General features: G+C 49.0%; 2 protein-coding genes and 1 long non-coding RNA gene across 5 annotated transcripts; 2 read left to right on the top strand and 1 right to left on the bottom strand.

Moving 5' to 3' along the window:
- Positions 1 to 18,030: 18,030 nt before the first annotated feature.
- SLC10A1 (solute carrier family 10 member 1) lies at positions 18,031 to 32,812 on the top strand. Its single transcript, NM_001082768.1, is given in 5 exon segments — positions 18,031 to 18,409; positions 25,016 to 25,226; positions 30,384 to 30,562; positions 30,664 to 30,860; positions 32,567 to 32,812. Coding segments are annotated over 5 exon segments (1,047 nt in total). The 5' UTR covers positions 18,031 to 18,053; the 3' UTR covers positions 32,671 to 32,812.
- A 3,287-nt stretch (positions 32,813 to 36,099) lies between these two features.
- Positions 36,100 to 40,942, bottom strand: SRSF5 (serine and arginine rich splicing factor 5). 3 transcript variants are annotated; one of them, XM_008248574.4, is made up of 8 exons: positions 40,659 to 40,942; positions 39,799 to 39,943; positions 39,454 to 39,524; positions 39,239 to 39,337; positions 38,882 to 38,951; positions 37,576 to 37,649; positions 37,030 to 37,140; positions 36,100 to 36,937 (listed from the first exon to the last, which is right to left on the bottom strand). In XM_008248574.4, exons 2-8 carry the CDS (start codon positions 39,922 to 39,924, stop codon positions 36,658 to 36,660), a joined length of 831 nt encoding a protein of 276 aa, XP_008246796.1. In that variant the 5' UTR covers positions 39,925 to 39,943; positions 40,659 to 40,942; the 3' UTR covers positions 36,100 to 36,657. The 3 variants fall into 3 exon arrangements, with proteins under 3 accessions (XP_008246796.1, XP_008246794.1, XP_008246797.1); XM_008248572.4 differs by having other exon boundaries at positions 40,784 to 40,942; XM_008248575.4 differs by having other exon boundaries at positions 40,788 to 40,931.
- An 886-nt stretch (positions 40,943 to 41,828) lies between these two features.
- On the top strand, positions 41,829 to 43,496 carry LOC138847204 (uncharacterized). Its single transcript, XR_011384881.1, has 2 exons — positions 41,829 to 42,034; positions 43,042 to 43,496. It is a non-coding gene; the product is annotated as an uncharacterized lncRNA (long non-coding RNA).
- The last annotated feature ends 17,173 nt before the right edge of the window (positions 43,497 to 60,669 follow it).

Below are 60,669 nucleotides of genomic sequence, written 5' to 3'. Positions count from 1 at the left end.
AGCCATTTGGGGAGTGAACCAGCAGATGGAAGACCTCTCCTCTGTCCCCTCCTCTCTCTGTAACTCTTTCAAATAAATAAAAAATAAATATTTAAAAAAAGTTCATGCACTGGAAACATATCCCAAAATTCGTACTTTCGGGGTTTGGAGACGGGGCCTTTGGGAGTAGGATTAGATGACGTCCCGAGGCCTCCGCGCCCTGCAGGCATTGGTGGCTTTGCAGGAAGAGCGCCAGTGCACTTCACCCTATAAAGATGTTCAAGTATTGTGTATCATCAACAACTTAGCAAAGCAGCCACAATGCACAAGTAGAAGAGGAAGAGAGGCTCAGTGCCCTTGCTGTCTCTCCGTGTGGCGCTTTCAGCCACGTTAGGATGCTGCAGGAAGGCCCTCTCCAGTGCCTGGAGCGAGGACTTCCCAGCCTCCAGACTGGGAGCTAAATAAACGCCAGGTCTTTGTTAAGTACCCAGTCCTGGGGGGGTTGCTACAGCAACAGAAAGGAGACCAAGAAGACATGGAAAACTGAGTTCACTGCACTCTGGATTTCCAATTCATTCCAGTGGTTTATTTTTTTTTAAGATTTATTTATTTTATTTGAAAGAGTTACAGAGAGGCTGGGGAAGAGAGAGAAAGAGAGAGAGAGAGAGAAAGATGTCTTCCATCCACTGGTTCACTCCCCAATTGGCTGCAATGGCCAGAACTGTGCAGATCCGAAACCAGGAGCCAGGAGCTTCCTCTGGGTCTCCCATGCGGGTGCAGGGGCCCAAGCACTTGGGCCATCTTCTACTGCTTTCCCAGGCCATAGCAAAGAGCTGGATTGGAAGTGGAGCAGCCAGGATTCAAACCGGCACCCATATGAGATGCTGGCATTGCAGGCGCAGGCTTTACCCACTATACCACAGCGCCCTCCAGTGGTTTTTAAATTTTCAATATTACAAAAGAGTTTGTACATACAAATAATGCTTGTATATAGGATGTAAAGAATAACAAAACAGGGGCCTATAAAGTGGCGTAGCCGGTAAAGCTGCTGCCTGCAGTGCCGGCATCCCATATGGCCACCAGTTCGAGACTCAGCTGCTCCACTTCTGATCCAGCTCTCTGTTTTGGCCTGGGAAAGCAGTGGAGGATGGCCCAAGTCCTTGGGCCCCTGAACCCGTGTGGGAGACCTGGAAGAATCTCCTGGTTCCTGGCTTCAGATCAGCTCAGCTCCAGCCATTGCAACCAATTGGGGAGTGAACCAGCGGGTGGAAGACCTCTCTCTCTCTCTCTCTCTCTGCCTCTCCTCTGTGTGTAACTCTGACTTTATATAAATAAATAAATCTTTAAAAAAAAAAAGAATAACAAAATATCTGCCTAAGTTCACATAGCCCAGGTCAAGAAAGAGAAGAGTAAAAGCGGCCGCTAAGCCCTGGTGCTTGTGTCGGGGTCGCCTCCTGCCCTCTTGCCAGTCATCAGATCCCACAGCATTTCTGCACCGTGCGTCAGTCAGATGCCCAGGCGAGAATCACAGAAGCCAACTGAGATGATCTCAAACCAAAAGGGCTGCAGGCTGTGGGCTGCGGCAGGAAGAAAGAGGTCCCCACAGAATGGGTGGGGGCAAGAGCATCAGCCTCATGATCCGTGCGAACCACTGAATGCTGGAGTGCCTCAGGGTTTGACCTCTGACCTTTTCTCTACAAATGTCTTGAAAACATTCACAGAAGATGCACGTTATAGAAAAACAATGCATGGACTTCCAAAACCACTTGTACCGTAACAGACTCATACTAACTTGTGATGAAACAGGTCCTAACAGGATGCAGCTTAAGACACTGAGAAGGGTAAGCCATCGGTTTAGGGCAAGTCTCAATCAGAGCAACATGTATTCTGTTAAAATTGAAACAGAGGGGGCCAGTGCTGTGGTACAGTGGATTAAAGCCCCGGCCTGCAGTGCTGGCATCCCATATGGGCGCCAGTTCGAGTCTCAGCTGCTCCACTTCTGATCCAGCTCTCTACTATGGCCTGGGAAAGATGGCCCAAGTGCCTGGGTCCCTGCACCTGACTGGGAGACCTGGAAGAAGCTCCTGGCTCCTGGCTTCAGATCAGCTCAGCTCTGGCCATTATGGTCATTTGGGGAATGAACCAATGTAATGGAAGAACTCTCTCTAACTCTACCTCTCTCTAACTCTACCTCTCTCTGTAATTCTTTCATATAAATAAATATAATTCTTAAAAAAAATTGAAACAAGAACAAACATCAAATTGATGGTGAGACATGGAGGTAAGAGTGGTGAAATCATTGCTGCTTTATGAACAGTTTATGGGAGCAAAGCCTCTGAGGAAATCAGCAGTTTACAAGTTGATGAATGCTTTAAAAAGGGACAAGGCCATAGTGAACATGAAATCCACAGAAGTAGACCATCCACGTCAATTTGCCAAAAAAAAATAATCTTGTTCACACCCTAAGTGAACAGAACTGACAACGAACAGCAGAAACAAGAGTCAACATCGTAAATATCTTAACTGATTTAGCTTACACAAAAATTAAAATTTGCAAGGTCTGTGCTGTGGCGTGGCGGGTAAAGCTGCCACCAGCAGTGCTGGCATCCCATATGGGCACCCGTTTGAGTCCCAGATGCTCCACTTCCAATCCAGCTCTCTGCCATAGCCTGGGACAGCAGTAGAAGATGGCCCAAGTTTTTGGGCCCCTGCACCAGTGTGGGAGACCTGGAAGAAGATCCTGGCTCCTGGTTCCAAGTCGGCCCAACTCTGACCATTGCGGCCATTTGAGGAGTGAACCAGTGGGTGGAAGATACCGACTCTCTCTCTCTTTCTCTCTCTTTCTCTCAAAGATTTATTTTATTTATTTGAAAGACAGACTTACAGAGAGAGGTAGAGAGACAGAGAAAGAGAGAGAGAGAAAGGTCTTCCACCCACTGGTTCATTCCCCAAATGGCTGCAACAGCCAGAGCTGAGCCAATCTGAAGCCAGGAGCCAGGAGCTTCATCTGGGTCTCCCACACGGGAGCAGAGCCATCCTCTGCTGCTTTCCCAGACACATTAGCAGGGACTTGGATTGGAAATGGAGTTGGGACTCAAACCGGCACCCATTTGGGATGCCAGCCACTGCAGGCCGTGGCTTTAACCCAGAGCGCTGCCCTCTGCCTTTCTCCCTCCCTCTCTCTCTCTCTCTCTAACTCTGATTTTCAAATAAATAAATCTTTAAAAAAAAAAAAAAAAAAAGATGCATATCTTTCAAGGAGCATCTCCACAGCCCACAGCCTTTTTCCCAATAGTGTTAATTCTGCATTTTCACACCACAGGCTGTCTATAGTTTGGGGTTATTATCGGTGTGTTGTTTGAGAACGGGATAAGGAGGAAGGGAGATGGGTTGGGTCATTTTATATATATATATATATATGTATGTATATTTTTTTTTTGACAGGCAGAGTGGACAGTGAGAGAGAGAGACAGAGAGAAAGGTCTTCCTTTTCTATTGGTTTACCCTCCAATGGCAGCTATGGCTGACGCACTGTGCTGATCTGAAGCCAGGAGCCAGGTGCTTCTCCTGGTCTCCCATGGGGTGCAAGGCCCAAGCACTTGGGCCATCCTCCACTGCACTCCCTGGCCACAGCAGAGAGCTGGACTGGAAGAGGAGCTACCGGGACAGAATCCAGCGCCCCGACCGGGACTAGAACTATTGAGCCACGGCACCGGCCGGGTTGGATCATTTTAACTGAAATCTGAGGGCTGAATGGGAAAACGTTGAAACAGTAGAAAGAACAGCTAACTGATGATTCTGTGTCCAGGATATTTTACCTTTTCAAAAACTGTCATGGGGCCGGCACTCTGGGGTGGTGGGTAAAGCTGCAGCCTGCAGCACTGGCACCCATATGTGTACTGGTTGCTCCACTTCCGATCCAGCTCTCTGCTGTGGCCTGGGAAAGCAGTGGTCCAGGTCCTGCACCTGTGTGAGAGAGCTGGAAGCAGTCCCTGGCTCCTGGCTTTGAATCAGCCCAGCTCCGGCCGTTGCAGCAATCTGGGGGAGTGAACCAATGGATAGAAGACCAACACACTCTCTCTCTCTATCTCCCTCTTTCTCTCTCTCTGCCTCTGCCTCTCTGTAACTCTGCCTTTCAAATAAATAAACCTTTAAAAAACACAAACCAAAAACTGTCAGTGCCATCATAAACGAGGACTGCGAGAGACTGTTTAAAACCCGGGAGCCTGTGTTGTGGTGCAGTGGGTTCAGCCGCTGCCTGCGGCACCAGCATCTCACATGAGCACCAGTTCAACTCCCAGGTGCTCCACTTCTGTTCCAGCTCCCTGCTAATGCACCTGGAAAGCAGCAGAAGACGGCCCACGTATTTGGGCTCCTAAACCCACGTGAGAGAGCTGGATGGAGTTCCAGGCTCTTGGCTTCAGCCTGGCCCAGCCCTGGCCATCGTGGCCTTTGGGGAGTGAACCGGCAGATGGAAGTTCCCTCACTGTCTCTCTCTTTCTCTCTGTAACTCTGCCTTTCAAATAAATAGATAAATCTTTAAAAACATTTCTTAAAATAAAGAAAAGCCATGAGTGCCAGAAACCATAAGGCAAGGTGTTGTGTGACGGAGCCCAGCGCTGCTGCCCTAAGGGCGACTTTCATGAAACACCAAAGCTGCCGCTTGGGAGGGGCTGCTGGCTGGGCAGGGAAAGCCTTTTGCCAGCGGGCGTCCATGGCTGATCACCCTCTCTCTGAGGGGTCGTGGAGACCCTTTCTCTTCCGAGTGTGGAGTCATAACCATCAGCTTCTCCCTGCAAGCCACTGGTGCAGGGGCCGGGGGTGGGAGGGGGGAGTGGGACCGAGGATAGGGCAGCAGGGCCAGCCGGGGGTCGGGGCTCCCAGGCCAGACACTCGTGTGGCCTCTCTGCCCTCAGAACTTTGGACTGTGAAACCGCTGGTGTCGGGGTTCAGTCACCCGTCACACGGGTTCCACTGGAGCAATTCAGGGGTACAGAAGCCCTGGTTTTGACCAAACTCGCAGACCGGGGAGGGGTTGACTTCCAAACACCAAACAAAAACTTAAAAAAAAAAATCCTAAGAATTTACTGATAGCCAAGGTGGTGTTCTGCCGTGGCTGATGAGGTTCAGCCACAGTTCCAGACCTGCTACACAGGAAATCTCTTTAGGCATGCGATAGGCGTCTGTGACACCCTTGTCTAAAGGTGAAGTTCAAACCATGGTGTCAGTTTTGTCTTAGAAAACTATAGATTTACATTCTTTGGGAAAAAAAGAACTTTTTTAAAAAAGATTTATTTTTATTTACTTGAAAGGCAGAGCTATAGAGAGAGAGGGAGAGACAGAGGTAGAGAGATCTTTCATCTACTAGTTCACTCCCCAAATGGCCGCAATGGCCGGAGCTAGACCATTCTGAAGCCAGGAGCCAGGAGCTCAATCCTGGTCTCCCATGCGGGTGGCAGAGGCCCAAGCACTTGGGCCATCTGCTACTGCTTTCCCAGGCCATTAGTAGGGAGCTGGATCGGAAGTGGGGCAGTCAGGACAGAACCAGCACCCCTATGGGATGCCGGCGCCACAGGCAGTGGTTTAACCCACTACGCCACAACGCCAGCTCCCAAAAAAAATCTTTAAAGGTGTAGGTGGTGGAGCACAGCAGGCTAAGCTGCTGCTCACGACACCTGCCTCCCTTATCAGAGGGCCACTTTGAGTGGCAGCTGCTCCACGGGCAGACCCAAATGGATATCCTGGCTCCTGGCTTCTGGCTTCAGCCTGGCCCAGCCCTGCCTGGCTGTTGCAGTCATTGGGAAATCAGCAAAAGGAAAACACACACACACTCTCTCTCTCTCTCCCTCTCCCACTCTCCTCCACCTCTCTCTGTCACTCTTTCAAATAAATAAATTCTTGTTTAAAAAGATCTTTAAACAGCACCCATTTTTCTTTAGTTAATAACATTAAAAAAAAAAAAAGTTGCATTGACATGGTTAGATTCCCAGTCAGCTCTTTATGGACGGACAAAGTGGCTGCTGTCATTCGCTGACAAAAGTGTCTTGAACTTGATGGAGCTCTTGTTAAAAAATATAATTTTAATTCCATTTTCCTGTGACTTTTCTGAAGTTCCTTGATACTCGTGCTCACTCGCTGCTTATCTGCTGTCCCTGGACTGGAAATACCGTCCAACTCCACGTTCAGTATCTCTACCCGGCCCACATTCAGTAGCTCCAAAATTTACTCATGGATTTCCCCTGTCCCTCCCTCCGGGTCCCTCATCAGTGAGCCAGCTGCTGAGCCCTGACCCCTGCCCCGGTTACCTCTGCTGTCAGGACCCCTGCCACCCCCATGAGAGCGCTCTCGCTCCCCACAGCTCAGCAGAAGCACACTGCCAGCCACAGAGGAGGGTCGAATGAGTAATTTTAGATTTTCTAGAAGCCGAGTTTTCAAAGTGAGGAGTAGACACTGAGCCTAGCGGGTAAGACACCTGCGTTCCATATTGAAGTACGTAGGTTCGATTCCCACCTCCGGCTCCTACGGCAGCTTCCTGCTAATGCAGACCCTGGGAGGCAACGGTGATGGCTCCAGTAACTGGGTTCCTGCCACCATGTGGGAGACCCGGATTGAGTCCCCAGCTGCCGACTCTGGCCCTAGCCTAGCCCCCACCGTTGTGCACGTGTGGTGAGTGGACCAGCAGATGGGAGCTGTCTCTCTAGCTCTCAAAGAAATAAGTCAATAGCTTAATTGTTTAAAATGAAGCCGTTGAGATTACCTTTAATAATACACTTCCCTTAACTCCACATAGTCAAAGTATTACCATTTCAACATGTAATCAATACTTCTAAAAACTGTCAATGGGGTGTTTTACTTTGTGATTTCCGTTCCAAGCCTTGAAGCCCAGGTGCAGGTGCACGACACACACAGCAGAGCCACACTGCAGGAGGCAGCCTGTGGCTGGGGGTCCCCCCAGTGAACAGCACAGCTGTAGCCCCAGCAGCCCTGGGTGCGAGCTTGCCTGTATCCTTGTCTACTACAGTTTTCATTGAGGCCCAAGGTTTTCTCCTTCTCGGAGTCCATTCAAGACCCGCACCTGTGAAGTCTTACAGGCCGCCGCACAATCCGGGGGCCTCTAGGAACCCGGCTAAGAACCCTGAGAATTAAACTCGCAGTGCTTATCGCTGGGTGGTATGATTTTTGTTTGCTTTGGTATGTTTATTTTCTACCTTGTCCCCAAAAATGAGCCTGTGTAACGTGTGCTGTTTTGCTTAACTGAAAAAAAAAAAAAATCAATGTTGAAAAGGACTTCTGACCCCCGGGTCCCACTGCCCGCTGCTCTCTCCCCAGCTCCCCAGCACTTTGGAATGTTTGCTTAGACTTGCAGGGGGGTAAGAAGTGCCTGGGGTGGGGGTGGGGGCGGTGCTGGCCTCACAGTGCTCAGGCTAAGTGATGTAGGAACCAAGGGGAATGTGGCAATCGTCACAGCGTGGGTGATTCCAGGAAGAGAGCCCAAAGGATTTTCTCAAGGAAAGTCACAAAAGGACAGGGTGAGCCCCTGGAAGTTTTAAAAGGGGACAAAGCGACACAGCAAATTTCAGGAAACCCCATGCTTGAGGAAGACGTCCCTGACACCTGTGGGTACCCTGACCGGCACTGAGGGGCTCTCTTCCCCACACCCTAGCTGCAGCTCACAACTCAGCAAACCAGCCCTGGTCTCACCAGGGTCTCATGCCCCCCCCCCCCCCCCGCACTGGCTGGTCCCATCCACCTGGCTTGAGATGGGCCAAGCTGTCCATTATGTATACCCTCTGATCACCGGAGCCTGCCGTGGTCCCCAGCTCTGCGGTCCCAGAGCCTGACCTTGCGCATTGTGGCAGAGAGAGGTCAGGAGTGCCCTGGAGGCGACTCTGTGTCTCCAGGATAAACGTCCTTCCAAAGCCATTTTTTCAGCTCCGATACCCTCAGTCCTTGGAGTTTATAAAAAGCTCCCTGCCTGCTACCTCTGAAGATTGGGTAACACACACGAACATTTCCCAACCACATATTAGAACATTGGATTTCTGTGTTTCTATTGCAGCGAATGTGTAACCATCAGGCAGCATCCTGCTCATCTCCCTTCACTCAAACACACCTCCTGCAACTGGGTAACCTTGGGGTCTCCAGCCAGAACACGGCCTCCGTGTCCAGCTCCCCGTGACGACCTAGGCCCCCGAAAAACGGTCACTTCCGCCTGAACCTCTCGCGCCCAGCCCCGGGGCCAGGGCCGGCCAAGGTGCCGCATTCTTTCTCAGTCTCGGGTAAAAGTTTTCTGTTGCCTGCGACCAAGCAGTCACCTTCCCAACTCACAACTCTGAGTCCCAAGCGTTCTGAAATCTAAGCGTTTTGTTGTAGCTCCTTCCACGGCAAGCCCTACTCTGAACCCACGTGAGGCTACTGCTAGCCGGCTCCTGGCTGACGTATTGACGCGTCTGGTTGTGGAGCCAGTCGAGATGTTACATAAGGTACAGCATGTGTACTATATCACCTTTCCCAATTTCTTTCAAAAGATTTATTTGCTTATTTGAAAGACAGAGTTACAGAGAGGCAGAGGCAGGGGGAGGGAGGGGGAGAGAGAGAGAGAGAGAGAGAGAGATCTTCCATCCGCAGATTCTCTCCCCATGGCTCATTCTTTCACTTCCTCCTGTGGGACAGCTGCCTGCTCTGGGAGCCTCTTACGTATTCTGGGGTCTGGAAATCATGTGTGCCCCAGCTCCACTAAAACACACTGCCTCATTTTTCTAATTGCTTTTGAATGAAAAGAAAAATAAAGGAGATGAACCGTAGGACATATGCTCTCTTTATAATAATAAAAATATTTTTGAAAATAAGACAAAAGAAAATCAGGGGGGAAAAGGAAAGAAAAATAAAGTTGGAGTTTTTAAGCCGGCGCCGTGGCCTCACTAGGCTAATCCTCTGCCTAGCGGCGCCGGCACACCGGGTTCTAGTCCCGGTCGGGCGCCGGAGTCTGTCCCGGTTGCACAAAGTCTTCCCAATATTTTTTCTTGACAGTACCAAGCTGAAAGTTCCATTCTGGTTATTTGCCATCCAAAGATGAAAAGGTATTGCCGGCGACACGGCTCACTAGGCTAATCCTCCGCCTTGCGGCGCCGGCACACCGGGTTCTAGTCCCGGTCGGGGCACTGGATTCTGTCCCGGTTGCCCCTCTTCCAGGCCAGCTCTCTGCTGTGGCCAGGGAGTGCAGTGGAGGATGGCCCAGGTGCTTGGGCCCTGCACCCCATGGGAGACCAGGAGAAGTACCTGGCTCCTGCCATCGGATCAACGCGGTGCGCCGGCCGCAGCGCGCAGGCCGCGGCAGCCATTGGAGGGTGAACCAATGGCAAAGGAAGACCTTTCTGTCTCTCTCTCTCACTGTCCACGTTGCCTGTGGGGGGAAAAAAAAAGTTGGAGTTTTTACTGCCTACATTCTTTTAAAGGAGCCAATCACCTACTAACTGCCACATAGGCTGTTACGCACATTTTTTAAGTACAGAGCAACGCTGCAGTGGAAATCCCTTTACATAGCTGTGCTGAACTCAAGCACTACTTCTCTGGGGTAATTTTCTGCAAGTAGAATGTTGGGGCCATGGGCCACAGCTGGCCAGAGGCTTTTTGTGCCACATTAGAACATGACAAGATACAGCTCAGTTTGGTCTGAGCAGACGCCCAAGTGACCCGTAAGTAAATCCACCCCACCGCCATCACCGCCATTACATTGTCTGGGTATTGTGTTTGGTGTATCCAGCCTGTGAAAGAGCCGGGCTAGGCCAGTCCAGAACAAACACATAATCACAAGGGCTTTCCTGGGTCTCAGGCAGCAGAGAAACCAGGGCAGAGGGTGAGGCAAACCCAGAAGGGCAGAACACAGCAGAGCAGAGCAGTGAGGGCCGTGGAGCCAGGCTGGGCGCGAGCAGCACCTCCGGCCGCACTAGCTGTGCACGGCCGGCAGCTACTCAACTACAGCCCTGCTTGGCTCCTCTGTACTACAGGGACCATACCAGCACCTACCTCCTCGGGCTCCAGTGAGGGCTGAATCAGAAATGTATTTTTTATTCTTACGTTGTTTATTAATCAACAGTAGCATCACTGTAAATCACTCTATAGAGAGCTTCTTATACTTCAACTGCTTAATACACTCATCCAGGATCCAAGTCACAGATCTCTTCCAAAATTTTGCTGTTAAAATGTTGCCGACGCGACGGCACAGTGGGTCAAGCCACCACTCACCACACGGCATTCCATATCGCAGCACTGGTCCTAGTCCTGGCTTCTATGATGGGCCTAGGAAGTCAGCAGAGGACGGTCCAAGAACTCGGGCCCCTGCCACCCATGTGGGAGACTTGGAGTTCTAGGCTCCTGGCTTCAGCCTGGCCCAGTCCCAGCTGTTGCAGCCCTTTGGGGAGTGAACCAACAGGTGAAAGATCTTTTTTTCTCTCTCTGTCTCTCCTTCTCTATTTGGCTTCCAAATAAATACAATAAATTTTTTTAATTATAAAGCAAAGAACACTATCATGTAAATATTTTTAAACAGAGAGTGCCACAGTGCAAAACTTTGTTCATGTATTATTTCATATTTATGGAGGAGACTCTCCATGGCAAATTCTAGAAAGGAGAGTTTGCTAAGGAGAGAGTTCAATGTCTCCAGGATTTTGTCAGATTCGTAACCCTTCATCTTCAGGGACTGTATAACTTTGCACTCTTACCAGTAACACCCTGCTGAGAAAGTCCGCTTTTCAAGTTCTGTCAATTTAGTAAGACAAGAAATGGTATCTTGGTGAAGTTTAAACTGCCTTTGCTTTTTTATGTAGACCTTGTGGTAATGGGTTATCATGTTTTTCTATGTTCTTGCTGAATTTAGCTCTCCATTTTGTCACCTTGTATTTCATGTTTTATTTTGCTACTTTATTTAAAAAAAAAAAGATTTATTTATTTGAAAGACAAAGTTACAGAGAGAGGTAGAGACAGAGAGAGAGGTCTTCCATCCACTGGCTCACTCCCCAGATGGCCACAACGGCCGGAGCTGAGCCAATCTGAAGCCAGGAGCCAGGAGCTTCTTCTGGGTCTCCCATGCGGGTGCAGGGGCCCAAGGACTTGGGCTATCTTCTACTGCTTTCCCAGGCCACAGCAGAGAGCTGGATCGGAAGAGGAGCAGCCGAGACTAGAACCAGCACCCATATGGGATGCCGGCGCTTCAGGCCAGGGCTTTAACCCACTGCGCCACAGTGCCGGCCCCTATTTTGTTACTTATTCAAGAGGCAGAGAAATAGAGAGAGAAAGAGATAGATCCCTTCTGCTGGATCACTCCCCAAATGCCTGAAATGGCCAGGGCTGGAGGAGGCTGCAGACAGGAGCCAGGAACTCAATCTGGGTCTCCCATATGAGTGGCAAGGACCCAACTATTTAAGCCACCACCACTGTCTCCTCAGAGGTCTGTTAGCAAGGAGGTGGAACGGGGAATGGATCGGACCCAGTCCCAGCTACTCTGATATGAAATACAGCTGTCTCAAATGGTGTCCTTCTTGATTTTTTTTAAAGATTTATTTAAAAGGCAGAGTTACAGAGAGAGAGGGAAAGACAGAGAGAGATCTTCCATGTGTTGGTTCACTCTCCAAACGACTAGGCTAGGCCATAGCCAGGAGCCTGAAACTCCATCCTGGTCTCCCACATTGGTGTAAGGGCCCAAGTACTTGGGCCATCCTCTGCTGCTTTCCCAGGCACATAAGCAGGGAAATGGATGGGAAATGGAGCAGCTGGGACTCAAATTGTCACTCATATGGATTGCCGGAGTCGCAAGCAGCAGCTTCACCCACAGCACCAAGACACCAGCACCCAAGCAGTATCTTAACTGCTAGAGTTAGACAGTGAGAGAGAGAGACAGAGAGAAAGGTCTTCCTTCCGTTGGTTCACCCCAAAAATGGCTGCTACGGCCGGCACTGCACAAATCCAAAGCCAGGAGCCAGGCGCTTCCTCCTGGTCTCCCATGCAGGTGCAGGTGCCCAAGCACTTGGCCCATCCTCCACTGCACTCCCAGGCCACAGCAGAGAGCTGGACTGGAAGAGGAGCAGCCGGGACTAGAACCCAGCGCCCATATGGGACGCTGGCACCACAGGAGGAGGGTTAGCCAATTGAGCCATGGCCCCAGCCCTCTGATTTTTTTTTAATAAAATTTATTTATTCATTTGAAAGAGTTACAGAGAAGCAGAGGCAGAGGCACAGAGAGAATCTTCCATCCACTGGTTCACTCCCCAAATGGCTGCAATGGCTGGAGCTGGTCCAATCTGAAGCCTGGAGCCAGGAGCGTCTTCTGGGTCTCCCATGTGGGTGCAGGGGCCCAAGGACTTGGGCCGTCTTCTACTGCTTTCCCAGGCCAAAACAGAGAGCTGGGTCAGAAGAGGAGCAGTTGGAATACAAACTAGCACCCACATGGGATGCCAATGCCACAGGCAGAGACTTAGCCCACTATGCCACAGTGCCAGTCCCTGAATAAACATCTTTTAAAACAAGGGGCTGGTACTGTGGCATAGTGGGTAAAGCCACCGCCTGCAGTGCTGGCATCCCATATGGGCGCCGGTTCAAGTCCTGGCTGCTCCACTTCCGACCCCGCTCTCAGTTATTGCCTGGGATAGCAGTGGAAGATGGCCCAAGTCTTGAATTCTATTTAAAAAAAAAAAAAAAAGCCTATGAGCTAATTCTATTAAGTGTTACATGTATATGGGGGCCTGACAATAGATTTTTAAAAAACTTAAATTCTGATTTTTAGTCCAGTCTTTGTATTGTTTCTAATCACTTAACGGTTATACTTGTTCTAATTATTTTACATCTCTTGAAAAAGCAGGCAATATAGTCTAAAAGGCACTTATAAGAATTAGTTCTGGGGCCAGCGCTGTGGTGAAGTGGGTTAACGCTCTGGCCTGAAGCACCAGCATCCCATATCGGCACCGGTTCGAGTCCCGGCTGCTCCACTTCCAATCCAGCTCTCTGCTATGGCCTAGGAAAGTGGTGAAGGATGGCCCAGGTCCTTGGGCCCATGCGCCTGTGTGGGAGACCTGGAAGAGGCTCCTGGCTTCGGATAGGTGCAGCTCCAGCTGCCAATTGGGGAGTGAACCATCAGATGGAAGACCTCTCTCTCTCTCTCTCTCTCTCTCTCTCTCTGCCTCTCCTCTTTCTATGTAGCTCTTTCTAATAAATATTTTAAAAAAAGAAAAAGAATTAGTTCCTATGAAGACCTAAAAAATCTAGAGCATGAACAATGGGATGCTGGCATGGCAGATGGCAGCTTTACGCACTACACCACAGCATTGCTCCCCCACCATCTTCTGATTCTTAAACATTACTCTGCAGGTTTCACCAGATGATGATAGAAATCTTCCAAGGAAACACTGTCTTCCAAAGAGGGAGAAACAGCACCCCTCTCATCCGTGACACGGGTATTCACAGCGTGAAGATGGATGAACCAGACTCGGAGTGGGCCACATTGAGAAGGCACATTAGGAACCACATGGAGCCACTTCAAGTTCACAGTGAGGGCATCGTGGATGCCTTCCTGGTTCTGGTCAGAGCAGGACCCCTGCAGGGGAGGTAGAGGTTTGGACTCATCCCCATCGGTCCAGGAGAGCGGAAGAGTCAGCACAGCGAGACTGGTCCAGCTGTCTCCCAGCTCCAGGTCTGCTTCCCAAGCCCCTCGTCCCACCCACAACTGCAGCCACGCCCCTGAACCCCGGTGCCAGCCCTAAGCGGCTCCTTGGGCACTCCTCCTCTTCCGGGAGCTGGCCCCCTTCACCCTTCAACCTTCTTTCTTCTTGGGTCTGCTCTCTTTATTTTTCAGCCGTTAGCACAGTACAAAGTCTCGAGTTGAGAAAAGTCACCATCGTAAACAAGACACGGACTCCACTGTGCCAGAGACAGAGACAGATCTTCATCTTGAACTCCGTGAGGACCAGGCAAGCAGCCGGTGTCTGTGGGTGGAGGCCATTGTGGAAAGAAGGGACCCAGGTCTGAGGCCAGGAATTCTCTTTCCGTGGGGGTGACTTTGGGAAACCAGGGGAACCTGGGATGAGAATCAGAGAAAGAACCTCTGGAACTGGCTCCAAGGACTTCCAGGTTCGCCGTGCAACGGCACACGAGTGAGAAGCACTGGACTTGGTAACAGGCAGCTTATGCAAAAGGCTGGTGGGGCCACAAGCTACAGACTCACATCAGCCTCAAGAAACCAGGGCTGCCCATAAATCCCTTGCCCGGGAGTCACTGTGCCGGTGCCGGCTGAAGCCTCTTCCCATGGTTGTCACGACGCCACACACGTCTCTTCTGCCTTTTGTGAAGTGGGTGGACTACTTTGGATCAATCTTGAGGAACCAGCTTTGATCTGAGACACACTGGCTTTGGCCTACACGTTTGTTGAGACTTCTCTTCCTTGGGGGCTGGGGTAAGCCTTGGTGGCAGCGACAGCGCTGGAAGCACCTCCTACTTCCAGGAACGTGGTATTCGCCCAACAGACATCCGGGGTCTAGGGAGTACCCTCAAACCTAAGCACGGTGTGGGGGCGTCTGCCTGCTCAACCCTGGGCACAGCCCCCCCACTTCACAGTGGCCACAGCCATGTCCTAAGTCTTGGCCACCTTCCCTTCTCCTAGGTCAAAGGAGATTTTGTCCTTGTGGTCCAGACTGGAGTCAAATTTTGTGTCTTGTAATGGCCAGTGTGGTGACCCAAGACTCGTCCCCATGGCGTCCCTGTGCCTGTGCCCCATCACTTGATGACCCTGAGCTGCGTTCCTCTTGCTTGGGGCTGGCGTCCACCCCTCAAGAAAGCAGCGCCACATCTCAGTTAGCACCGCTGGGTGCCCACTGACTCCATGAACTGGGCAGGGTGCGACCCAAGTGCTCTCAGCCACCTGAGGGCGGGGCATGCCGCGGGGGCCACGGGCAGTGGCAGGAAAGGACATTGGCCACACAGTATGTGGCCAACAACCGTGGGCTCTCATTAACAGAACACAAAACGCCCTTCTGCCCCCAAAGTTTTATGGCATCAGAGTGGGTGCAGAGAGGATATGGAAAAAAAGGCTGGAGGTTGCCAGCTTCTAGAACAGATCTTTCCGTTTTCTGCAAAAGCACTTGGTCGGGAACACAGCCGACAGAGAAAGAACGGGAGGAGTGGTGGTCAGGGCAATGCAGTAGGCAGCAGAACTCTGATTTCCGAGGAAGTGAAGAGGAAGAGTTGGGGGTGATGGAATGGCTTAGAATCCAATTACAGGGTCGGTGGGAGCTCTGCTCTTTCCACGTGTACAGTCTCATCAACAGACGCCCATCTCTCCCAGACACTGACCGACTGCTCTGCACTCCCTTGGGCATCAGGCATATGCGAAACTTAATGTCTTCCTTGGGCTTCAGGGCCCCCCGTACAGCTGCACAGAACATCGGTAGGAACAGGGTCCCTAGCACTGTGCAGTGCCAGACTGCACAACTGTATGCAACAGTGCTGCATGGCCTCCACTCTCAACATGGCTTCTGCTTTGCATTGTGCACCACCCGGCCACTGTAGTCTCATACGGACCATAGGTCCCCGAGGGCAGGAAAATGAATTCTATCATTTCCCCTCTCCCCCGGTGCCTGACACTCAGCTGATGATAATTCCCCTAGCATCTGCAGGAGGCAGGGCTCTTCCGACTACCTGCAGGGAGAAAGCAGTCCCCTTTGGCCACACCCTGGCCCTCTGGTCACCCTGACTCTCACCAGCTTCTAGTGCTCAGGCCTCTGCCTCCCTTCCCTTGAGACCAGTTCAACTCAAACACCAGGAAATTGTAAATATCGGAGACTTCAAGTTCATGGTCCCCCGGGACCAGGTGTACATACAGTGTATTTCACACTCCTGAAGAGCAGCTTTCTCATGGCTGGGATGCAGCTGTGGGGCTCCTGTTACCTAACCTTTGTCTATGCAGGATTCCAGACTCCTCCAAAGCCACTGTTGGAGAGGTCTCACTTTCTGGTAGCTCATTACACCAAGCTAAAATCTGCCCCACACCCGTCCCACCGGGGATCACACCCTGGTCCCTCTTCTCTGTGGAGCTCCCTGCGCTAGGCCCGGGCGCCTGTCTCAGCGATGGGACACTACAGAACCCATCCTGCCCCAAGGCCCTGTGGGCTCTAAGCCTGCCAAGAGGAAGCTGGGTCTGTGAAGGTCCTGCCCCTGCAGCTGGGATAGAAGCAGCAAGGCCCAGCGCCGTCCAGCCTGCTGCTGCTGCACACCCCGAGCCTGGCTCCCAGCCTGAGACGAGGCCCGGTACAAAGGCGGGGAAGCCAGAAAGATCGGCTGTGCGTCCCAGCTTTCTGCTCATGTCCCCAACAATGGGGCTCCCAGTGGCACAAACTCATCTCCGTGGCCAGTTCCCTCCAGGCTCCTGAGGGCCCATCTGCTGTCCCAGCAGGTCCTCCTTCCTTTGGAGGGAAGCATTGCAGGGGCAGCCACCAGCCCAGGTGTGGGGATAAGACAAGGGTTTCCCCAGCACAGGCACAAAGGATCCTCTCCTGGAGGCCAGCAACACCACCTGCCCCGACCCTGGCCCACAGCTCCACGGACTTCACCGCCTACATCCAGGAACCAACGGTAACACTCAGCTTCTTTTACTCCTGGGCTTTGGGGACAAATGGTAACCCATGGAGGATCCCATATTGGAAAGAGTGCCAGTTCCAGGCCTGGCTGCTCCACTTCCAATCCAGCCCCCTCCTGATGTGCCTGGGAAGGCAGCGGAGGATGGCCCCAGAACCTGGCCCTCTGCACCTATGTGGGAAGCCTAGAGGAAGCTCCTGTCTCCTGGCTTTGGATCTGCCCAGCTACAGCTGTTGCAGCAGATGGAAGACCTCTCTGCCTCTACCTCTATCTGTAACTCTTTCAAATGAATCTTTTTTTTTTTTTAAAGATTTTATTTATTTGAAAGAGTTACACAGAGAGGAGAGGCAGAGAGAGAGAGTTTTTTTGGGGTTTTTTTTTTTTTTTTTACAGGCAGAGTGGAGTGGACAGTGAGAGAGAGAGAGAGAGAGAGAGAGAAAGGTCTTCCTTTTGCCGTTGGTTCACCCTCCAATGGCTGCCGCGGCCGGACTGCTGCAGCCAGCGCACCACGCTGAGCCGAAGGCAGGAGCCAGGTGCTTCTCCTGGTCTCCCATGGGGTGCAGGGCCCAAGCACTTGGGCCATCCTCCACTGCCTTCCTGGGCCATAGCAGAGAGCTGACCTGGAAGAGGGGCAAGCGGGACAGAATCCGGCACCCCGACCAGGACTAGAACCCGGTGTGCCGGCGCCACAAGGCGGAGGATTAGCCTATTGAGCCGCGGCGGCACTGGCCAAGATAGGTCTTCCATCCGCTGGTTCACTCCCCATTTGGCCGCAATGGCTGGAGCTGCACCGATGCAAAGCCAGGAGCCAGGAGCTTCTTCCGGGTCTCCCATGTGGGTGCAGGGGCCTAAGGACTTGGGCCATCTTCTACTGCTTTCCCAGGCCATAGCAGAGAAGTGAATGGGAAGTGGAGCAGCCAGGACTTGAACTGGTGCCCATATGGGAAGCCAGCACTGCAGGTGGCAGCTTTACCCACTATGCCACAGCACCAGCCCCTCAGATAAATCTTAAAAAAAAAAAAAAAACACATACACACACACACAGAAAAGGCTGCACCAGAACAGAGGCTGCAGGAAGGTGCAGGGCTGGACTCCAGCTCATGCAGGTCCTGGCTGGGTCCCCAGGCACAGAGCACCTGTAGAGCAGGTTCAACACAGGGCAAAGGGGAGAGATAAGCCCTCTGTCCCTGGTAAAAGGAGAGTGTGAGTGGTACCCAGGACACAGAGGTCAGGGAATTGGGGTGAGGCAGGACAGGCCAGGCAGATAAGGCCCTGAGCTCTCCCCCTCTGAGGCCACAACCAGAGAAACAGCTCTGTTCATTGCATAATCCTTCTATTTGCCCAGAGCTACATTTTGTCCAGAAAACACTTTGACCGGGGAGGCGATTCAAGAAGGCATCCCAGCCAGGACAGAGCGAGGAGAGAACCAGGGTGGTCCTGCCGCGGCCCACGGGAGGATGGAGGCGCACAACGAGTCCGCCCCCTTCAACTTCACGCTGCCGCCCAACTTCGGCAAGCGCCCCACCGACCTGGCGCTCAGCGTCATCCTGGTGATCATGCTGCTCACCATCATGCTCTCGCTGGGCTGCACCATGGAGTTCAGCAAGATCAAGGCTCACTTCCTGAAGCCCAAGGGGCTGGCCATCGCCCTGGTGGCCCAGTATGGCATCATGCCGCTCACCGCCTTCGTGCTGGGCAAGGTCTTCCGGATGAACAACATTGAAGCCTTGGCCATCCTGGTCTGTGGCTGCTCACCCGGGGGGAACATGTCCAATCTCTTCAGTCTGGCCGTGAAAGGGGACATGAACCTCAGGTAGGATGGGGGTGGGGAGGGTGCGTGCTGCCACAGGGGCTGCTGGGGAGACAGCGCGTTTGAGGGAAACAGCTGCACTGAAGCCCGCAGACAAGGGCAGAGGGCGGGGGTGCCGGGTGGACACCCGGGCAAGGTGGCAGCTGGATTTACTGGCAAGAGATTTTATGCTGAGCAGGGGCTGGGGGATGTCTCTAAGAAACAAGCCAAAGGGGCCAAAGTGGTCCAGGGGCAGTATCCTGTCCAGTCCCTAGCCCCCAGAGGCATCTCAGGTGGGGCACAAGGATCGTCTTAAGGGGACATTCAGGGCACGCGGGGGCCAGGTTGTCAGCTTTGAGGCCAAGGATGAGAAAGGAGATACAACTGGTTGCAAACAGTCAGGGAGATAAACACGACTTGGAACCAGCAAGCACCTCCAATGCCTACAGAACAGGCAAGCAGCCCCAACAGGCCTCTGAGGGGTCTCGGCATCTGGGATGTCTGCTCCTTAACGTCCCTCCTCCTGCTAGCAGATGCAGCAACTCTCTCACGCAAAGGTACAACCAGGTGAATCCCAGCACCTGTCCAGGTTATGCTGGGCCCCCACCTCAGCCAAACAGGTAGGAGCAAATCCAGCAGCATCCCTCCCGCCCCCGCACCAAGCATCCAGCGGAACGAACAAGGGATGGCTCCTGGCAGCCAGAACCCTTCCAAGCAGGGGGGACCCTGGCTCTGAATGCCCCAGAGGACAGTGCAGACCTGCTCCAACCACCTGCAGAAGTCCTTGCTTTATTTAAGTCTCTCTCTCAAGCCAGTTTCCTCTGGGTTAGTGTGCAGTGGTGATGCCTTCTACGCCTGACGACTGCACAATTCAGAGTCCGCGTGCTTGGGCCTGCAGCCTCTGGCCCTGCTGACCTCCACTAAGAAAACCAACCAGTACAGAAGCCCCTCCTGGTGATGCCAAGTGACACTGGCACAGGTGTTTTTTCCTTTAAAAAAAATTTATCTAAATATCTAAAGAGTTAGAGAAGGGGAGGAAGAGAGAGAGGAGAGAGAATCTTCCCCAGTCTGGTTCACTCTCCAGATGGCCACAATGGCCATGGCTGGGCCAGAAGGAAGCCAGGAGCCAGGTGCTTCTTCCAGTTCTGTCACATGGATGGCAGGGGCATAAACACTTGGCCCTGTTTTTCCTCCGCTGCTTTTCCCATGCCATTAGCAGGGGGCTGGATTGGAAATGGACCAGCCAGGACACAAAACCATACGGGATGCCGGCTTCACAGGCGGCGGCTCTACCCACTGCACCGCAGTACTGGCCCAGATTTTTAAGAGAAACTGGAGGGCGAGCTGGGGCTTGTCGGGACCTGACACCTGCAAGGCACTGGGCTCTCAGTCCCCGGGAGTTCACCCTCAGAGAGGCTGCCCACAGCCAGAGGCAGGATGAGGGACTTGGCTTGCGCAGTCTCTCCTGGGAAAATGCTTTAATGTTCAACCACCTCCCAGGCAGGAAATTCTTCCCCCATCTAAGCTAAACCCTTCTTGCTGCAAAACCAGCCGTAGGTCACTGATCTGACCTGTGGTCAAGGTTTGTCAAGTGCCCTCTGTCCCAAGAAAGTCAGCCGCTCTCTAAATTCTGGTGTAGAGGAATGCTGAGGGTAGGGTGTGAGGGAAAGGGTAAGCTAAGGCTTTGTGTACCTGCAGCAGCAGAGCCTCGGGGACAATGAGGGGGGCTGGGGCTTAAGTGTGGGTGACCAGATACCACAGTGGGCGCTAACGAGGCCTCTCCAACAGCACCTACATTTCTGTGGTTCTAAGCCCCACCCCAGGGCTGAGCCTGAACACGACCCTGGTGCTCTCCTCCTCCAGAACCTCTCTGTCCACATACCTGGGAGCTGCCTCTCCCCAGGCCTCACCAGAGATTTTCACTCTACTGGGACAGCCACCTTCCCCAAGCTCCCGTGCCTCACACTCCAGGGACAGTGAATCTCGTCCTCTACCATCCTGTGCCGCCAGAGGCTTGTTACATGCGTTATAATGAGAACAGCACTGGTAAGAAACAGCTAGCTGCGGCCCTAAACACCTGCCCTGGCTAAGTGAGCTGCCTGGCAGGAGGTGCCACAAGGAGCCTTAGTTCAAGATGCGGAAACTGAGCCCGAGAGACTGTGCTTAATGTCGGAGCAGCTCCAGGGCCTGTACTTACTCTAGTACCTTCAGGGCCAGCACGTCCAAGAGTAGAGGGCTGGAGGCAGATGCCCCTTTGGGGGTAGGAGGGGCAGGGCCCACAGCTATCACAGCTTCCTGTGAAATCTCTGAATTGTTAAACATTGAAAAGATTGCTAAGTAGCTCCCAGGCCCCAGTTTGCATGCATATTTTACACGAGTCACTCTCCAACACCCCTTTTAAAGCCGTAAGACAGGGATTCTGTTTTATACTTGAACTTTGGGGAAGTCCAGAGCCACCTACTTTGCCTCCCAGTTGGAGTGAGGCTGGGGCAGCCATCACAGGAAGCTGTCACCTAAACCAAGCAGAGCAGCTCCTGCCTCGAAGATGCCACTAGACAAGCTCCAAAACCTGCATGAGACACACAGGCAAGAGAAGTGCCCTCCAAAGCGGAGCGAGTGTGGCTTGTTGGGGACACGCGGAAGGTTGCCTCCCACGCTCACCTGCTCCCCACACCTTACCAGGCCACAGCAGAGACCACAGCCAGTGGCCATGGGGACCACAGACAATCCAAGGCGTCCCCCAGGTCTCTCCACCATAATGTGGAAACTCTAAGCAGAAGGAGATGGAAGCCACCCAGAAGTCGCCCACTTCAGAGACCCTGAGGTCTTCCCTCGCAGCTCTCTCTGCGTCTGCCTCCAATCGCCAGAGACCCAAGAGCTGCCCCTCAAACAAGGTGCACGGATATCCAAAGGCAAGAGTCCACGCAATGCTCTCAGAGCTTGAGGACGAAGAAAAAATACAAAATGTGCCTGCCCCCTTCCCCCAGAGGCAGCCAGACCCCTAAGTTACCACAGTTCCAGTCTTGAACTTTCCCATCCCTGTCCCCCAGGGTAAACTAAGGATCATAGTAGTCTCACAAACAGCAGGTTAGGACCTGGGGTCCCTGGACCAGCCTCCAGCCCCTGCACTCATGGCAGCAGCACCTGGGTGTCTGGGAACATGGCTCCCACATACCCAAGTAGACGAGGCGCACGGAGTCCCAGAGCAAACTCCAAAAATTCTCACACCAAGCCTAGGTCAGCAGGACTTCTCTGCTCTAAGTTACCACCCAAGCCGACTTTTCCCCTAGGAAGAAACAGCTGGCCCTATCTCATTCCCCTCCACCGTACCCCGAAGAAAGCACCTCCCAGAAATTCATGTTCATCACTTCCAGCATATCCAAACAATAAACTGTCCTATTTCATGTTGTATCATTTCACAAGTTTTTGATGGGCATGTAACTAAAACGTCACACATCTGAACTGCTGTAGTTTGCTGTTATTTATCCATGGTTCTGTGGTCAGCTATTTCTGAGAGTTTCACGTTTTGGTTCTGTCTTGTTCATGGTCCACTGGGGTCACATGTGACAGCATATATGGTCAAAGCAAGACTGCTGGGGCCTTCATTGTTATAGTTTAGCCGTCTGAGAATCCTCTTCTGAGCAACTTTGTCCTTCACCTGTTTTTTGAGATTGCTGATTTAGGCTTTTTATTATTGATTTGCAAAATTGTTTACCTATGTTGCAACAAACTACTCAGTTTGGAGCCTGTCTTTACCCCCTGATAAAATGTCATGATTTGCCAGCATTTCTGCAGATGATTTGTCTTGCAGTTATTATGAAACCTGTTACTGCTGGCAAGGTTACAAAGTTTTTCTGTATTTTCTTTCAAAAAGTTTTCAATGTTTGATTTTCATGGAGATCAACCCAGTTTATTTTTTATGTGTGGTTTTATCTTTTCAAAGAAATTCCCAGCACCACTCAATCTGTAGTTAACTTGAAATGCCACACCTCTCGAGAACCGAGCATGCGTGAGCTCTCACCTATGACTGACTGATCTTTAGCTCTTCTTGCACGAGCAAGTTTTCCTAAGGAGACCAGATATCTGAAGGGTCAAGTCCCCCTACTTTGTTCTTTTTGAAAATTATTTCGCTACTTAGTACTTTACTTTCAATTAAATTTTTTTAGGACTTTTAAAAGTATTTATTTGAGAGAGCCAGAGTTACAAAGAGGGACAGAGAGCAAAAGTCTTCTATCTGCTGGTTCACTCCCCAGATGCCTGCAACAGCTGGAGCTGAGCCCACCCAAAGTCAGGAGCCAGGAGCTTCTTCTGGGTCTCCCACATGGGTGCAGGGGCAGAAAGCCTTGGGTCATCTTCCTCTGCTCTCCCAGGACATACAGAGAGCTGGATCGGAAAAGGAGCAGCCAGGACTAGAACCGGCACCCACATGGGATTCTTAGCCTGCTGAGCCACAGCGCCAGCCTCCAGTTGTCCTAGGGCAGAGAAGTCCTGCTGACCTAGGCTTGGTGTGAGAAGTTTTGGAGTTTGCTCTGGGACTCCATGCGCCTTGTCTACTTGGGTATGTGGGAGCCATGTTCCCAGACACCCAGGTGCTGCTGCCATGTGTGCAGGGGCTGGAGGCTGGTCCGGGGACCCCAGGTCCTAACCTGCTGTTTCTGAGACTGCTGTGATCCTTAGTTTACCCTGGGGGACAGGGATGGGAAAGTTCAAGACTGGAACTGTGGTAACTTAGGGGTCTGGCTGCCTCTGGGGGAAAGCGTACAGTTCTTACTTTTTCTTCCTTGAGCTCTAAGAAGATTACATGGACTGCCTGATGGAGGCTTTCAAGTCTACAAAAAATACTTCACTGACATCTACACAGGCTTAAGAGATGATTTCCGTAAGACTGTCTTCCCAACCATGAGTACAGTATACTCTCATATGGCTCCAACAGGCCAAAGCTGGGAGTCAGGAGCTCCTGGATCTCCCACGTGGGTGTAGGGGCCCAAGCAATCTGGCCATGTTCTGCTGCTCTCCCAGGCACGTTAGTAGTGAGCTGGATCAGAAATGGAGCAGCCAGGTCTCAAACCGGCACCCATATGGGATGCCAGAGTCACAGGCTGCGGCTTTACCCACAATACCCACTCCTCTGTTAAGTTCTATACTTCCTTCCATAAGTCTTTTAAATGTATTTGTAAGTATTTTTTAGTTCTATGAATGTTATGTTGTATCTTTAAAAGGAAATCCACTTGTAAATTATTTGTTTCTAGAATGTTACCCAATTATTTTTTAATGTATTTAGAATTTCAAGGATTCTCTTGTTACAAATCACTTGGATCACCTCTGTGGACAATCTTATTATTGGCAAAAACTGAAAGTTCAGCTTCCTCTCTTCTATCCCTATATTTTCCTATTTTTTGTTTTGCTGTGCCAGTGAGGGCCCATGTATCAAACAGCTCATAAACAAGTGACATTACCCTTGGCTTATTCCTCTTTTAAAGAAAATCCTTCTAATTTTTCACCATGAAGTTTACAATTTGCTGTAAATTCTTCATATCTTTTTCAGATTTAGGAATCCAGTCGGTCGCTGGCATGATTTTTTTTTTTTTTTTTGAAAGGCAGAGTGGACAGTGAGAGAGAGAGAGAAAGGTCTTCCTTTGCCGTTGGTTCACCCTCCAATGGCCGCCGCAGCCGGCGCGTTGCAGCCGGCACACCGCGCCGATCTGATGGCAGGAGCCAGGTACTTATCCTGGTCTCCCATGGGGTGCAGGGCCCAAGCACCTGGGCCATCCTCCACTACACTCCCTGGCCACAGCAGAGAGCTGGCCTGGAAGAGGGGCAACCAGGACAGAATCCGGCGCCCTGACTGGGACTAGAAACCGGTGTGCCGGCGCCGCAAGGCGGAGGATTAGCCTAGTGAGCCGCGGCCCCAGCCAGCATGCTTTTTACGTCAGCACACTGAATCTTGGTGACTTTTTCATCATCAAGCTTTTCTTAAACTGGTTAACTATCGCTGCCTCCTTCACTGCTCTATCATCATGGTCCTTCAACTACTCCCCATTGCTACTCTCTGCTGCTGTTTCTACGGTCCTAACTGTGGCCTCTGCTGACTTCCCTGTCTTGTTTTTTTAACCTTCTGCCTGCCGGTAAGTGCCATATTATCCATTCCCCGAGACCAAGTGCTGTCAATGTGTCTCATATTATCTCAGTTGAACAAAGCTGCTACACCCAGACAGTCCCCAGGCTCTACACCAGACATTCACAAGTGTGAGCCAAGTGCTCTTCCTGGATCACAGTCAGGGTCTGGGAGCTCACCTTCCTCCAGAATCGGCTGTGTGTACAGCACAGCTCAAAGGAGAAAGAGTAGATCATAGTGGTTCCTTCCGCAACAAAGCACAAAGAACTGAAGCGGCTGCACAGTTCTGGATGCAAATCTTGTCTCAGTCAGTACCTGAGTGATCTGGACCAACTCACAACTCTTCTAGTGATCAACCTCACAGCAAAAACAGAAAAAAGAAAAATACCGGAGGCTACTGGCAAAGAAAATGAAGCAATGAGCATGCAGCACTTAGCAGTGCCTAGTACACAGCAGGCACCTACAAAACAGTGTGGTAACGGGCGCTCTCTCCACTCTTCCCTGTTTCCACCCAGCATCGTGATGACCACCTGCTCCACCTTCTTAGCCCTGGGGATGATGCCTCTCCTCCTGTACATCTACAGCAGGGGCATCTATGAAGGGGACCTGAAGGACAAGGTGCCCTATGGAGGCATCATGATATCACTGGTCATGATTCTCATTCCTTGCACCATAGGGATCATCCTCAAATCCAAACGGCCACAGTATGTACCGTATGTCATCAAGGTAAGAACCCTGGGGCCTATCTTAGTGAGCAAACTGGGCAGGGAGCAAGAACACCACCACCATCTCAACGTATGGTTGGAGTAAGTTGGAGTAAGTCATTTGCATTTTCTGTGTCCATTTCCTTTCTTTTTTAAAAAGGTCTGCTATTGGTACACCTACTACTTTGTGGGATCATACTGAACAGGAGGGTGCTTTTGAAAAGCTAGAAAAAATTTAAAATGCCAACTGTAGGTATAACCAATATTTTCAGAATAAAAATATTATGCTCCTACTAGATGCTAAGGTCACGCCATGGACTCCCAGCACTCACTTTCCTCTGAGTCAAGAATCTGCACAAAGTGAAAGAGCCCATCCGAGACTAAGACCAACAACAGCGTACAAGGAGGTTTTGACAGAATCAAGGAGAGACCAGTAAGGGTGGGGAGTGTCAGGAGGCTTCTTGGAAGGGAGGGGCCTGAGCTAAACCAGGAACACAGGGTAAGACCCGGTGAGCCTGGGCTGAAGTTCAGAGGACAAGTTCACGGACTAGACAAGAAAAGGAAGAGACCAGGGGTGCAGCAGTGTACAGCTGATGGGAGGCGGGTGAAGAGGTAAGGTCACAGGTGGTGTGGAAGAGCACAAAGCATCATGCCACCGCCTCACTCAGAGAAATCCCAGACCCCTGGCGTGCAGTCTGCTTCCTCCACCAACTTCTCTGCCCTTGGAGCTCAGTCCCTGTCAGCCTCACTGTTCATCCTGGTCCTCAGAACTTTGCACTCGCTGTCATCTCTGTCTCCCAGGATGTTGTCTCCCAGGATGTTTGTCTTCAGCCTGTCCACATGGCATGCTGCTTGCAAGTCCGAGGTTTGCCAACAGTTTAAGATCCGGGACAAAGCAGTTCCACGTTTGCAGCAGTTTCTGTTTCTGTCCTGGCCCAGTCCCAATACCACGGCTACGGTTCCCTTCTCCATCTGTTCCAAGACATGGAAAGGTCACTCCCCCTATCCACAGCGGATCACTCCCACATCAGCCCTGGGTTTTATCTCCCACTCTCCCCACCTTGCTCCTCAGAGACCTCCTTTTATTGACTATGCCCCTCCTGCAGCAGCCTTTCTCCTCTTGCTCTAAAACACCTCTGCACTGTCTCTGCAGATCAGCACTGCTAAGTTCACGTCTCCCCTACCATTAACAAAATAACCAATCACCAGGATTTGTTGTGGGATCCACCTCCCCTTCCTAGGCAGGCTTCAGAGAAACGCCCTTCCCCATCAACCCACTTCCTTTCCAACACCTTTGTACCTCCACCACACTGCCTAACTCCTGAGCGACCCGGCCCTTAACAATCGATCTCAGTTATCTGAGCTGCCCCCTCCTCCACTTTCCCCTCTTGGTGTCCCATTCACGCAGCATCTTAGTCACCCCCTCCCAACTCCAATGGACATTTCTCGACACCTCTTTGACCTTTTACCAGTGTTACATGCTGGACCACTGTCTCCTTCCTAAAAGCTTCTCCTTCAACTTCAGGCTCCCCACCCTCCTACCGCCTCTCCCACTTTTCTCTCTCTTGTGAGTTAATTCTGTCCATTCATTCAGTCCAACCTTTCTGCTTTCCTGGACTTCTCTCACCCACCAGATCCTCCACAAGATCTCATTCACCTCAGGCCTGCGAACACCATCTGCAAGCTGACTTCCCAATGCCTGTATTAACTGCCACATCTCTCTACATGAATACACCACAGGCACTTAAAACCCATTTAAAATTATAATCACCACCTCCCCAGCCTGCTCCTCCCTCCTCCAGTGACCACCTTCGAGAGTGGCATTCTGTACCTGATCACCTGAGCCAGCTCCAGGGTTGCTGTCAAGGTCCCCTCTCCCTCCCCACTCACACCCACCCTGCACTATCTTCATTCAGACCTCCACCTTCTCTTACCAGACAACTCAAACAGCCTGCTAACCTTGTTCTCTGATCCACTTCTACCCTGAGAACAGAGATGTGGAGTACAGTCTACCCTGCCGCTCCACTGGTTCCTTGCTCCCCTCCAGGCTAAACATTAACCACCTCACTGTGGCTGCTCAGGCCTTTCTTTAGTCTGAACTGATCCTCCAGTCACGGCTTTTTAATTTGGGCATGCCCTTCCCTTACCCTAGAACACTCTCCTTCCCAATTCCCACCCCACTAACCACCTTCCCCTGGGCTCACTCCCTTCAGGTCTGAACACAAACAGCACCTTCTCCAGGAAGCCTTCTTTGACCCTGCCAACCAAACCCGGGCAGGACACCGACTCTATTCACTCCTACAGTACACAACATCTACTAACACTTGCAGTTATCACACTGTAAAACACGTGTTTCTATTCCCTACTTGTACCCACGCTGTCCCTTGCTAAACCTGTTAAACCACCACAAGGTCAGCAGCTCTGTTTTATAATACATTTCCAACTGCTATCACTCCAGTGAGGAAGCAAATACAAATAAGTGGGCCAAAACGCACTTTGTTATTACAGCTTCAAGTTCTGTGTTCATCCTTCAACACCCTGTTGCACAAGAAACAGAGCAGGAAGTTGAAAAACGAACAAATGGATTGTGTAGCCTCTGCATATTAATCCTCTTAAGACTTTTCAAATCAAAGCAATCCAACTTTCAATAACTAGCCCACCTCATGGGTCACTGGCATGCTGATAGGTGATACTACCCAGGGCTACTTGTCTCAGCAAGAGGTTGTGAATTTAATTCCTCTAGTAGCACAGTTAAGAATGGGAGGAAACTCTGCAAATCGTCTTTAACTACGAGCAATCATAGGCGCTACAACTTAGTGATTCTTAGATGCTAGATTCTGGGCCATCAACCTCAGGAAAGCTGAGTGATTCACCGAAGTTCAGATACCAGAAACTGGCAGAGCCTGCTGTCACACCTGGACCACAGAATCTGGGCTCATACCCACCACTCTGCAGCCACAGGGTGGGGGACACCAAGAGTGAGCATGAATACCCACACACAGGAGATGGCTTCTGGATTTGTAGGCAACTCCTGCTAACCAATGTCCCATGTATGACCCATCAAACGCAAAAGGTGAAATCCATCCAAAATGCAGGGAAACTAGTTGTCTTTCAATCAAACTTTAAGCACGTGGCTTACAGTCACAACTGTAAAAAGTCCTTAGTCCTGGGCTAAGACCACTAATTGGTACAGGTGTTCACATCAGTTACAACACGCATTAAAACAGAAATGCAAACCTGCCCTGCTAAAATTTGAGCAATATAAATGCTAGTGTTCCCAGGACAACACTGTACATGTACTTAATGTCACTGAATTACGCACTTAAAATTCAAATGGCAATTTTTCACTACAAATTTTTAAAATGTTCCCAAAAATATAAAATGTAATAAATTGAGTGAGCTGGAAACTGAACCAACCCATAAACGCATAATAACCATGAAGCTAGCACAGGAACACAGCAGGTTAAGTCACCATTTGCAACACCAGCATCCCATGAGCACCAGGTCGAATCCTGAATGCTCCACTTCCAATCCAGCTCCCTACTAATGCACCTGGGAAGGCAGCAGATGATAGCCCAATTGCTTGGGGCCCTGCCACTCACATTGGCGACCCAGATGGAGTTCCAGGGTACTGGCTTCAGCCTGGCCCAGCCCTGGCTGTTTTATTGATTTGGGGAGTGAACCAATGAATGGAAGGTAGCTTTCATTCTGCCTTTCAAATGAATAAAACCAATCTTTAAAAAAGAAACAATGCAATATTTGCTATACTTCTTCATTCAAGATGAAAAGGACAAGCCCTAAGACAAGCATACATGTTACCAGTTTGGAGTACATCACTTTCTACAATGCCCTTCTGAAAGTGCATGGATGTGCATTTTCAAAGCTAGCATCCTTACGTTATACAGTAACACCTGATACCTAACTTAAATGTTAATGCAACCATGACCTTTTAAAAACTTCAGCTATTTTAGAGGCTGACAAAAATGAGCTACCAACTGCTGGCTCTTTTTCCCAGATGCCCACATTGGTCAGGACTTGGCTAGGCCAGGCCAAGATCTGGAAACTCAATCCAGGTTTGATAGCAGGTACCAAACCACTTAAGCCATCACTGCTGCCTTGCAGGGTGTGTATTAGCAGGAAGCTGGAGTCAGGAGCCAGCACCATTCATCAAACCCAGGCACCCTGGTGTAGGACATGGATGTCTTAACTAGTAGGCCAAATGACCACTCCTCCACACCCACACCCACTGTTCCCAGCATTTACCTGGAATAGAGCAGACCCACATTTCTGCTACTGTTGTTTTCAACTAATTTGAAAGGCAAAGATTAGGAGTGGGGTGGAGAAACAGCATCTTCCCACCACTTGGTTCACTCTGGGATGCTGGCCACAACACTAAGCTAGGTCAGGCCAAAGCCAAGAGCCAGGAATTCAAACCATGTCTCCTAAGGGATGGCAGGGTCCCAAGCACTTGAGCCATCACCTGCTCCTGGTTGTGCATCAGCAGGAAGCCAGAATTAGAAATGTAACCGAGACTCAAGCTAGGCACTGCTGATTGCAGATGTCTAAGTGACATCTCAACTGCTTGTGCCAAATGCCTGCCCAGGCCTTTAAGTTTCTAATAATGCTATTACTACAACACGTTTTTCAAACTCCAGGAACTTTAATATCTGATTTGCAGGTCACTCAGGTAGGCTTGCCACTTTATGACTGCGATCATTTTGGGCCTAAAATTGTATTATCTGGTTGAATCATCCACTTTGCTTACTAGCTTCACTTCAAATGACCCAGAAATTCCCAGAAATTCAATTCATCCTAAAATAAAGTCCTTACCCTAAGATTTTAGACAATATGTGAAGTTCCACTGAGTCGAAATACTTGGAATGACAGCATTGTAGAAATGTGTAGAAAGCCTCCAAAAATGACTATTTACAACCACTTCACGGAGCCTGAGCAGTCTCACTCCTTCCAAACCACAGCACTTCATTGACAACCTGCTATCCAGGCATGAGGCACGTCACACGCACCTGCACTTGACCGAGCTTTCAGTAGTGGCTCCCACGTTCCCTTCCACTTCAGATACCAATGACTTAGTGTGCATCCCACCTCCCAGCCCCAACCCTCTCCCCGCTCTCCCTATCCCCCCTAACCTTTCTGACTGCCCTCTTGTCCTCATGCCCAGGTGGGGATAATCATCACTTTCTCCATCAGCATAGCGGTTGCTGTCCTCTCTGCCATCAATGTGGGCAACAGCATCATGTATGTCATGACACCGTATTTTTTGACCATCTCTGCCCTGATGCCTTTTATTGGCTTCCTGCTGGGCTTCATTCTCTCTGCTCTCTTCCGCCTTAGTGCACGGTAGGTATTACTTTCTAAGTCCCCCCATCCCATCTTTGTGCTATATCCCCTTCAGAGTCTAGACTCCATCTACTGAAGAGCTGGGTTTCTCTCACCTACAGGTGCAGCCGCACCATCAGCATGGAGACCGGATTTCAAAATGTCCAACTCTGTTCTACCATCCTCAATGTGACCTTTGCCCCTGAAGTCATTGGACCGCTTTTCTTCTTTCCTCTCCTCTACATGATTTTCCAGCTCGCAGAAGGGCTTCTCATCATCGCTGTTTTTCGGTGCTATGAGAAAATCAAGCCTTCCGAAGGCAAGTACTCAATCATTCCTTTCCAAGTTCTCTTCCCAGTACGAGACCAGAGACTGACATTTTTTAGCAGTCTTTTTGGATGGGGCTTTCATTCTTAGTAAGTCACTAGTAAACAAGAGAGCAGCAAGAAATACCCAAGCCATCTTCAACAGCCAAAACTATCCCTATCAATTAAAATTCTATTTCTGCCTTCTAGCTCAGAGTCAAACTTCCAATTAGTGGATGGAGTTTGCCTCATAGGTCTGAGGTTACCTGGACCACTTTGTCCAAGTGGAGAGCCCATTTAAAAGGAAACCATGAGCATTAGACAGTTGAGATACTACTTTTGTAAAAACAATTTCTCTTCTACTTGCCAAAGTTCATCAAGATTCTGGGCTTTTGAGGACTAGGATCTTGAGCCCTGAAACCATGGGCATATTAAAGCAATGCAGCTCAATATAACCCAGAATCCAGCGTTTCCTCAACTCTGGCCACACAGTAAATTAAGCATGAGTCTGCTAAACAGTGACTGCTGCGCAGTAAGCTCAATTCTATTTCTGGTTCACTCCTGATTACCACTAGGCTGACACAGACCTTTCCAAAAATGTTCACAGCACTCACCTCAAAAACCTATCAAACCTCAGCCACATCCCGAATTCCCCCCTCAAAGTGCCCTGTAACCCTAATTCTTTTTCTTCAGGAAACTACTTTATAATACATTTCCATAATTTCTAACTCTGGATGGACACCAGCTTGTTCCTAACTGCCTTTCAACTGTCCCTTCTCATGAACTTCAGGGCCTCTTCAACACCTTTCTAGACTCTTATTCCCCTAAGAAAAATACAGAACTTTCCCTAATAAAATCTATTACATTCTATTAACAAATTCATCCTCTCTCACTTTGCAGTAAGTACAATATAATCTTACCTAGTAGCCAAAAGAAATCCATTTTATAAGCTTTGATTCAAAACTACAGAATTTTAGGCAAGAATTTAAGCCCCACAGTTACCAGAATAACTCAAAAGAGATTCAATGTCCAATAAAGTTGCCATCCTTAGGGGAAAAAAGGAGTAGGGTTGTGCACGTGAAGGCGTTCCTCGAAGAACCACCAACCACATTCTCGGGCCTAGAGTGCCCCCCAGGGACAATCTCCCAGATCTTTAGCTCTCAAGACCTAAGGAGAAAAATTTCCTCACGATCCACCTCAGAAGACCCCAGCAGCAATAAGAAGTCACAGCAACCTATCTCTGGAGCTCAGAATCCTGGTTTGTTGTCAGAATAAAGCAGCTGTGCTTTGGGTCCTAGAGATGGAACCCGGAGGGCAGACTCCCTTCTGCAAAGCTGCCCACCCCTTCATGAGCAGGAAACTGCACGGGAAGACGTGTTGGGGATGGCTGGACACTGCTTGGCTAGACACCTCCCCAAGCTCTTTCCTTCCTGGTGCCCTCCGTACCACCCCCAGAATGCAAGCCATCCTTCCTTACACTAATCTGTCTCCCCTACTTTCTTATTGTACTTAAAAATTGGTGGGGGAATATCTAAGACTCATTATTCTGCTAATTTATTTCTTATTTCTAGTACTAACAGCTTGAGTGAATCATAGGCGGGGTAAGAGATAGAACTATACATATGGCACTGCAGCAGTAAGTGGGTATTCTTTTATTCTTCATATGGAATTTTCTATTCAATGTTATTCTCCCCGCCTTTAATCCTTTTTAACTTTTCAGACAAAACAAAAATAATCTACAAAGCTGCCACAACTGAAGAAATTCCAGGAAATCTGGGAAATGGCACCACCAAAGGAGAGGAGTGCTCCCCGGGCACAGCCTAGTCTTTCCCCTGGTGGCCTGGACTCTGGTCAGACTGCAATTCAGAAAAACGCGGTGGTTAAATGCAGAGCAAAAACAAAAGGAACAGCTGTCTTGTCAGTTTTTCCCAGCACTCCAGTGTATGGCACCAATCAAGCCTTACCCTGGAGGACAATCTCCCCTCAAAGCATCACCTATCCCCCCACCACAGGTAGATCCTAATACTTATTAAAAATGACTTGCTCTGTGACTGCAAACTCTATGAAGGCAGAGACCCAATTTGTCTTTTGCCTCTGAATCTCCAGAACCACTCAGTCATTTAGTTACTGAACTGACAAATGGGTGATTTATCCATTAATCAAACACCCAAATCATATTCCAAGATCTGCGAACCAAAAGAAAAACAAATGCTCAAGAATACTGCAGTTCTTCCTAACCTGAAAGACTCCATTCCTTCCCCCGTGACACTGAAACTAAAGTTTCTAAGAACCTCATCAAGTGACAAGTAGGCAAAAGTGAGCACGAAACACAAAAGCGGGCGCCAGCACTGTGGCGTAACAGGTAAAGCCGTCACCTCCAGTGCGGACATCCCATAAGCGAACCGGTTCGAATCCCAGCTTCTCCACTTCCGATCCAGCTCTCTGCTACAGCCTGGGAAAGCAGTGGAAGATGGCCCAACTCCTGGGGTCCCCACAACCCATGTAGGTTCCTGGCTTCAGATCTGCACAGCTCCGGCCGTTGTGGCCATCTGGAGAGTGAACCAGCCGATAGAAGACCTCTTTCTCAGCCGGCACCGTGGCTCACTAGGCTAATCCTCCGCCTAGCGGCGCCGGCACACCAAGTTCTAGTCCCAGTTGGGGCGCCGGATTCTGTCCCGGTTGCCCCCCTTCCAGGCCAGCCCTCTGCTGTGGCCAGGGAGTGCAGTGGAGGATGGCCCAGGTGCTTGGGCCCTGCACCCCATGGGAGACCAGGAAAAGCACCTGGCTCCTGGCTCCTGCCATCGGATCAGCGCGGTGCGCCGGCCGCAGCGCGCCGGCCGCGGCGGCCATTGGAGGGTGAACCAACGGCAAAAGGAAGACCTCTCTCTCTCTCTCTCTCACTGTCCACTCTGCCTGTCAAAAAAATAAATAAAAAAAAAAAAAGAAGACCTCTTTCTCTGCCTCTCTGCAACTTTGCCTTTCAAATAAATAAATGTCTTTTAAATATTTTTTAAAATACCACAAGAGCAATTGCACAAAAACTAAATACAGCTTCTCACAGCCATAATGTGATGAAAAGAATTTTAGAAAATACAATCCCACAAGTAGGGTAGAGAATATTCTAACAAGGAGAACCAGGGAACAGGGTTTTATTTCATTAACATATCATCACTCATCAGTGGCTTCTCATGCACCACACCCAAAAACTTTGGAGGTACTGTTAACTTTTACCAAAAGAATTACTTCCAATCAAAAAACTTTCAGCTGGAAGTCTCAAATTTCAAATTTTCTCTAAGCAAATTTTAACATTTTGCTTATTGCTTGTATGTAAACAACATAAATGGCTATTGAGTATTAACACTTGCAAGAGTTGACCATACCTAATTACTTAGAGATTTCCTATAGCTAGTTATCAGGTACAAATGAAACCTACAGTAACTTCAAGTGAACCAATTTGGCAAAAATGCAGGTCTAATAAGCAGTCTCAACACCCAGAGAAATTACCAGCTTAGGTCATTCACATCCTGTTAGCAACAGAGATAAACTATCATTTTCTAAGATTATGTTCACATTTGCCTATTCAAATTTTCTCAATCACCTGCTGTTAAGACTTGGTTACCTAGATCAAAAACCAGATCTGTTCAAGAAAAGAAGGGGGTTAGACTGTCCTTAAATTGTCCTTAGTGGAAACTAGGATGAAACTAGATGAAAAAGGATCTAAGTAAAACAAAGGTTACACCACACTCTACAAAGGTTGGTCCTAAAACATTTAGGATATATTTACACTCCTTTTTAGTTCAAACTAAATTTTTTGAACTCAGTTTCTTAGCCTCTGGTATTTTTTGGTGGGGAGGGGGCTGGAATAAAAACAGTAACCACTGCATGGCCCAAGTATACAATACTGAGTATTACCACTTGGGAAGGTGAGGACTTTGCTTTTTGCAATCAAGGTCTCTTGTACAACCTCTGAGGATTACAAAAGAAAAATGGTTAAGTTTTGCCATAGATATAAACCCAATTCCCTCAAATTAACAAGTATGCCACCAACTTCTAGCTTCAGCCTATTGAAACAATCATTTAAGCTCTAGTCTTGGCCTTTACACAAGGATACAGATTTCCACTCCGCAACCCCCACATTTTATAGAAAGTTCTTCTGCCTCCCTCAATATCCCTCAAATGCTGCAACAATAAGTGTGTGGTTCTGGGCTCCTGGATCGAGACACAATCTGGATTCACTACCGTTTCACTGTTCTTGGAAAAGTCCCCAAATTTTCTCATGTAATTTTGAAGACTGAAGAAACACACAAGATAAGGCACTTAAAATAGTTCCTTATAATTCCTATTAAATAGATGCTATTTGTTGTCAAATACTTCTGTAGCACAATACCCAAACAGAAGACTAAAATCTAACCATTCTTCAAGATTTCTTTTTTTTTTTTTTTTTTTTGACAGGCAGAGTGGACAGTGAGAGAGAGACAGAGAGAAAGGTCTTCCTTTTGCCGTTGGTTCACCCTCCAATGGCCGCCGCTGCAGCCGGCGCACCGCGCTGATCCGATGGCAGGAGCCAGGAGCCAGGTGCTTCTCCTGGTCTCCCATGGGGTGCAGGGCCCAAGCACCTGGGCCATCCTCCACTGCACTCCCTGGCCACAGCAGAGGGCTGGCCTGGAAGGGGGGCAACCGGGACAGAATCCGGCGCCCCGACCGGGACTAGAACCCGGTGTGCCGGCGCCGCAAGGTGGAGGATTAGCCTATTGAGCCACGGCGCCGGCACCATTCTTCAAGATTTCTAAGAACCATAAAGTTCTTACTGGGTAGGATCTGAATGTTCAAGTACAGGGCTTAAAGGGAGTTTTCACTCATTTTCACCAGAACACACGTTCTAACACACGTCTCAGGACTAAAAGAAGCTGCAGGTTAGAGTGCCTTAAGCATTTATGTTTACGGTTAAAAAGCTACATATCTGTGAGGATTAAAACTGGACCATTAAACCTTCAAAGTAGACAAGGAACACGTTAAATACTGTCATTTGCTACCTGAACATACTGATGCTAATATAATAAAGTGATAAAGGGAAAACATGGGGGAGAGGAACATAGGAGGAAACTCTAAACACCACTCAGTCATCGATTCTGAACAGTTTACTAACTTCTCTGAGCATCTTTTCACTAGTCTGGAATGTCCTAAAACATACTGTATGAAGACAGGAGTGGGAGGAGTATATAGCAGGGGACTTCTTCAGACAAGGACAAAAAGCAGTTTTGTAGTATTTTATTATCAATAACAAACAGCTGCTTTTAATTTGTCTGTCCTGCAGCTGTTAAAGGGTGGGTAGGAGGATACCCGTAACCCTAACAAGGAAAACTCAAATTAAGCCTTTATGTACAAGCAAATTCAGAGCTCTTTTAAATGGCCAAAGCTGTTAATTAGTTTAATTGAGGCATTAAACTAATTTTGAATTAAGATACTTGAACAACCAGGAACTAAAATGTTCAAATTTTTTTCTAGTACAAAAAAATTAAATTTGCTTTAGTTATAAAAGAGCTCTGTCAATATACACAAACTATATACTTCAGACATTCACAAAAAATGTGAGCAGAAGGCTTATCAAAAGACATTTAATACAATTAGTTTTCAACAACCCCTTGGTGGTCCACATCTACAAAGATATCCAGCCCAACCCCACCCCCCTCCAAACCCCACCCCCACAGAAAAGCACATACTTACCAGAATTTTTAGCAAGTATGGTTTGGGAATTTGTTTTTTGTTTTTTGTTTTTTTAAAAAAAGGCCCCCTGGGCAAGTTATTTACAGTTTAATTGCCACTGTCAACTGATCTGGACCTGGACCTGGACCTGGACCTGGACCTGGACCTGGATCTCTGGCGATCCACAGATGCTGGAGACTTAGATCTACTTGAAGAACCACGTTTCTGGCTCTTCTCAGGCGCAGGAGACCTACTAACAGAACGAGATTTGCTTCGGCTCCGGCTCCTGCTTCTTGAACGGCTGTAAGACTTGCGACTACGGGAACGAGACCGGCTACGAGACCTAGAGGAACTCCTGGTCCGGGATCGAGACCTGCTTCTTGACCTACTATGAGAAAAGAAGGGGGGGAGGGTCAGCCCATGTGATAAGCCCCACAAACCCATTAAAAAGCCCCTGTGATTTGGAATTATTAAAAATACCTGTGTCTTTTGCTGCCTTCGATTAATTTTATTTTTCTCCCATTTATTTCCTTTCCAGAAAGTTTTTCAATAGCATTCTTTAAATCACCATAAGAGGCAAACTCAACCACCCTAAAATGATGGGAGGAAAAAAAACCATTTTCAGAATATATACACCCCATTATCTTGCAAACGGTGTAGATGAGCAGTTCCTCTGTTTTGCTCTTGCTGCATCAAGCCTTATTTCTGACAGACAACACTCCTTAGAGTCAACTCTTGGCACTGCTGACATTTTGGCCAGGTAATTCTTTATTGTGGATTAACTATCCTGTATATTGTGGGGTGCTGTAACAGCATGCCTGGCTTCTACCTGCTACATGCCAGCAGCACGCCCAACCAGTTTTTACAAGCAAATTTATCTCCAGGCACTGCCTCGTGTCCCCTGTGCAGCCACATTTGTCTCCAGTGGAGAACCACTACATTCCAGTACATCCAAATCGTAAGTCTTATCTATGGAAAAAAAGTTAGGGTATTTAAAGGCTTTCACAATCTCCAATATACACTCACCCTTCATTTAATTTAGGTCGATGTGCATCCGCAAAGGTTACTTCCCCAGCTTGCCTCATGAAATCTTTGAGATCCTTAACACAAGATAATTGTGTTATGCGGAGAAGAGGAAAGGTGACACACAAACAAGCACATGGTATAAAAACAAGACTACTGAAAGAGAAGATGTTAGATATACAAACATGGCATTTACCACACTTGTATTCTATCAGAATTCAAAAAGTATCTATCAGGGCACGAAATAAGCAAATAGCATATTGCTTTTAAGCAAAATGCTAAAGGAAATTCAGATTTTAACATTAAAGTAGTATTAGTCTATACTGAGTTCAGTACAAAGGGGAAAAAAACAAACAAAAAAACAAAAAAACAAAAAGAAACAATACAAATTTTAAAGTAAAGACTAAAGTAGAAGATTTATATTAAAAAAAAAAAAAAACAGAACATTTACAAGACACCAGTTATTTTGTGCCCCATATGCCATTAAAAAAGTTTACTTTACCTTTATTAATATTTCCCTAGGCTAGTCAAGCAGCAAACCATTTATCGGTCGGAGAAACCTTCATGACATAGGCCCGACTGGCTCTTCGCCACCCACTTGAAGGATACTACCCAATCGCTGGAAGCCTTTAATCGCACAGCCCCTCCCTATCAGCGGACTACTGGCGATGCAGACATGTTCTACTCTTGAGCAGTTACCAAGGACCACTGCACTGCGATCAGGACGCCAACGAACACCTAATTGCGTATCTTTCAACTCTTTTCGACCAGGACCTCTTATTCGGAAGCGTTACAGGAAGACAGCTTTCAACTTAGGGATCAGATCACGTTATCAACGCTCTGGGATCGCTGCAACCTGGCACTTCAAGGAAGTGCACCGATTACGTCTAGACCGGCAAACACAGATCTAGAGGTGGCCAATTGATCACTGTAGGAGCTGACTGGCAAAGTCAACCAGGCCCAACCAAGAGTGACCAAGACAACGATTAGGATAACCCACAGGCACTCCTCGTCATAAGGCCAACGACACAGATAGGCTGGCAAATAAAGGGTTTAATATTTGGTTAAAATTGATTTTTCAAAACAAGAAAAATATCCTCAAAACATTTACATTTGATTAGTTAATAATAAAATATCCCCCAATTACAATTAATTAATTTAACTTTACAATTACAATTCCATTAAAATAAATTAATTAAAGATAAAATTACTTTTAATTTTAAAACATTAATAAAACATTAGCTACCCATTAATATTTCTTTTAAAAAAATCCACATCAAAATAACGCAAAAACCGTATTTCAACAAACCTGCCAGCTGACTCTTGAGGATAAATTCTCAACTATAAGTCGATTTTCTGTTCTTACAGGTGGAGCATTTCTGAGGAAGAAAATGAGTATTCACAATGGAAGCAATGCAGTGCCGAGCGCACTTCTAGTGTTCAACCCTGGACAAGCTCAAACACTCAGCCGTGACAAGTCACCAGGTGACTTCCATCAACACTTTCTGTGTTATTCTGTGACTCATTACAGACTCACCAGGACCAGTGAGCTAACACAGGAACACACCAGACTCAAGTCCCAGCATCATTTACTGTTAATGGTTCCTCAGGCTTAAACCAAGTCCCGGTAGCCAGAATCAGCAGCAGTCCTCCGCCCATCACATACCGTCTATCATTTCGAGGTCTGCGACTACTAAATCGGTCAGAATATCGTCCTCTACCTCTTCCACCTCGAGACCGAGCCCGAGCGTGTTCAATAGTTACCCTACAGAAACAAGAACGAGCCCGCGTTATACACTCAAGCTGTACGGGAGCGAGCCCTGTTTAAGATAACATCCCGGCCGCCTTGGTCTGCTCCATTTTGCACTAAGAACCTCTCACCTTTCACTGCAAAGTTCTTTTCCATCAAGTTCATATACGGCATCATCTGCATCCCTGGGATCCTCGAATTCCTACAATAAAGTGTAAGACGCTTAGCGCGGCTGCATGTGTGGACACAACATACAAACACTAAAAGCAGGGCAGGGGAGGGGAGGCAGAGCATCAAGACATGACCACGCAGATAAACCTCATCAAGAGGGTGACTCGGCTGGGGATCCCAGTCAGCCAGCGGGTTCTTTAAGACAATTCGCTAACTTTTATGCTGCAGACACAATATTCTACCTGGACACGGTACTGCTCACCCAAAGCTTTACCCACTCAACAACCCTTGTTCTGAATACTCACCACGAAACCAAAACCCCTTTTCAGATCAATATCCCTTATCCGTCCGTAGCCCTTGAAGAACCTCTCCACGTCTTTCTCCCTGGCCGCCGGATTTAGCCTCCCGATGAACACTCGACAGCCGCTCATGGTGTCCGGCTAGCGCTTCCTGCCAGAGAATCAATCAATCGAGACAATACCAATGAAGGGCGCAGAGGAATGCCGGAAGAAGCCACCGAACGCATCACACGTAGCTTAAAACTTTTACCCGGCAGGGTGACAACACGGCCGCCTCCCAACGCGACCCCCCGGCTCTCCCCCTACCCCCGGGGCCCCGGACCGCAGCAACCGCAACGCCCACTGCCACCTCTCGCACTGCGCAGCCGCGCCGCCGCGCGACGCCCCGGCCCCCTCCCTTCTGCCGCAGTTAGGAAAGGCCGAGAACCGCAGGCGGAGCCGACCCCGCCCTCCGCGAGACCAGCCCAATGGCAGAGGCCCGGCGCGTCACAGGGGGCGGGAACCTGCGTCTCGCGAGACCGCGGCCGCGCCTGCGCACACAACGAAGGGCGGGCACTCGGCGGCCCCAAGATGGCGGCCGCGGAGTCAGCGCCGGGCAGAGTAGCGCGAGCCAAATTCTCCCTCTCCCTCCCCGGTGCCACCATTCCGGACTCATTCTGCCCGCCCGCAGGTGGCCCCCGCGCCACACCCTGAGCAAAAGTCAGAGCCGCCTAGGCCCACGACTCGGGGCGGCTGGATAACGAAGCCGCAAGAGTGGCAGGGAGGGGCGCGCAACCCCTGTGTACAAACGACCGCAAACATGACCACCCCTCCACCTTCACTACCCCTCAAGCAACACCAAAAGGGAGACGTGCCCCAGCGCCCACCTCGAGTCAACTGCGTTCATTAGACGCCGTCCTCCGCAAAGAGAGCAGCCCCGACCACTCGCGACCTGAGGGGCCATGGAGAAGCCTCGATCCGAGAAGCCTTGCCCTCAAAGTGAGCCACTCACCTACCGGACAGGATCTTTGGCAGCTGAGACCCAGAGAGGTCCGTAGTCTGCGACGGAGTCGTCAACCTCCCTGCAGACCAGAACTTAACTCGTCTACGCCTCTCGACAACTGACGCACTTAGTAGCGCTGGCGTTCCACAAAATGGAGGGCGCGTCCCTACGTCACTTCCGGGACCGCCCATGGGGCTGTGGTGCACACCCTGTTGGGTCCAGCGCCGGAAGCTTCCGCAGGGCAAGGGTCTTCCTACCGCGACCCCTAGAGCGACCCTCAGACTGCGGTGGGTGGGGTCGGGGGCGGAACGGCAGGTGCTTCGGAGCGGTAGCCGTTGGAGACGTTTGCTTCTCCTGAGGCGTGGAGTTCGGATCATTTACATCGTTCCCATAAAAGTCTCTTAAAGCAAATTGGACCCTTTTCTGTATCCGGAATTTTCCTCGGGTACCCAGAAGATTACGAGTGATTGAAACTCGGGCTCTGTAAAAAGACCTGGCTGCCCTGACTCCGTGCTGCGCGCTTCATGTGGTTTCACTCAAGGCCAGGGCGCTCCTTGATGCTCAAGTCAATCGCCATGGACATATGGTAGTGAGAAGACCTAAGGAACAGAATAATTTTTTTTAATGGAAGGTTTTTTGAGTCATGAAATCTTAAAATGGAGACTATAGCGTGAAGGCCCTCTTGAATTGAAACCGGAATATGGTTTTCTGCCTTGCCACCACTCTGCAACTGAGCTGGCTTGAAGAGGTTTCCAGCTGCCTTAAGTCCAAATGGGATTTGGTTAATCCGCCCTGTTCAGGTTTCTGTAATGAAACACATGAAAGCCTACAATTCTTCAGCGACACAATTTGTGTTGTGCTGTTAAAGTGGGTGTGCAACAGGGCAAATACGTGGGTATTTGAACTCCAGTGTTTTCTCAATAAGGTTGCCAGGCCTAGAATCTTAGGTGTAAAGAGAACTCTTCTTTAATGCTTTTAGGTGGAAACCAAGGCACTCCATTTCTGAGCAGGCCCAGCATCTAGCGTTACATGCTTGGAACTAGAATTACACAGACAGAAAATAGTTCAAGCAGAAGAGCAGCTAGCCTTACCCGTGACCTCTGGAATGGGGCCCTCAGGAAGTCTGGATGAGAGCATGGAGAGTTTGTATGGGGCCAGCTCTTCCATTCACACAGTTTTAAATGCAAATAGCCCCAGTGGGGGCAAACAGTGTTATGAAGTTACCTATGGTGTGGGGAATTAGGATGGATTTTAAAGATGGTAAGTATTTGTTGAAACTTTATCTTTCCCTGTTGGCTCAATACACTCATTGGCATTTTAAAGTGTATCTCTTGCCCATGGGGCTGGTGTTGCTCCACAGTAAGTTAAGCCAATGCCTGTGATGTCCGCATCCCGTATGATCACCAGTTCTAGTCCTAGCTGCTCCATTTCCAATCCAGCTCCCTGCTAAAGCAACTGAGAAAGCCGCAGATGGTGGCCACTCTAGTCGGAGACCAGGATGCAATTCTAGACTCCTGGCTTCCACATGGCCCAGCTCTGGCTGTTGCAGGCATTTGTGGAATGAACCAGCAAATAGAAGATGGGTCTCTCCCTCTCATTCTCGCCCTCCTTCTCTCTAAGTCTTCCTTTCAAATAAATCTTCAAAACAAAACAAAAATATGTGCTCTTATTGGATTTGCATGGTTTCTACATAGTTAAAAATGAGATCTTTCAATTATTTTCTACATTTTGTAGTGGAAGCAACTGCTTATCATTACACTCACTATATTTTTGCTGTGATCAGCAAAATGTGAAAAAGATTTCTTGAAGTAGAAGAACAAGAAAGATGATGCTGTATGTTACCAAAAAAAAAGTTGCTGCCTTCAGCCTACAGTGGTGTGATTTTCTTCAGGACTAATTTTTTATAAGCGTTTCTCACTTGAGTTATTTACTGTTAAAAAATTTTTGAGTTCCACAAAAGCAATTTTTCCATGATACTGCCTAGTGATGCAATTTTAAAACACTTGCCTTCTGCAACGTCTGTTTTTTCCATGACTACCTAATGCCATGTCCCCCTCCTGGAGTGTTTCTTCCCACTTTCTCCAATAAAAATTGTCTTCTGTCAGCAGAATTACTCTGCCTCTTATGTGATCCTACAATATTTTGTTCGTTCTCATCATTCCTTATTACTGTCATATCAAAGATACATCATATTTGTCTTTTCCAGAAATGCCAAACACAGAAAATTTTTTATAGACCTGGATTTGTTTGACTATTTTTTTCCACAGATCATCCTGTTCCTACATTAATGTTTCAGGAAAATGACTTGACATTCTTTTCCTGAGACGTCCAAGTGAATAGCAAATCTTTTAAGTAAAGGAAAAGAAGATGCAGAGAAATCACAAATTAAAATAAACACAGGGGCCAGCGCTATGGCGCAGCGGGTTAACCCCCTGGCCTGAAGCGCTGGCATCCCATATGGGTGCCGGTTTAAGACCCGGCTGCTCTGCTTCTCATCCAGCTCTCTGCTGTGGCCTGGGAAAGCAGTAGAAGATGGCCCAGCCCTTGGACCCCCGCACCCACTTGGGAGACCTGCAAGAAGCTCCTGGCTTCAGATTGGTGCAGCTCCAGCTGTTGTGGCTAATTGGGGAGTGAACCATCAGATGGAAGACCTCTCTCTCTGCCTCTTCTCTCTCTGTGTAACTCTTTCGAATAAATAAATAAATCTTTTTAAAAAAATAAACACAAAGTTGATTGGCCATCTCTGTTGGGAACGTCCAGCATAACTGTGATGTGTTTCATTCGTTACAATTCTGATTTCCTCTAGTTAGCAAATTACGGCCTATGGGTCTCAAACACTCAAGTGTGTTTTTCTAGCCTGAGAATGAGGAAGAACAAAAGAAGAGGCCGGCGCCGTGGCTCAATAGGCTAATCCTCCACCTTGCGGCGCCGGCACACCGGGTTCTAGTCCCGGTTGGGGCGCCAGATTCTGTCCCGGTTGCCCCTCTTCCAGGCCAGCTCTCTGCTATGGCCAGGGAGTGCAGTGGAGGATGGCCCAGGTGCTTGGGCCCTGCACCCCATGGGAGACCAGGAAAAAGCACCTGGATCCTGGCTCCTGCCATCGGATCAGTGCGGTGCGCCGGCCGCAGCGGCGGCCATTGGAGAGTGAACCAACGGCAAAGGAAGACCTTTCTCTCTCTGTCTCTCTCTCTCACTGTCCACTCTGCCTGTCAAAAATAATAATAATAATAAAAAAAGAACAAAAGAAGAAAAGTGACACATGCAAATTATATGAAATTCAAGGATCAGTATCCATAAATAAAGTTTTTGGGTAAGAAACCCACTTCTATTTATTTACTTATTATCTATGTCTATTGTGCTGTATACAAAGGAAGGGCTGAATAGTTTTTGTTTTGTTTTTTTTTTTTAAGATTTATTTATTTGAAAGGCAGAATTAGAGAGCAAGGTCTTCCATCTGCTGGTTCATTCCCCAAATGGCTGCAACAGCAAGAGCTGGGCCCGATCTGAAACCAGGAGTCTCCCACGCAGGTGCAGGGGCCAAGGACTTGGGCCATCTTCCACTGCTTTCCCAGACCATAGCAGAGAGCTGGATCAAAAGTAGAGCAGCAAGTCTCAAACCAGCGACTATATGGAATGCCAGCACTACAGGCAGCGGCTTTACTCACTACACCACAACAACGGCCCTGGGCTGAATAATTTCAATAGGGATTACAAGGCCTGCAAAGGTTAAAATACACAAGTATTCACTATGCTGACCCCTGAACCGACTGCTAAACAGCTCTGTGAATGCTCTACCCAACTCCCTTTGTCAGATAATAAAATTATAGACAAGGAAGTAGGGTTTGATATTTGTTTATAAATAAAATTGACCAATTATAAAAGGAAATACATATTCATGACAGGGAAAATATTTGACAGGAAAAGAGAAAAAAGTTGTATCTCATCAAGTCAACTGCTGATCATACTTTGCTGTATTGTGTTCCTTTTAGGGAGTCATTGTCTTCCTTGTTCATGTTTCTTATATTTCTACATTTATTTTTAGGCATTTGTGGAAACACTTGGCTTTCTCCTCCAGTGGCTTTTATCTTGCAATGTGCCTCTGTGGCTTAGTGGAATGTCTGCTCCTTCAGTGGCTATCCAGAGGCATGCGCTGGGTGGGGCCAGGGAGCTCCAATCAGTGCTCAAGGGTGTGCCAAGGGTCTAGGTTAACACCCTGGTAGAGCTCTTCTATTTTATTTATTTATTTATTTACTTATTTTTTGACAGGCAGAGTTAGACAGTGAGAGAGAGAGACAGAGAGAAAGGTCTTCCTTCCGTTGGTTCACCGCACCCCCCCATATGGCCGCTGTGGCTGGCGCTGGCACACTGCGTTGATCCGAAGCCAGGAGCCAGGTGCTTCCTCCTCCCATATGGGTGCAGGGGCCCAAGGACTTGGGTCATCTTTTATTGCTTTCCCAGGCCATAACAGAGAGCTGGATCTAAAGTGGAGCAGCCAGGACTCAAACCAGTGCCCACATGGAATGCTGGTGCTGTAGGCCAGGCTTTCACCCACTGTGCCACAGCGCCGGCCCGAGCTCCTCTAATTTAGCAGTGGGGAGGTTATGATCTTGTTTGCTGGCGTGATCACAGCCTCAACTCCTCTCTGGCCAGGGTGAGCCTATAGTGGCTGTGTAACCCATCCACACTGGCACATGAACCACACAAAGGATTTGTGTGAGTATGGAACCCCCTGCAATGACCCATCCCAGGCACTCAGAGAACGTTGGCCCTCTGAAGCCAGACACTGATTTCCCAGGGACCCAGCTACACCCCATGCCCTATAGTGCAGTCACAGAGTTCCCACAGTTATAGTGTGCATGGCTCCGTCAGACACAGGGAGCAGAGGGTCTACCCTCCAGCCTGACTCAAAGTCAGTGGGGACCGCAGATTTATCCCTCTGATATGCAGTGCAAGCCGCTGCAGCCTCCACTCATGTTCAGAAGGTGGTGCTTCCTCCCTGCTCGTTGCTGGGCACCCTTGTGGGGTATGGGAAGAAGACGATGCGCTCTCCCATCATGGGGTTAGGTGAGCACCCTGTCCCTGCACTAGCGCTCCAGGCCAGACTCCAAGTCAGTGTGGTCCACAAGGTTCTCCCTCAGGTAATATCACCAGCCATCTCTCATCTCCTTCCAAGAAGATGGTGTCTCCTCCAGCCCCCTGCAGGCGTTAGCGGTGGTGTTCATACTGTCCACTCTGCTCCATGACGTCTCTCTTCTTTCTGTGAAATTTCCACTGCGAGTGTCTCTCCAACTCTCCCCTGGGAAAGCAGTTACTCTCATTTTCTTCTGTTACCCACTCATGGTCAAACTCAGCACATCTTTTCCCTATCCAGCCACCTTGGATCTCCGCCTGAAGAAATCTTGACGACAAATTATAACAACGGGTGATCCACTTGACACAATGGGTAAAGGAGAGATAAAAATCAAATTTCGGCTGGCGCCGTGGCTCACTAGGCTAATCCTCCACCTTGCGGCGCCGGCACACCAGGTTCTAGTCCCGGTCAGGGCGCTGGATCCTGTCCTGGTTGCCCCTCTTCCAGGCCAGCTCTCTGCTGTGGCCCGGGAGTGCAGTGGAGGATAGCCCAAGTGCTTGGACCCTGCACCCGCATGGGAGACCAGGATAAGCACCTGGCTCCTGCCTTCGGATCAGCGCAGTGCGCCGGCTGCAGCGCGCTGGCCGCGGCGGCCATTGGAGGGTGAACCAACGGCAAAAGGAAGACCTTTCTCTCTGTCTCTCTCTCTCACTGTCCACTCTGCCTGTAAAAAGGAAAAAAAAAAAAAGAAAAATCAAATTTCATCTCCGACTAGTATGGATGCAACAGAGAATACAGGGAAGGGAATGGGGAGTAGAAAACAGAGGTGTAACGCCCATGAGTTCCTAAGGTTCATGGATTTGGAAGCTGAGGACCTGGATGTCCTGGGAGGAGGACCCTTCAGGCACCAGAGTGCATGTGACTGAAGTGTAGTCACAGATAACGAACGAGAGCAGTGTCTAAAGCCAAGTTCAGAGGAGTCCCCACATGTGACAGTTGAGACTATGGAAACAGAGAAAGCACCTTGGTTTTTATTGAGCAAAAGATGTGGAGGCAGCATTCTGTGAATAGATTAAGAATGTGCTTGCCCTGGAAGGAGCCTTTCAATGACCAGTGGAGAAAGGGCCACGGGGCTCAGGAGAACACAAGTGTGGACACTATAGGGGTGACAGTGCAGGGGGACTGGCTGGCCGGAGGCTCCCACAGAGGGCTACAACCAAGGATTATAGGATCCTGATCCTCTCACTTAGAACTCAGACAGTGGAGCCAGTGCTATGGCGTAGCAGGTAAAGCTGCTGCCTGCAGTGCCGGCATCCCATATGGGTGCCAGTTCAAGTCCCGGCTGCTCCACTTCCTATCCAGCTCTCTGCTGTGGCTTGGGAAAGCAGTGGAAGATGGCCCAGGTTCTTGGGCTCCTGCACTGACATGGGAGACCCAGAAGAAGCTCCTGGCTCCTGGCTTCGGATTGGTGCAGCTGCGGCCATTGCAGCCAATTGAGGAGTGAACCATTAGATGGAATACCTATCTCTCTCTCTCTCTGCCTCTGCGTCTGCCTCTCCTCTCCTTTAAATCTAAAAAAAAAAAAAAAAAAAAAAAAAAAAACCCAGACAGAACCCTGCCACATTTGGTTTATGCCTACTTTTCATTTGGTGCTTATGTGTAATAAATATGTCGATGTGGCTCATACACTGTGGATTAGTCCACCAATAGCACATTCTTGCTTCATTGAATTTTTTAAAGTGATGTTGAACATTATTTTGCATGCCATTTTTTTTAAAGATTTATTTATTTATTTGAAAGTCAGAGTTACACACAGAGAAGGAGAGGCAGAGAGAAAGAGAGAGGTCTTCCATCCGCTGATTCACTCCCTAGTTGGCTGCAACACCCAGAGCTACACCAATCCAAAACCAGGAGCCAGGAGCTTCTTCGGGGTCTTCCACATGGGTGCAGGGGCCCAAGGATTTGAGCCTTCTTCTACTACTTTCCCAGGCCACATCAGAGAGCTGGATTGGATGTGGAGCAGCCAGGACTCAAACTATATAGGACTCAAACCATACGGGACACCGGCACCACAAGCGGTGGCTTTATCGTTATGACACAGCATCTGACTGACTTTGATTGTTATTCTGGCAGTATTAGGAGGTGGGGCCTTTAAGAGGTGATTAGGCCCGCAGGGCTCGGCCTCATGAATGACTCAATGACGTTTATCGCTGGAGTTACTGCAACAGGGCTTGTTGTAAAAGCTGCCCCCTCCTGCTCCTTCAGCCTCTCAGGTGTGGGCACCCCCTCACACGGGGCCAGCATCTGAATATGAGACTTGCCAGCCTTCAGGACTGTAAGAAATTGTTTTCTTTATGTAGTATTCTGGTTTTTTTTTTTTTAATTTTATTTATTTATTTGACAGGTAGAGTTGCAGACAGTGGGAGAGAGAGACAGAGAGAAAGGTCTTCCTTCCGTTGGTTCACTCCCCAAATGGCCGCAATGGCTGGAGCTGTGCCGATCCAAAGCCAGGAGCCAGGTGCTTCCTCCTGGTCTCCTATGCAGGTGCAGGGCCCAAACACTTGGGCCATCTTCCACTGCCTTCCTGGGCCACAGCAGAGAGCTGGCCTGGAAGAGGGGCAACCGGGACTAGAACCAGCGGTCATGTGGGATGCCAGCGCTGCAGGCGGAGGATTAACCTAGTGCGCCACAGCAATGGCTCCTATAGTATTCTGTTAGTTGCAGCTGACAACAGACTAAGACAGCACCCACAGATGCCCTGGGGCCAGTGCCCTCTGGATTGTTTGGAACTGGGCTGTTCAAACCTCTTGGATCTTGTGATAATCCTCCTGTCCCTTCCACTCATTTCCTCTTTTTCCTTAGCTCAGGTTGACTTCTGTTGCTTGGGAGCAAAATAACTTCACACACAACATGACCCAGTGTATCATTAGGGTCTCAGAAGTGTCTCACAAGGAGCTGGCGTTGTAGTGCCTCGGGTTAAGCTGCCACCTGCAACACCGGCATCCCAAATGGACACGAGTTCGAGTCTCAGCTGCTCCTCTTCTGATCCAGCTTGCTGCTAATGCTCCTGGGAAAGCAGAGGAAGATGGCCCAAGTAGTTGGGCCCCTGTACCCATGTGGGAGACCTAGAAGAAGCTCCTGGCGTTTGACTTCAGCCTGTCCCAGCCCTGGTTGTTTTGGCCATCTTTAGGGAGTAAACCAGCGGATGGAAGTTATCTCTCTCTGTGTCTCTCCCTCTGCTCTGTAATTCTGACTTTCAAATGAATAAATCTTAAAAAAATAAATGGGAAAACCACTGGAAGGCTTAGGCAGTGTCTGGCCCTCAGTCAGAGCCTCCTGTTTGCCACTAATTAAAAAAAAAAAAAATGGACTAGCGCTGTGACATAGCAGGTAAAGCCACTGCCTGCAGTGCTGCCATCCCATGTGGGCCCCAGTTTGAGTCCTGACTGCTCCACTTCCAATCCACCTCCCTGCTAATGTGCCTGGGAAAGCAGCAGAAGATGGTCCAAATCCTTGGGCCCCTGCACCCACGTAGGAGACCTGGAAAAAGCCCTTGCCTCTGAGCTTCAGCATGGCCCAGCCTCAGCCATTGCAGCTAGCTATTTGGGGAGTGAACCAGCAAATGGAAGATCTCTCTCTCTCTCTATCTCTATCTCTTCCTCTCTTGCTGTAACTCTGACTTTCAAATAAATAACTAAATATTTTTTAAAAAATTTAAATGTTTCATGCAACCCAAGGGTAGAAAGTGCCCAGTCCTGAGAAGGAGTCTGACACAGGAGGTGAGAACTATCAAGAATTCAGTAATGTATACTTTCTCCTCTCTCTCTCTCTCTCTCTCTCTCTGCTCACTCTCTGCAGCTTGGCTTTCCTGTCTCTTAATCCACATGGGAGAAGACGACCAAGCCTTGTCACCCAGTTCTATCCCCCTCCATTCAAAAGTAGAGCCCAGAACGGGAATGGAATCCTAGTCCCAATGCCAAGTTCCCTGGAGAAAAAAAAAAAGTCTGACTTAAGCAGTTTGGATGAGCTGTCTATACCGTCCATTCAAAGGAGATGAGGTCCCATGATAGAAACATGGCTGCAGAAGCCCAGCAGGTTAAGTCACTGCTGGAAGCACCAGCATCCTGTGTCAGAGCATCAGTTAGAGGCCTGGCAGCTCTGCTTCCAACTCAGCTCCCTGGTAGTGTGCCTGGGAACGCGTGGAAGATGGCTCAAGTGCCTGAGCCTCCATCGCCTGCATGGGAGGCCTGGACCTGTTGCGTCCACTTGGGGAAGTTAACCAGTGGATGAAAGAGCTCCTTTTAAAATATTTTTTTTTTAATTTATTTTATTTGAGAGACACTGAGAGGGAGAGACAGAGAGAAAGGTCTTCCATCTGCTTGTGCACTCCCCAAATGGCCGCAATGGCCAGAGCTGCGCTGACCCAAAGCCAGGAGCCAGGAGCTTCTTCTGGGTCTCCTACACGGGTTCAGGGGCCCAAGGGCTTGGACCATCTTCTACTGCTATCCCAGGCCATAGCAAAGAGCTGGATTAGAAGAGGAGCAGCCGGGACTAGAACCGGTGCCCATATGGGATGCCAGAATCACAGGCAGAGGATTAACCTACTGCACCACGGAGCCAGCCCCCCAGAAGAGCTCTTTATCTTTCTGTCTCTTCCTTCTATCACTCTATCATCAAATAAATCAATAAATCTTTTAAAAATATATATGGTGATGTCACCTAACCAAAAAAACTGGGACCACCTCATAGATGAGGATTGTGTTTACGAGGATTGTGGCCAACAAGACTGGCACCCCAAATGTTTGATCAACAAGCAGTTAACCTCCAACTGCTGGGAAGCTGGATCTAGGGCAGATCCAACCGACCCAACTGCCAACCACCCACCAACTTTCCAGCAGAGCAGGCCAGACCAACACATCTGTCTTCCAACATTAGGCTCCAATTTGGCAAAGGCACACAAAACCGTCTTTTCTACCTGAGTCATGCCTATTTACCCCGCTCTGTCTAGCACAGGAAGATATCCTAACAAGTACCTGCTGTACCTTGCAGCATTCAGTAATATTTGCAGGGCTGATGTGTGCCAGGTACTATGCAAGGAATTTCACAGGCTTTTCTCATTTGACCCTTTCAACAGTCTGAGGAGGAATATTGCTAATCCTATTTTATAGAGTAGGAAATGAGGTTTATTTCCCCAAGTTCAATACTACGAATGTACTTTAAAAGTTGGTGGAAAATGAAATTAAAAGATAAATGTATTTTGGCACAAAAATGTTGAAATCCATGCATTGTTTTTTCACCTTACGTATTTTCCAAGAACTTTGCACCTAAGTAAACTTAGCTTTGAATTCCACTTCCTCAAGCTTTTTGAGGGCCTCTAGTATTAGTGACAGAACAGGATTCAAACCCAAGTCTATTCAAACTCAAAACCCATTTGCTCGTTTCACTGGGCCATGATTAATTCAAGTATGAAATGGAGGGGTGGAGTTGTGTGTCTTGGCTAAAAACACAGCAGCTGAAACCAAAATTGAGTACAGGTTGAGTGTCTGCGACTTTGGACTTCCAACACTCCCCGCAGTCCTAATTCAGCATATGTCTCTGATTTGACTTTGCTGGGCAAAGTGGGGCTAACAAGTAGAGTCATGTGATGGTAACCACTGGGCTCAAGATTCTGTCTAACGATTTCTGAGTCTCCAAGCATTTTATGAGCATTGCCTGTCCCAGGAAGATCTAGAAGATAAGCCCAATTTAGGGCAATTGCCAACAATAACCACTCACATTTATTGAGCGCTAGCTGTTCCTGACACTGTGTTCCAATCACTTCACTCCTCAAAACAAAACAAGTCAAGCTTACATGAGAGGACGTTGAGTCTTTGAAAGCAACCTTCCAAAGCTTAACAGCAAGTTAGTACACAAACCCAAGAAGTGTATCTCAAAGAGCTCAAACTTTTCCTGCTGTGACAATGAAATAAATACTCATTATGGGCTGAGGGAAAACCTTAGGACAGACCCAGAGAGGCTTACGAAAGCAATTTGTCACATAAGAGGCAGTATGAGGCCAAGGAGACATTTTCTTTCTTTTTTTTTTTTTTTAAGAAAGATTAATTTATTTATTTGAAAGGCAGAAATACAGAGAGGGAGAGAGATCAGATTTAGGTATTTATTTAGTTGAAAGGCAAAGTGAGAGAGTGACAGGGGCCCAAGTACTGGGCCATCTGCTGCTGCTTTCTCAGGCCATTAGCAGGGAGCTGGATCAGAAGGGGCGCAGCCACGACTGAACTGGTGCCTCTTTGGGATGCTGGCACTTCAGGCAGAAGCTTAACCTTCCGTGCCACAGCGCCAGCCCCAGGAGCCATCTTCTCAGAAGGGCGGAACCTGGGTGTGGTGGGCGGTGAAACACACCTGAGGAGCGGGCAGAGTCTGTCACCTCTTGGAGGGATTGGGATTGCAGTTCTAGCCTGCTGGGGCTGCTCAGCTTGCAGCCTGTGGAGCCTGGGAGCCCCTGGGGGCACAGCAAGACTTTCCAAAGGGCATCTGCAATTCCTTCTGTAGAAAATTGTTTAAATGGCAGAGGGGGGGGGAGGGGGAGAGAGAGAGAGAGAGAGGGAGGGGGAGAGGGAGAGAGAGGGAGAGAGAGGGAGGGGGAGAGGGAGAGAGAAGGAGGGGGAGAGGGAGAGAGAGGGAGGGGGAGAGGGGGAGAGAGAGAGAGGAAGAGGGAGATGGGGAGAGAGAGAGAGAGACTCCCATTCATGGTTTATTTCTCAGATGCCTGCAACAACCTGGGCTGGGCCTGGCCAAAGGTGGGAGCAAGGAACTGAGGCCTGGTCTCCCACCAGGGTAGCAGGGACCCAGTTACTTGAGCCGTCACCTGCTGCCTCTCCCAAGTCTGCACTGACAGGAAACTGGCATTGTGAGTGGGGTGGGACATCCGATCCAGGTACTCTGGCAGGGAGAGATGGGTGTCCTAACCAGGAAGCCGAACACTCACCCTGGAGCTCCGCTTTAAGGAGTGCCTGGGCTTGATCTCCAGCTCCTGCTCCCTCCTTCCAATGGGATTGCCAAGCCTATAGAAGCAGCGTCTGAGCCGACAGTCCTCACACTCAGACTCACCAGAGTCAGACCCGTGGGAGAGCCAGACTCACAGTGTGATTTCTTTTGTTTTATTCCTTTTTAAAAAATATTTATTTGACAGGCAGTTACAGACAGGGAGAGAAAGAGAGAGAGAGACAGAGAGAAAGGTCCTCTCTCCGCTGGTTCGCTCCCAAGTGGCCACAATGGCCAGCACTGCGCCGATCTGCAGCCAGGAGCCAGGTGCTTCCTCCTGGTCTCCCATGGGGTGCAGGGCCCAAACACTTGGGCCATCTTCCACTGCTTTCCTGGGCCACAGCAGAGCACTGGACTGGAAGAGGAGCAACCGGGACTAGAACCGGCGCCCATATGGCATGCTGGCGATGCAGGTGGAGGATTAACCTAGTGCGCCACGGTGCCAGCCCCAACAGTGCAATTTCTGGGCCTTCCTCAAACCCATGGAATAGATTCTCTGGAGGCTTCAAAAGCAGCTGTCTTGTGGTCAACGTTGTGGTGTAGCCAGTTAAATTGTTACCTGCAACACCAGCCAGTTTGATGCCAGTTTGAGTCCTGACTGCTTCACTTCCAATCCAGTTCCCTGCTCCCTGCTAATGTGCATGAGAATGCAGTGTTTGGACCCCTGCACCCACTTGGGAGACCCAGATGAAGCACCTGGCCTTGGTCTGGCTCGGCCCCAGCCGAAGTAGCCATTTCAGGAATGAAGCAGCAGATGGAAGATCTCCCCCGCCCCCAGTGCCCCTTTCTTCTCTCTGTAACTCTGCTTTTCAAATAAATAAAATAAATAGTTTAAGAGAGAGAGAGGGAGAACTGTCCAAACCCAACTTGGAGTGTCTCTCTGTGTTCTGGTGTGAATAGCTGATCCTCCCCAGAGGCCTCTGCATTACTGATGAAACACCTGAGCCAATTTTCTCATAGACTTCAATAGGCTTAAAAACCTCAACCAGCTAACTGTAGTCTTGGGAGGAGCCTAAGGACCTTTAATCAGTGCTAAGAGGTCTCTAATTATCTTTAACCACACTATTTTTTTTTTCACTTTCTAGTCTAACAATGATTTTCTAAATCAGGCCATCCAATAAAAGAATAATGAAGCCACACATATAGTTTTAAATTTTCTAGTGACCATAGTTTTAAAAGGTAAAATATAACATGTGAAATGAATTATATACTTAACTTGATGTGTCCAAAATATTGTCGGGGTAGGTGATTAGCCTAGTGTTTAAAACACTGCTTAAGATATTCCATACTGGAATACTTGGCCAGCCCCTCCATGAACCTTATGAAGTCCCTTTGTACATCCAAATTGGTGGCCAATTTTTCCTTACCTGTCTATGAGGAAACCTGTCTGTCAGTCAAATTCATTCACACGCAGGAGACCGTGACGCACACAGCAACTGAATAAATAGCTTCTTAGGAGGAGCCAACCTCAACCAAAGGACGTCACAGTCTTGACTCTAGGCTCTCTCCATGTCCCCAGCATAAAAGCTTTACGCAGGTGCCTTCTAGGCAGAAAAGCCTCCAGAAGTGGTGGCTTCTATCTTTAGGGAACCTGGCTTCAGAGCCAGGCTCTACCACTTGCTAGCTATGTCCTTTGGAAATATTCATTGACGTCAGAGTCTTCACCTGTCATCTGGGGACAGTGTCCTAATTCATAGAGCGGTGATAAGAACCACTAGATACACAAATCACATACACGTACTGGAAGAATCTCATTTTGTGGGACTCTCATACATCCATGTACAATTAAATATGACTTTCTTTTTTTTTTTTTTAAAGAAAAGTTCCATTGTAGCACATTTGCTGTGGTCTCTGAAACTCATATTAAAATTTACTCTCCATTATGAGTTATTAAGAGGTGGGACCAGGTAAGCATGTTTTTAAATCAAATGTTATTATTTATTTGTTTGAAAGGCAGAAACACAGATCTTCCATCTGCTTGTTCATTCCCCCAAAAGCCTGCAATATTGAGGCCAAATTCAGGAGCCAGCAACTCCAACTGAGACTCCCAAATGGGTGGCAGGCACCCAAGTACTTGAGCTGTCACCCACTGCCTCCCAGGGTCCACATTAGCACGAAGCTGGATTGGGAGCGAAGCCAGCACTTGGCACTCTGGGACTCTGATACGGGCTGTAGGCATTCCAACTGGCGTCTGCCAAATGCTCACCCCTGGGAGGTGGAACTGTTTTGCCCTCATGAATGGAGTAATCCATTCATGACCCATTCATGCAGTTAATGGGTTAATGGTTATCTATTTTTTCTGAAAGATTTATTTATTTATTTGAAAGGTAGAGTTAGAGAGAGAGAGAGAGAATATCTTTCATCTACTGGTTTATTCCCCAAATGGCAGCAAGAGTTTCATCTGGGTTGCCACAGGGGTGCAGGGGCCCAGGCATCTTCTGCTTTCCCAGTCACATGAGCACGGAGCTAGATAGGAAGTGGAGCAACTGGACTCAAACCAGAGCCCACGTGGGATGCCCGCAGTGCAGGCGGTGGCTTAACCTGCTGCACCTAACACCGGCCACAGTGGTTATCCTAAGAGTGGGTCTACTGTGAAAGCAGTTTGGCCAGGCCTCATGTGCGCTCCTTGTCTCCTGCCAGGTGACACCCTACACCACCACGCAGCTCCGCCTGTAAGAAAGCCATCACCAGAGGCAGCCTCTTGACCTTACAGCAGACCATGAGCCAAAATAAACCTCGCATAATTTAGTCGGTGGCATTGTGCTACTAAATAACAGAGGAATAAGACACAAAGCTATAATCAAAGGAGCGAGGGTTATTAACCTGGCGATAGGAAAGTCCACGACCACACCGACCACACCGTAGGCACCTCATCCCGAGGCAGCGAGGAGGGACTTTTCTAAGTTTAGAGGCTGATGCAGAGTGACCTGGGGAGGGAACCGGAGAAGCCGGGGCAACTCTGGTCCACCAGGCAAGGGCAGCTCAGCCGTTGTTCTCTCAACAACCTTTGTTCAGGTGGCAGGGGGACAAGGTGTCATTGGTGTGAAAGCCAATCAAAAGGAGAGAGGTTGTGTAGCTTTGGCCACTGCTCCTTAGAAAGGAGGCCGGCGCTGTGGCATAGCGGGTAAAGCCTCTGCCTGCAGTGCTGGCATCCCATATGGGCACCAGTTTGAGTCCTGCTGCTCCACTTCTGATCCAGCTCTCTGCTGTGTCCTGGGAAAGCAGTAGAAGATGGCCCAAGTCCTTGGGCCCCTGCGCCCACGTGGGAGACCTGAAAGAAGCTCTTGGCTCCTGGCTTCAGATCAGCACAGCTCCGGCCGTTGCAGCCAATGGGGGAGTGAACCATCGGACAGAAGACCTCTCTCTCTCTCTCTCTCTCTCTCTCTCTCTCTGTCTGTATGTCTCTCCTTCTCTCTGTGTGAAACTCTGACTTTCAAATAAATAACTAAATCTTTTTTTTAAAGAAACTGCCTTTTACAGGACCAATACATTCAATACCAGCTAACTTCTCAGCAGAAGCCATAAAGCCCTGAGCACAGTGGAGATCTCTGTAAGGTTCTGAGACAAAATAAAATGTTGGTCAAAAAAAATCTATATCAAATAAGAATACTCTTCAAAATTAAAGACATTCTTCCTCTAAATTTTTTTCAAAAAAAAATTGTCTTTTTTTTTTTTTTAAAGATTTATTTGTTTGTGGGGCTGGCGCTAGCCCCGCGTAGGAGCAGTGGTTCCGGTTCTGAGCAGCAGTGTCATCCACCGTCCCGTGCCAGCCCCTCAGCACTTACTGCCCCTTAGTAAGACTTCCATGTGGTTTTGCTGCTCCTTGTATCACATTTCTTAATTCTTTCAGATTGAATCTGATGATGGGAAGTGCTTGAATCCTTGGCATGGTGCAGTGCATTAAACTGAACCCATGTGGGAGACCCAAATGGAGTTCTAGGCTCCTAGTCTTAGCCTATCCCAGACCTGGCTGCTGCAGCCACTTGGGAAGTGGACAGATCTCTCTCGCTGTCTCTCAAATAAGTTTAAAAAATGGTTCTCTTTGGGTGCAAGTGAATATGAACTCTTTATTGTGTACATTTTTTTTTAAACGTGGAAATGTTTTCTTGCGTTACCTGTTCAAAAAGGAAAGGGGTGGTGCCCAACATTGTGGCATTGTGGGTAAAGCTGCCACCCACAATTCCAGCAACCCATATGGGCGCCAGTTCGAATCCCAGCTGCTCCAGTTCAGATCCAGCTCCCTGCTAATGGCCTGGGAGAGCAGCAGAAGATGGCCCAAGTGCTTGGACCCCTGCCACTCACGTGGGAGACCCAGATGATGCTCTTAGCACTATTTTCTGACCCATTGATTATATTAAAACAGAATACTGTATCACAAGCAAAGGACAGTACCTTGGAAAGAAAATTAAGAAAGAGACAGTAGAATGCTTCTGAGGCAGAGTGATGCTGATTTCCGGGTTTATTCAGACATTTAAAAAAAAGTAGGAGCCGGAGTTGTGATGTAGCAGCTAAAGCCACTGACTGTCAAGCCAGCATCCCATGCAAGTGCTGGTTCGAGTCCTGGCCACTCCACTTCCGATCCGATTCCCTGCTAATGTGCATGGGAAAGCAGCAGAAGATGGCCCAAGTGCTTGGATCCCTGCAACCATGTGGGAGATCCGGATGAAGCAGCCTGGCCCAACCCTCCAGCCCTCACTGTTGCTGAAGCCACTTGGGGAGTGAACCAGTGGATGGAAGACCTCTGTCTGTCCTTCTCTCTCGTAACTCTGCCTTTCAAATGAAGAAATAAAAAATTTTTTCACTGGTAAATTAATATTTTCTCTTAAATACAAAAGTGCTTGTTCTTACACATCCTTAAGGTTCCTTCTTTTACAGTACAGTTGTGGGGAGCAACTGGGAGCAACTCGGACTAGACTAAGTTACTGGAATTAAGACTTATTCTATGCATCTGCTCTCCCACAATATGGCGCTGAGAAGGGAAACAGCTTCTACACAGCTGCCTCCAGTTCAACCAATAAACTGTGGGACCTGCTCCTGATTGGAGGAGAGCAGCGTACTCGGCGTGTGGGTAGCAGAGTTGGGATTGGTGGAAGAGGACTATAAAGGAGGAGAGAGACAACATGCACCAGGAACATCTAAGGGGAACACCTGTGCAGCCCCCGAGAGAGCCGGCCGGCGGTGTGCCGCTCCCCCGCGGAAGTGGGGAATGTGGCAGGGGGAACCGCCCTTCCACGGAGGTGGAAGGGATAGTAGCCAACCCGGGAAGAACCAGCAGCAAACCCGGGGAGGGCCGAGCAGACGAAAGAACAGCGCAGGGTCCTGTGTCGTTCCTCCACGAAGACGGGGAGCGACGTAATGGTGCCGTGACTCGGATATGAAGCCTAGGCAGGGCTTAGTGTCGTTCCTCCACGAAGACGGGGAGCGACAACAGTAAAATGTTTCCCCCTTCTAGAAACTTGCGTGAGTTTCGTGTAATTATACAGAGAGAAAAACCTCCACTTAGCAAACACGAGGCCAATAACTTCAACTCTGTAGTTACAAATTTTGGACTCAGAAAACCCTCCTACACAGCTTCCTAGTATAAAATATGCTCTCCACTCCTTCCTATCATCTTGCCAGGATTCTTCACCATGAAGTATTCATAATCCGAATGTGGGATTTCATTACTTTGCTGTCTGATAAACACAGCTACGTGGAATTCACCATCATTTTTATATGAGAGAAAAAGATGTGAGTAACAACCAGAGAGGAGATGGCAGGCTCAAACCTGGGTCTCAGGAGTGCCTTTAGGTCTGCAGAGGTTTCAGAAGTGGCCTGGAGGAGGAGACCTTGGTTCAGCAAAACAAGATCTGGCAGCTTGGTGGGGGATCACTGAAATTTCCTTGGAAAAAGGTGTTCATGAATTTTGATTTTAAAAAGGCTGAAGGAAGTGTGCCTTACTAAAGCCGCTGGTCTTCATGAATTGCCCAGGGGTAAGTTGTTGTTGTTGTTGTTGTTGTTGTTGTTTTTATCGCATCCTCAAAATCTCAGAGAAGGGAGCCCAACTCCCTCAGCAGCAGTGTTGGTAACGCCCGTGCTGCTTGGAATAGCAAAGTGACTGCCAGCACAGATTGTGGACTTCCTCTGTCACAGTGTCCGATGAGCTAACAAGAACCCCCAGATGACCAAGCCTGAGCTTGAGCTGCTTTAAGGTAGAACAACTGGACAAACAATGAAAATGTCCTAACAGATGCAGCGTGTCCATCAAGACCACACTGTGTACATGCTCACAATGTCAATGGCTGCGCAGAATTGTCCTCGTTAAAATCTCCTTCAGGTCTTGAAAAAATCTCAGCCCTCACTGGGTCCCTCGCTCAGAAGCATCGTGTTCCAGGACTCCAGGCCCCCTGCCCAGCACAAAGATGCTCTCTCTTATCAATGATCATTGCTTTACTGCTCTCCTTATCTAGGAATTCCTTCTCCTCGATCAAGCGCTTATTTCTGGACTGTGTGTGTTGTTTTTCTCGAGCCAGAGGCCTCCCTGGGGAAGGGAATCTTATCTGTGGGGAACTAAGCACTCACTTGAACCCCTCTGTGCTAGATTAGGGACCTCTGCCCAAAGTGCCACTATACACCACGCTCCAGCGCCAGAAGGACAGCCCAGGCTCTGCTGGGTGCTCTGTTTCCCCCGGGCGGGGCCCACATCTGTAACACCTGCTGCCCCCTCTTACACCTAAGGAGCAAAGTCCTTTACAGACCCGTGTGACAAGGACAGCCTCTTCACGAAACGGGTTCTGCCGGCTCAGCGACCTTCCTAACCTGAGTGGACAGCACCTTGTTCATTTGCTTTCAAGTGCAGTGACACCGGGATTCATAAAACACATACTTATTTACTCTGAGTGATTACTTGTGTCCATTTCTCCCTGTGCATCTCCTGGGGAAAAGTAGACTATGGCCAGCAAAAAGAATCCAAACCACAAGAGGCCTTCAGAAAGTTCATGGAAATCCGTATTATGAAAATCTGTGCATGGATTTCAAAATGTTTTTGCACCCAAATAAGCCTATATTTTTATTTAAGGTTTATTTTTATTTATTTGAAAGAGTTACAGAGAGAGGTAGAGCCAGAGAGAGAGAGAGAGAGAGAGAGGTCTTCCATCCACTGGTTCACTCTCCAAATGGCTGCAAAAGCCAGAGCTGAGCCGATTTGAAGTCAGGAGCTAGAAGCTTCTTCCAGGGCTCCCACATGGGTGCAGGGCCCAAGGATTTGGGCCATCTTCTACTACTGCTTTCCCAGGCCATAGCAGAGAGCTGGATCAGAAGAGGAGTAGCCAGAACTTGAATCGGTGCCCATATGGGGTGCTGGCACTTCAGGCCGGGGATTTGACCCGCTGTGCCATTGCACCAGCCCCTAAACTTATCTTTTTAAAAAATATTTACTTATTTATTTGAAAGGCAGAAATACATAGAGAGGAGGAGAGACAGCCAGAGTGTGTGTGTTGGCGGGGGGCGGGGGGGAGGTCTTCCATCTTTTGTTGGTTCATTGGTTTACTCCCAAAATAGTCATAATGGCTGGGGCTGTGCCTGGCTGAAGCCAGGAGCCAGGAACTTCTTCTGGATCTCCCACATGGGTTCAGGAGCCCAAGTACTTGAGCCATCTTCCACTACTTTCCCAGACCATTAGCAGGGAGCTGGATTGGAAGTGGAGCAGCCAGGACCTGAACTGGTGCCCATATGGGATGCTGGCACTGCAGGCGGAGACTTAACCTGACAAACCACAGCACCGGCCCCATAAGTGCATCTTTGA

This window comes from Oryctolagus cuniculus, chromosome 20, assembly GCF_964237555.1.
Source record: "Oryctolagus cuniculus chromosome 20, mOryCun1.1, whole genome shotgun sequence".
Lineage (NCBI taxonomy): Eukaryota > Metazoa > Chordata > Mammalia > Lagomorpha > Leporidae > Oryctolagus > Oryctolagus cuniculus.
The sequence above is the reverse complement of the archived record's forward strand: the minus strand, read 5'-3'. Positions and strand labels throughout refer to the sequence as shown.

Excerpts from the sequence above, each read along its gene's own strand:
- SRSF5 (XM_008248574.4), bottom strand. The coding sequence starts at position 39,924 with ATGAGCGGCTGTCGAGTGTTCATCGGGAGGCTAAATCCGGCGGCCAGG. Across the intron at positions 37,650-38,881 it reads CCTCAAGAGTCAGCTGGCAG|GATCTCAAAGATTTCATGAG; the intron begins GTTTGTTGAAAT and ends TCTTGTGTTAAG. Across the intron at positions 37,141-37,575 it reads CGACCTAAATTAAATGAAGG|GGTGGTTGAGTTTGCCTCTT; the intron begins GTGAGTGTATAT and ends CCATCATTTTAG.